This window comes from Acomys minous (genome assembly GCF_964271855.1).
Source record: "Acomys minous genome assembly, chromosome: 3".
Taxonomy (NCBI): domain Eukaryota; kingdom Metazoa; phylum Chordata; class Mammalia; order Rodentia; family Muridae; genus Acomys; species Acomys minous.
The window spans coordinates 43,055,783-43,127,871 of record NC_140485.1 but is presented as its reverse complement, the minus strand read 5'-3'; the positions used below and the strand labels follow the sequence as shown (position 1 = coordinate 43,127,871).

General features: G+C 43.4%; 1 protein-coding gene and 1 long non-coding RNA gene across 4 annotated transcripts in view; both read left to right on the top strand.

Moving 5' to 3' along the window:
• Positions 1-14,039: 14,039 nt before the first annotated feature.
• LOC311593383 lies at positions 14,040-41,836 on the top strand. The gene is made up of 4 exons (XR_014777677.1): positions 14,040-14,149; positions 38,788-39,108; positions 40,394-40,512; positions 40,791-41,836. It is a non-coding gene; the product is annotated as an uncharacterized lncRNA (long non-coding RNA).
• Positions 41,837-68,817: 26,981 nt separating this feature from the next.
• CSTF3 (cleavage stimulation factor subunit 3) overlaps positions 68,818-72,089 on the top strand; it is a 73,327-nt gene continuing 70,055 nt past the window's right edge. The window contains exons 1-2 of one of the 3 annotated variants that reach the window (XM_084776517.1): positions 68,821-68,910; positions 68,981-69,052. In XM_084776517.1, the coding sequence (XP_084632643.1) occupies positions 69,026-69,052 (27 nt within the window). In that variant the 5' untranslated portion in view covers positions 68,821-68,910; positions 68,981-69,025. Of the gene's footprint in view, positions 69,053-69,110; positions 69,495-72,089 lie in introns of those variants that run through there. The other 2 variants (XM_084776516.1, XM_084776515.1) reach the window with 2 other exon arrangements.

The following is a 72,089-nucleotide window of genomic DNA, read 5'->3' as shown; positions in this document are numbered from 1 at the left end:
CCCAGCACTTAGGAGGCAGAGGTAGGTTGGATCTCTGTGAGTGCAAAACCAGCCTGGTCTACAAAGCAAGTCCAGGACAGCCAATACTACATAGAGAAACCCTGTCATGAAAAACCAAAACCAAACAAACAAACAAAACTCAAAAAACCAAACCAACCAAACAAACAAATAACTTCCCCCCAAAAAGAAAAATAATAAAAAATAAATGTTGTAAAAAAAAAAAGAAAAAAGTCAGTTTATACCCTGGGATATGTAATTAGTAAGACCCAAGTTTAGTAACACAGCACCCACTTTAGGTGTAAGTTCAGCTTGTAGATTCAGGTTGAGGGGATTCAATGCCTTCTTCTTGCCTTCAAGGGACACATGTGACATATTTACTCTCTGTGTCTGTCTGTCTGTCTGTCTCTCTCTCTCTCTTTCTCTCTCTCTCTCTCTCTCTCTCTCTCTCTCTCTCTCTCACACACACACACACACACACACACACACACACACACACACAGAGACCAGCAAAAGGATCAATACTGCCACAAATGTCATGTTTATAAATTTCTTGTCTCTTGCCCCAGAAACACTTTAATAAGTGTAAAAACCCCATAGTCCACCTTCATCATAACAATATACTTTTATTATCAAAAACTAAGAAGAAAGAAAGAGATTGACTAACACAATACTAGAAGCAACTTAAAATATACAACATAAGCTTATGAGTCTAATTTTTTTATATCTAAAATTTTTTTCCTCAGCTAATTACATTTTGTTTTCTTTTGATTCATTTTTGTTGAGGGGTGGTATGCATCTGTGCACATACATGTGTGTGCAGGTGTGCTTGCCCATGCATGTGCATATAGAGGACAGAGGTAGACAGACATTCCTCAGTTTCTCCCTGCTCTACATAGTTTTAAAATTATTTTATTTTATTTTATTTTAACTGTGTGTGTGTACATGTGCACTCATGTGAGTGCTGTGCCCACAGAGGCTAGTGCAGCAGTGTGTGTACAGGCACACACATGTGAGTGCTGTGCCCACAGAGGCTAGTGCAGCAGTGTGTGTACAGGCACACACATGTGAGTGCTATGCCCACAGAGGCTAGTGCAGCAGTGTGTGTACACGCACACACATGTGAGTGCTGTGCCCACAGAGGCTAATGCAGCAGTGTCTGTACAGGCACACACATGTGAGTGCTGTGCCCACAGAGGCTAGTGCAGCAGTGTGTGTACAGGCACACACATGTGAGGGCTGTGCCCACAGGGGCTAGTGCAGCAGTGTGTGTACACACACACACATGTGAGGGCTGTGCCCACAGGGGCTAGTGCAGCAGTGTGTGTACAGGCACACACATGTGAGGGCTGTGCCCACAGGGGCTAGTGCAGCAGTGTGTGTACAGGCACACACATGTGAGGGCTGTGCCCACAGAGGCTAGTGCAGCAGTGTGTGTACACGCACACACATGTGAGGGCTGTGCCCACAGGGGCTAGTGCAGCAGTGTGTGTACACGCACACACATGTGAGGGCTGTGCCCACAGAGGCTAGTGCAGCAGTGTGTGTACACGCACACACATGTGAGGGCTGTGCCCACAGGGGCTAGTGCAGCAGTGTGTGTACACGCACACACATGTGAGGGCTGTGCCCACAGGGGCTAGTGCAGCAGTGTGTGTACACGCACACACATGTGAGGGCTGTGCCCATAGGGGCTAGTGCAGCAGTGTGTGTACACGCATACACATGTGAGGGCTGTGCCCACAGAGGCTAGTACAGCAGTGTGTGTACACGCACACACATGTGAGGGCTGTGCCCACAGAGGCTAGTGGCAGCAGAGCCTCTAGAGGTGGAGCTACAGGAGGTTGTGAGCCAGCTGTTGTGAGTACTGGACCGAACTTGTGTCCTCTGTGAAAATAGTGAAGGTTCTGGAGCTGCCTGCCTCTGTCCACTCCAGCCTTGGATTAAGGTGCTCAAAGATTTTATGTGGGTGCTTAGGATCTGAACAGGCTTTTGGAACCTCCCGCTCAGAATTGGTGTCAATGTAACCTCAGAGCCACTTCACTGCATGCCACTTCTGAGTGTCTCAGTCGCTTAGTCCCCTTATCAACGAAAGGATACCTACTTTGCAAGGTTGCTCTAATAATTAAAAGAGTTAAGGTCTGTGAAGCGTTTGGCACAAAAAGAATTAGGGTTTGTTAACCGTAAAATATGTGCCATACAACACACATGGTGTAAGATGTATTGTAGAAGCATGAGGGGGAGAAAGGGAGACCCCAAGGGGGCACACCTAGTGGCAGGCAGGTAATGATGTCATAGGTTGCTAGGCAGACTGGGGGAAGTATGCTAACAGGGTTGGCTTCCTTTAACGTCACAATCTTGTTACTATTGTTGTTTTCTTCCAACACATCATTCTCCACACAGATGGAGCATATAAAGATTTAATCCATCTGGGCACAGTGATTCACACCATAATACTAGCACTCAGAAGGCTAAGTCAGGATGACTTCCTTACATTTAGGGCTACAGAGTGAGCTCCTGTCTCAACAAACTAAAATCAAACAACTGTAAAAACATATAGCCTAATTCCATTCCTCAAATACCATTGATTGGGGCTGGAGAGATGGCTCAGAGGTTAAGAGCACTGGCTGCTCTTCCAAAGGTCCTGAGTTCAATTCCCAGCAGCCACATGGTGGCTCACAACCATCTGTAATGAGATCTGTCACCCTCTTCTGTGCAGGTATACAAGCAGCCAGAGCACTGTATACATATTAAATAAATAAATCTTTTTTTTAAACAACACAAAAACAAATACCATTGATCATTTAATGTTTTTATTCATTCATTTGTTTATTTAAAACACACTCACAAACTAAGCATGGTGTGGTAGCACAAGCCTGCAATCCTGGTACTTGGGAAGTAGAGGCAGGAGGATCAGGAGTTCAAGGCCAGCATCTGCTACTTAACAAATTCAAAGCTATACAGAGATTGCCTCTCAAAACAAAACAGTTCTAGAGGTAGAGGCAGGTGGCTCTCTGTAAATTTGAGGCCATCCTGGTCTACATAGAGCGATTCTGTCTAAAGCAAACAAACTAAACAGCCCTTCAAGAACATCTGAGCTGAGCTTCTCTGGCGTCTTTTATTTGTCAAGACCTGTTCCACACCTCAGCCTTTGGGTGCTGGAATTACAGACATGTGTCATTGCAGTATGCCCTGTAGCTTATTTCTGATAAATAAACGGAAGTGGGAAGATGGTGTGCAAATAGTCATAAAAACTTCCATGGCTGCCACATTAATCTCTACTGCTTCTTCCCTCCACAAGTATCTCATCACTTTTCCAACCAATTTATTGACAGCAGCCCTAGGGAGAAACTCAGCAGCAAGGAGCCCAAGCCTCTGGTCAATAGCTTTAGGAGAAACAGAGAGATTCTGCAGTCGATGTCAGCCAGGCCTTCAGACGAGCAAGCTCTGACCAACACTGAGCGCAATGTTTTTATAAACTCGAGTCACGGGCTGGAGAGATGGCTTACTGAATAATGGTACTGTGCATTCGTGAGTTCAAATCCCCGGTACCTATATAAAAGCTGGGTAGGCCTGGCATCTGCCCATAGCCCCCAGGACTCAGAACGTAGATATAGCAGATAGCTAAGTCAGTGACCTTGCTTCAGTGAGAGACCCTGTCTCAGGAAATCAAGTGGAGAGCCTTGAAGGAAGCGACCCAGTGTCAACATCAGGCCTCACATGAACACACGTATACCAAACACACCACACCCCCACACACAAGGCACAACACAAGTCACAACCATGCAGCTGAGCCTCCCAGAATTTCTGACCCATAGAAGTAGGGAAATAGGAAATGCTTGCTATGTTAATCCAGTAGGTTTCTATAGCAACAGATAAATGGACTCATTCTCCTCCGTGTGCTCAGTGACGCAGGAGCAGAGCAGACCCCATCTGCACCCTCACATGCCACTTAAATTCCAGTGGGACGGGATACAGCATAAACAAGTAAAGCTGTAAAGTCAAGTAGCAGTAACCGCTCTAGGGAAGACACAGCCACAGTCGGTGTATCTGGGGCCTGGGGAGAGACACGGTGAGACTCATGGGGGCAGAAACGGCATTTTAGATGGAGCATACATTTTGTTTTCTGTTTGCATTTTTAAGATTACGTTTGATTTTAAAACAGTTTTAGATTTATAGAAAATTTGAGACTATAGGAGGGAAAATTCTCACACACCACTCTGATAACAGTTTCCCCCATTATTTACTGTCCGTCTATGAAAGTATATTTATTTATTGAGACAGGGTCTCACTGGATAGCTCTGGCTGGCTTAGAATCCACTGTGTAGACCAGGCTGGCCTCATTTCTGTTGCCCTTGACCTCCTGGGTAGGGCGGTATTTTAATTACTTTTCTGTTGCTGTGATAAGATGCCATGGCCAAGGCAACTCACAGAAGAGTTCACTGGGCCTACAGTTTCGGAGGGCGAGTCTGTGACCACTAGGGTGGGGAGCGTGGCAGCAGGCTGGCATGATGCTGAGCAGCAGCTGAGAGCTTGCTTCTGACCCACAGGTGGGAGGCAGATATAGAGAGAGAAACACTGAGAACAAAGTGGCTTCTGGGACCTCAAAGCTCTAACAAGGCCACCCCCCTGCCTAATTCTTCCCAGACAGTTTTAAAATGTTGGGTGCTGGAAAGATGGCTCAGTGGTTAAGAGCACTTGTTGCTCTTCCAAAGAAGTGGGTTCGATTCCCATCGCCCACATGGCAGCTAAAAACTATCTGTAACTCAATTTCCATGGGGATCCAATGGCCTCTGGCATGTACATGGTACACATACATTTGTGTAGGCAAAACACTCATATACACAAAATAATTAACAAATCAACAAAAGATACTGAGGCTGGTGAGATGGCTCAATAATCAAGAACACTTCCTGTTTTTGCAGAGAACCTGGACTCAGTTCCAAGCACCAACAGAGAGGCTCACAATTCTCTGCAACTCCAGTTCCAGGAAGGCAGACGCCCCCTTCTGGCCTCTGCAGACACTGCATGCACATCATACACTTAAATACATACAGGCAAACACTCATGCACATATATACAAATAAATAAATTAGTTTTTTTTTTTTTTAAATGTCAGCCAACAGGCGAGGGCTCAGCCAGTAAAGCTGCCTGGCACCAACCATGAGGAGCCGAGCTAGACCCCTGGGGTCTTTCCACCAACGGAAAGAGAGGATGTGCTAATCCCTTAAACTGTCCTCTGACCTCCGCATACACGCTGCCGCACTCTTACAGCCTTTCCCCCACTCCCAGCCCACACAAAAGAAATAAAGTGCAATAAAAGATGTCAGCCACAGGCAAGCCTGGTGGAACTCACCCAGCTGCTCCGGAGCCTGAGACAACAGGCAACAGACATGCAAGTTCAAAGTCTCCTTGAGCTTCAGGCCGAGACCAGCCTGCGCACAAAGAGGGCAGAGGGTGTAGTTCAGCCTTACAGACCTGAACAGCATGTCCGAAGCCCCAGCTCCAAGTCCCAGTGACAGGCTTTTAAACAATAACCACCACAACAAAAACTCAACAACAACAACCACCCCCTAAGAAACAAACAAAACTCAAGGTATTTCCTAGAACAGTGTTTGCTTGTTTTATTATTTGTTTTGTTTCTTTCTTTCTTTTTTCTTTTTTTTTTGGTTTTGGTTTTGGTTTTGGTTTTGATTTTTCAAGACAGGATTTCTCCGTGTACTATTAGCTGTCCTGGACCTCTCTCTCTGTAGACCAGGATGTCGTGGAATTCAGAGATCTGCCTGCCTTTGCCTCCTGAGCGCTGGGGTTATAAGCGTGCACCACCACACCCGGCTCTGAGTCTCCTCTCTCTCTCTCTCTCTCTCTCTCTCTCTCTCTCTCTCTCTCTCTCTCTCTCTCTCTTTAATTGCATTATCTCTGAATTTTCTTTTCTTTTTTCTTTTTGTTTGAAGACCAGGTCTCACTCTGTAGCTCAGTATGGCCTTGCCCTCATTATATAGACTAATACGGCCTAGTGTTTAAGGTAGTCCTCCTGCCTTGGGGTCCAGAATGCTAGAATTACAGGTGTGAGCCATAAAACCCCAATTCTTTCTCGGAGGGCACAGGCAGGTGGATCGATATGAGTTCAAGGCCAGCCTGATCTACAAAGCTAGTCCAGGACAGCCAAGGCTGCATAGAGAAACCCTGTCTTGAAAAATTAAAAAATGTTTTTCTTCCTTTTTTCATTTTATACATGTTAATAATGACATTTCAATATACAGATATTATGAGTGATTGCGTTTCTGTATGTGTGTGCACCTGCAAGTGTGTGTACACTCACAGCCTGCTCTTTTGCATTGTTCCCTCAATGCCGTCTGGACCTTGTATCTCAACTTATGCGGATACTAATCTAAGCAAATTAGGACACATTGCTTTTCCTGTATTTGCAAAGCAAATTCAACTTTTGAAAACATAGCCTAACTTTTATGTTTAATATATATAAGATATAAGGCAATAAGATAATAAGGTACCAGACAGCAAATATTATGTTATAGAGGAGTTTATTAAATGAGCATGGGGAGAGAAGGAAAGGAGGCAGGAGAGCCCAGAGAGAGACAGAGACAGAGGAAGAAGAGGAAGAGAGAGGAAGAGGAAGAGAAAGAGGAAGAGGTAGAGAGAGGGGGCCACGAGCAGGGTCTGTCCTTTTATATAGCCCTGGCAGGGCCACGCCCCCATGGCAGGTAGGCAATGACATCACAGGTAGGCGAACCGAAGCAGAATCCTAACACTAACGCCATTTCATCTTTTGAACTGAGGAAACAGATGACTGACCAGAGGAAATCCTAGGTTAGATATTTATACATTCTGAGGACACTACAGTTACCCTGCTTTTGAAAACAAGCCTTTTGTGAAGAAGGTTGTGATAAGAGAGTGTGTGCACAGGCAGAAGCAGGGCAGGGCAGGGCAGGGCAGGGCAGGGCAGGGCAGGGCAGAGCAGGGCAGGGCAGGGCAGGGCTCAATCCAGGAAAGTTTATAGGGGATGTCTTCCTTTCCAGGTACTACTTTATAGAGAGACAGCCAAGGACTGGTGCAAATTCAGGGCCTGCCCGAGTTATGTAATCAGACCTAGGATAGCCTGAGCTACAGAGTGAGCCCTTGTTTCAAAACAAACAAACAAACAAACAGGTCTTCAAAACTGACATTACAGGACAATGATACCATTTCCTGTGTGACGTGTTTGGTATTTTTTTTTAATAGGAAAACAACAACAATAGAGCCTGCAGAGATGGCTCTGTGGTAAACAGCATTTGTTCATCTCAAACATACAATTTTCACTAACTTTCAAATTTTAATTAATTGTGGTGATTTCAATAGGAATGGCCCCCTTAGACTCATGTGTTTAAATGCTTGGCCCACAGGGAGCAGCAGGAGTTGTGGCCTTGTTGGAGAAAGTATGTCACTGTGGAGGCGGGCTTTGAGGTCTCCTATGCTCAAGTTACACCCAAGTGTGACACATAGTCTCTCCTTGCTGCCTGTGGATCACAATACAGTCCTGTCAGCTCATCTCCAGCACCATCCTGGTCTGCATGCTGCCGTACTTCCCATTAGGCTAATGGACAAAACTTCTGAAACCGTAAGCCAACACTTCAATGAAATGTTTTCTTTTTTTCTTTTTAAAGATTTATTTATTTATTATTACGTATACAGTGTTCTGCCTGCATATACACCTGTAGGCCAGAAGAGGGCATCAGATCACATTACAGATGGTTGTGAACCACCATGTGGTTGCTGGGACTTGAACTCATGACCTTTGGAAGAGCAGGTGGCACTCTTAAGCACTGAGCCGTCTCTCCAGCCCGAAATGTTTTCTTATATAAGAGTTGTCATGGTCATGGTGTCTCCTCGCAGGAATAAAACCCTAAGACATTAATTAATTAGCAATTAATAATGGAACTCATTATGTAGACTAAGCTGGTCTGGAACTCAAAGAGATCCACCTGCCTCTGTCTCTCCTGAAATTAAAGGCATTCACTACCTGGCATCACTCACATATTCTTAAATAAGATTTATTTTAATTAATTAATTAAGTGTGTGTGTGTGTGTGTGTGTGTGTGTGTGTGTGTGTGTGTATGTATGTCCAAATACATGAACATAGTTGTCCATAGAGGCTGGAATAGAGTATCTAATCTCCTAGAGTTGCAGGTACAGGCGGCTGTGAGCTGTACCATTTGGGTGCTGGGAACTGAATCTGGGTCCCCTAGAAGGGCAGGTGAACTGTCTATTTGTTTCTACAGGTTTGTTTGTTTCTTAAAGATTTATTTATTTATTTCATATACAGTGTTCTGCCTACAGGTACACCTGCACACCGAAGGTATAAAGAGATATAGATCTCTTTATAGATAGTTATAAGCCACCATGTGGTTGCTGGGAATTGGACTCAGGACCTCTGGAAGAGCAGACAGTGCTCTTAACTGCTGAGCCATCTCTCCAGCCCCAATTTCTACAGTTTTCTTGTTCAGATCTTGCAAGTTCTGCAACGTAGACAGTGACAATCACACATCAATTTCTTTTTTTTGTCATTTCATGGAAAGAGCTCATAAGCATTTGCAGCTCTGAGAGCTTGTTTATCAAACGGTCCTTTCCATCTGGCCCTACTCTAGCATCTCTCGACAAAAAATACCTAAAGCACTCCACACATTTTCATCCTAAAAGCAATAATGCCAGGCCATCCAATTAGCAAAATCCTCTTCCCAGAGGCCCAGTTTGCTGGAAGAAGCACTTAAGTGTGTACTCAAAATGTTCACTATTGTCTTTAAAAAATTTTGCAAACACTTGCTAAGAAGACTTTTGCATGTGCTGGTTTTGAATTCAACAGTCAGTCAAATGCTTAATATCTAACCCAAAAGCAAAGTACAAAAAACAAAAAAAACAAAAAGAAAAAAATATCAATACTATTTAAACTTATTTGGTAAACAATTTGTCAGGCCACCACTTAAAACAGAAACTTGCAGCCGCACCAGGAGCTGAGCTGTTCAGACACTGCGGCATCCTGTGAGAGCTGCTGTCGGTCACGTGCACCACGGGTGAGCTCCACATCTGGAAACTGGCCTCACAGAGCTCTCAAAGCTCAAGAAAGGGAAAGTGACATCACCCACTCAGCCACACCTTACCAAAACCTCAGAGATAAGTTTTATTTGAGTTTGTTTTTCGGGCTGTTGCCAATAGGATGGTTGCAACAGAGGCTTCAGATGGCTTCTCTCTGTGTCAACTTCAAGTTCAAATATAGGAAGCTGTTCTTTTTCCTTCAGAACATGTTGTACAAATTAACAATAAACTTTTAGGCCATAAGCACATTTTAACAGATCTAAATTTTACTTCGGTTGTTCCTTTTCTCACCTCATTCCCAGGGACCTGGCAGAAGTCACTGTGACTGCCATGACCCATTGGAAGTAAAATAACTTCTTAGAACTGGCAATTGGGAGAGACTTTCCCAAGAAGGAACATGACTCTTTTGGTTTTACGTGTGAATGTGTGCATGTGTGTGTGAGTGTATGTTTACATATGCTCCTGTGTGCATGGAGGCCAGAGGTTAGGAGCAATGGACCTTGTGAGGTTGGGGGTTTTTTGTTGTTGTTGTTGTTGTTTGTTTGTTTTTTTTGATGTTTTGGGTTGTTTTCTGGCACGGTCTCTCACTAGAATCCCATGACTGATAAGGCGGGGCTGGATAGCCAATAAACCCGTAGTATCTGCCTAGCTTTCCCTCCTCAGGGCAGGAATTACCAGCATACATGGAAATACTTGTCTTTTTATGTGAGTGTTGGGCCTCAAACTCAGTTCTTCATGCTTGTGTAGCAAGACTTTAGCGACTGAGCTATCCACAGCCCCACGCTCTCGGCTTTGAGTATTCTAAGCATTGAACAGTCTTTTCAGTAATATATTGTATTACTTACTTTCCTCATTGCTGGGACAAAAATATCTGACAAAAAGCAATTTAAAAGAAGGAAGAGTTAGAAGGAGGAGGAGGAGGAGGAGGGAGAGTTTTAGCATGGTGGTGGTGCGTGCCTTTAATCCCAGGACTCGGGAGGCAGAGGCAGCCAGGTGGTCCACATGAGTTCCAGGCCAGGCTGGTCTACAACGTGAGTTCCAGGAGAGCCAGGGCCACACAGAGAAACCTTGTTTCAAAAACAAGCAAGCAAGTAAACAAACAAAAAGAAAAAAAGAAGAGTTTAATCTAGGTCACAATTAATGGGTACGGTCGGTCACCTAGGGAAGTCGAGGCAGCATGAGCTGGTGAAGGTTTTTACACTGACTACAGTCCGGGAGCAGAGAGCACTGGCTGCTAGTTCTCTGCTTGCTTTCTCCTTTTTATTCAGTCCAGGACCCTAGGACCTGGGAAAAGTGCAACCCACCCTTAGGGTGAGTCTCCCCACCCCCACCCTCCGTTACCCTAATCTAAAATGTTCTTCAGGCATAACTGGAGACTCATTTCTATGGTGATTGTAAACCTATCAAGTTGACAAGCATGATGACCCGTTCCGTGCACTAATAGAAAGCAATGTGCGGTCTTATTTTAAGTATTTTATTAAAGTATGTTACTTTGCCTAGCAAATTCCTAAAGGAAGTTTTGATGGCAAACAAGCATGAGGTTGGGGTCTGGGGATGTAGCCCAGTTGGCAGGGTGCTTGCCTGGCATGCAGGGAGATCTGGATTAGATTTCCAGCACCACATAAAAACAGGGCATGGACACGGAATTCCACTCTCGTAATAACAGAAGTGAGAGGTGAAGTAAGCAAGATCAGAAACCCAAGGTCATCTTGTCTATAGAGTTTGAGGCCAGCCTGACCTATGCGAAACTCTGTCCCCCCAAAATACCAAAGAAATCTGGCATGGGGTCAAGTGAAAGGAACAGTAAAAATACTCATGGGGATGAATGGCTATAGAGGAGGTAGGAAGTCAGTGGGAGAGCTTAACAAAGGAAATCCCTGTTTTTAATAAAGCTAGAGCTAGCCAGGCGCGGTGGCACACGCCTGTAATCCCAGCACTCGGGAGGCAGAGGCAGACGGATCGCTGTGAGTTCAAGGCCAGCCTGGTCTACAAAGCGAGTCCAGGACAGCCAAGGCTACACGGAGAGACCCTGTCTCGAAAAACCAAAAAGAGAGAAAAAAACAACAACAAAACCAAAAAAACTAGATCTTGGTATGAAAAAATGGCCCACTAGTTAGTAGTATGTATGACGCTTGCAGAGGACCCAAGTTCGAGCACCACCACCAGGCATCTCACAACTGCTGGAAATCCCAGCTATAGGGGATTTGACACTTGTTCTTCCTGAGGCACACACATGCACACATACACATGCGTGGAATGTACCTACATACAAACAAACAGACACAGACAATAAAGTAAATCTTTTAAAAAAAAAAAAAAAGAGCTGGAGAAATGGCCCAGCTGTTAAAGTCTAGGCTTACAACCAAAAATTAAAAAATAAAAAAAAAGAAAAAGAAAAAGAAAAGACTAGATTTTTTTTTTTACAGGAAATCTGTTTACCCTGCCTCTCAATTAGTGTAGGCCCAGTTCTAGGAGTCACACGTGAGCAAGGGCCTTGAGTTAGGAAACTAAGGCACAGTTTGAAACGAGGTGACCTGAAGCCAGAGGCTAAACTTTTAGCTGCTTCCTGTGGAAATATAAATACTGAAGGGGTGGGGGGGCGGGGAGCTATGCTTTGCTCTATTTTAAACGAAAATCAAGATCACTCAGACCTGAAGTCGTTAAAGAATCACATCTTTAATCCCCAGTCGGTCAAAAAGGAGGGGCAAGAGATCTCTGTGAGCTTGAGGCAAATCTAGTCTACATAGTGAGTTCTAGGCTCTCCAGGACTACCTAGTGAGACCCTGTCTCAACACAAAATAAAAAAGAGTCACATCTATGAATAATCTATACAAATGCAAATATATATTTTTGTAAACCCAGACACAATTATTTCTTTGAAATCTATGCGTAAATATATCTTCTCAAAGCTTCTATTTACCAACTCCTGTGCTCTATGAAATAATATGTATATTGTTGTTGTTATTATTATATTATATAAGAGATGGGTAAATTTAATTGTGAGGGTCTTGCTATATAGCCAGGTTAGCCTTGAACTTGCTTTCAGCCCAGATTGGCCTCACAGGCAAGATTACTCTGGAGTGTTGGGATTACAGGTCAATGCTACCACACCTGGCTCAAGAAATAACTCTTTTCAAACACTATAACAACACATGCCTAACCTGATTCTTTGTGAGTTAGAGTGCTAGTGAGAACTGAAGGTGAATTAGCCTTCCGTTTGTGTGAGCACGTGCACGCGGGTGTGTGTGTGTGTGTGTGTGTGTGTGTGTGTGTGTGTGTGTGTCTCTGTGTGTGTAGTTTTTCTATAGCTATCAGTAAAAGAAAGAGTAAAAAGTAAAAAGTCATGATCCAGTCTTTTCAGAAGTTTGGGTTTGTTTCTGTAACACAGTTTAGTCCTGGGCTATTTTTATAAAAACCATAGGGAGTAAGAACTAGGGAATGTGTCTCTAAGGACACAATGTTGGAGTAAGGATTTCTTTTTGAGTCAACAACGTTTTAAATTTTTGTGAGCCAAACATTGTACTAGGTACTTAGAACATGCAAAAGAAGCCAAAACCCTAACCATGTGTGTTGTTTTAAAAAATAAAGAAAGAAAAAGTAAATTTAACCATCTTTTAAATACAAGTTCTTTTGTAATCCTTGAAGGTGGTAAGTCTTTTTCGTAAATGTATAAATGCATGGCTGTGTTTGTGTTTTGTTTTGTTTTCCTCTTCTTTAATAAGGCTTTGCCCTTTAGTCCAAGTTGGCCTCAAACCTGTCCTTCTCTTTTCAGCCTCCTGAGCACTGGGACTGTGGGCATGTACCATCGTGCCCTGAGGAGTCGCTGTGTCTATTAATGTTGAGTGGTCTGTGGTCTCAGGTGGCAGCTATTATTGTCCAGAGATGGGGAAGTGGGGCCACGAGTCAACTCCTGTGATGGCTGTGTTGATAGGATTCTCACTAAAATGTAAATAGTTACAGTGTGTGACTTAAAAACACTTCATATCGCAAGTGCCACTAAATGTCACTCACTCAAAAGCCTTAAGTGGCCCTGCCTGCATACTATTCTCAAGGTCTTAAAACTTCTCTTAAGAAAAAGGTGATGACGCCTGGCATGGTGGTGCACGCCTTTAATCCCAGCACTCGGGAGGCAGAGGCAGACGAATTGCTGTGAATTCGAGGCCAGCCTAGTCTACAAAGCAAGTCCAGGACAGCCAAGGCTACACAGAAACCCTGTCTCGAAAAACAAAACAAAACAAAACAAAACAAAACAAGAAAAAGGTTCCCTTCAAGGTGTCGTATACCTTTAATCCCCACACTCAGGGAGACAGAGGCAGGCAGATCTCTGAGTTCGAAGCCAGCCTGGTCTACAAGGGGAGCCCAGCAGCCAAGGCTACACAGAGAAACCTGTCTCAAAAAAAAAAAAGGTAATAACATAATTCTGATTAGTTTTAAAATTATTTCTTATTGTTTTTTTTCTTTCTCTTTTGTGTGTGTGCCAGTGTGCCAGTGTGCCAGTGTGCCAGTGTGCCAGTGTGTGTGTGTGTGTGCGCGCACACACGCACACTACTTATTGAGTCCGACGATGGGCCATCTTCTTCAACTGCATTTTTTTTTTTTTTTTTTTTTAGACAGGGTCTCATTATGTAGCTCTGCCCGAGGTTGTCCTGGAACTGGCCTCAAACTCATAAGATTCGCTTCCCTGTGTCTCCCAACTGCTGGGATTAGAAGTGTGTACCACCACTCCAGACGCCAACACCCGCTGCTGCTGCTGCTTCTCTTCCTCCTCCTCCTCTTCCTCCTCCTCCTCCTCCTCCTCTTCCTCCTCCTCCTCCTCCTTCTTTGAGATAGGATCTCTCACTGAACCTGGAACTCACCATCTGAGTCATACTAGCCGGTCAGCCAGCCCCTGGGACCCACCTGTCCCGGCTTCCCCAGCACTGGGGTCACAGGAGCGTGCCACTGTGCCCTTGGAGGATGGGACTAAACTCAGGCCTTCCAGCTTTTGAGCAAGGTCTTCATCCATTGAGCATCCATCCCAGCCCTGTTGCTTCTCTACACTTGCACCCGCTGAGGAAAGCCAAAAGTGAGTTAAGTTATAGTCTAGCGTGAATGTAGAATTGAGTGTGGAACTCTCTCCAAACAATTACCAGGGGCTGGAGAGATGGCTCAGTGGTTAAGAGCACTGGGTTCAATTTCCAGCACCCACATGGCAGCTCAGAACTGTCTGTAACTCCAGTTCCAGGGGATCTGACACTCTCACTCACACATATAAGCAAACAGAACACCAATATATATAAAATAAAAATAAATAAATACATACTTTTTTAATTATTAAATTTTTGAGCAGAGTTGTAAGAAAATCTCAAAATTTTGGACCTAGGGTCCACACACAGTCAGTGGCAGAGCACTTAGCTGGCATACACATGTCTAGACCCCAGCACCTCAGACTTATGGGAACAGTAAACCCTGAGTTAGCGAAACTCTGACGGGAAGAGAAGCCTTCCTGGAGTCAGAGTTTGAATACTGACAGTATGTGAGCATACATGTGTTTATGAGCAATTAACTAGTGTGTGGCAAACCCAGCAACTGCACCTTCCTCTTCCTGCATGGGTAGAGCTGGAAACTGTTGACCGACAGAGACCTCCTTTTGAGACTCGTCAACCCCTTCCTTGTTGCTCATAAAGTAAACACGCTGAGGTTACTACACTGGTAAGTGTGGCTCCATAAAAGCCTGCACAGACTACCCAACCCCAGCTTTTCGGTTGTTTTTCATTCTCTACTCATGTCAAGGGCCGTGCTGCTCAAGGCCAGTCTGATTCCCAATACCATCAACAAATACCAAAAGTATTCAGTTATTTCAAGTTAGATCCTTTCTCTTTCGAAGCATATCTTTTCTGTGACAATAAACAAGTTTGTAGAACATTTTAAGCACTCTTCGCTCCTACTCTGCTCGCTCTGTTATTGTCTTTTCTGAAATACCACTGAGTAGCTTTCTCTCTAATATGTGTGTGTGTATGTGTGTATAATATATATGTGTATGTAAAATTTTATTTTTCCAGTTTTTAAATAACTTGAAACTTGTAGGAAATGAGTAAATATAGTACAAAAAATTTTCCCTTCAAAAATCATTAAAAGTAAGATGTTGGGGCTAAAGACTCAGTGGGTGGGAGTTAGCTGCACAAACATAAGGACCCAACCTGGAAACCCCAGCACCCAAGCAAAAAGATGAGCATGGCCATCCTGACCTGTCACTCCAGCACTGTGAGGCTGGAGACAGTAGGATTGCTGGGCTTGTTGATTGTCATCTAGTTCCAGGCCAAAGAGGGATCTTGAGAGAACAAAACAGAGAGTAATAGAGTAAGCTATCTGAGGGTCTCTGGCCCTCTCACATTCAAGCACACATGTGCACATATCATACACACCACATTCAAGCACAAATGTGCATATCACACACACACATACACAGAGCAGAGTAAGATGCTAACGTAGTGACCTGTTACCAGCCACTCTAATGCTTAGGTATATATTTCTACAAACAAGGATGTTCTATGTAGCCTTAAACCATCAAATGAAGGCCAGCAAGATGGCTCAGCGGCAAAGACACTTGCCAGCAAGCCCTAGACCTGAGTTCTAACCCTGGAGTCCTTATGAGAGAGAGTGCTGACCCCCACAAGTCATCCTTTGGCCTTCACATGCTACCACACACAACATACAGACACATAAATGGATCAAATGTGATACAAACTATTATTAAAAAAAAATTCAAGGGCTGGAGAGATGGCTCAGAGGTTAAGAGCACTGTCTATTCTTCCAAAGGTCATGAGTTCAATTCCCAGCAAACTACATGGTGGCTCAAAACCATCTATAATGAGATCTGGTGCCCTCTTCCGGCATGCAGGTGTTACATGTAGGCAGAACACTGTCTACATAATAAATAAATAAATAAATAAATAAATAAATAAATAAATAAATAAATCTTTAGAAAAAAAAAGAATTGATTTTTTTTTTAATCAAATGAGGAGGTTGTTATTGCTTCGTTGCCACCATCTAATCCTTGGGTCTCATCAGTTGTCTTGACAACGAGCCTCACTTCCAGAGGATCCATTTCCACTGTGTGCTTCTATCCAGCTGTCCTGTCGGGTGAGGTTTCTGACTCCCCACACAGTGAGTGGGGGTGCTCTGTAACCAGATTAACTGCTTTATGGGTTCTCCTTTCTTCAACCCTTTTCCACCCCTTTTCTACCATTTCAACCCTTTAACACTAGAAATGAGAGGAAAAAGGACAGATAGGAAAGAAAAGAGATCCTTAAATAAAGTCAGGGATCGGAAAGGGGGAGACACTATCATTATACTACTTCCTGATGATTGGGGGGAAATCAAGCTCCTTGGGGCAAGTTTGATCTTTGCTGTCAGGATATCTAATTTCCTCTCCTCCTCCTCCTCCTCTTCTTTTTTTTCTTCTTTGCCTATGACTACTTAACAAATTGAAGCCAATAGCAACCAATAACCAACAACAACCCACCTATCAGAGCCCTAGCATTTATATATCCTCTGACAAAGCTCCAGAATTCCAAATGTCACACAGTTGCAGAAACTACCTGCAGCTGACAAAATCATGTCCCCTCTAGAGCATGAGGCAAATCATAGTCACCTGCTGCAAAGCAGTCCCATGCCCCACACCTGGGATTAAAACAAAAGCATATTCTTATAATACTTCTGTGTTTTTAAAGGAACACCAAAACACCAAAATTCTCATTACAATGCTCTTTTCACAGGCTCCAGGAGCCACCGTCCCCGAGCCCATTCTACACTGTGTGACATTCTTCAATCCCATCTAGGCATAAATCCTGGTCTGAGCGGGGTGGTGGCACAGTCTGTACTCCCAGCTAGGGAAATGGAAGCAGAAACGTGCCAACTACAGGGCTTGCCTGGGCAACACACTAGCATGGTCTCAACACAAGAAGGAAAACAGAACTTGGAATCAGGGTCTGGGGAAGGGGCTGAAGAGGACATGTCGGGCATCAAAGGTGGCAGGAAGCAGTTCCAGAGATAGCCCAGGAAGCAGACCAAAGTGATAGATTAGGAAGAAAAGGCTTTCAAACAGAAGTAAAACACTCTTGGAAAATAGTAAGTGCTTAGAAAAACAGCAAGTGCTCGTGTGAATCACAGTGACCGTGATAATTTTAGCCACTCACCTCTTAGGGTACCCTGCTTTCCGCTGTAACCTAGGAGGTAGTTATTCTTCCAAACCTTTTATTTATTTATTTATTTATTTATTTATTTATTTATTTATTATGTATACAGTGTTCTAACTACACGTACACCTGCACACCAGAAGAGGGCATCAGATCACATTATAGATGGTTGTGAGCCACCATGTGGTTGCTGGGAATTGAACTCGGGACCTTTGAAAGAGCAGCCAGTGAACTTAACCTCTGAGCTATCTCTCCAGGCTCCTTTCAAACCCTTTAAACTCTCAAAAGCAAGAGTTGAATTTCTAGGATGCCACCTCATTTTTTTAAAAAAATAAGACAAACAATAATAGTATAAGAATAGAGTAAATTTAAAAAGAAACAAAACCTCCACAACCTCACTGTCTAACAACACTCTTTCTATTTTCCCTTGTGTTTTCCTTTTGTTTCCTCATTTTGAAACTGCAAATTGAAATAGTTGAATCCCGAGGCATGTATACATGCGTCTCCTGGTTACCTCAAGTAACATGATCTCAGGAGCTGTTTTTCAAGTTACCACATAGTTTGCCTAATTATAAATTTTAGCAGTTGCAAAATAATCCATATTTACTTGTCCTTTTTGCTATTCTCGTTGTTCAGTTGGGCTGGTTTTTGTTGTTGGTTTTTTGTTTGTTTGTTTTGGTTTTTTTGGTTTTGTTTTGTTTTTTTTAGTTAGGCTGGTTTTTTTGTTTTGTTTTTTAAGTTAGGCTGTTTTTAACACAGCACTGTTAAACTAAGGCTACAGCCTCGTGTATTCACAATGTTTTTCTTAGAATGTATTGCCAAGAGCCAGGATTGCTGGGTCAAAGGCTATGAACATTTTAAAACTTTAATGCCAAATTGTGGAAAGGTTTTCAAAAGTTTATAGTGTTAAAGGTTGGATTTTTTTTTCATTGGAAAAGAAAAGAAAAAGGAAGCCTGGATGGTGTGTATTGATCAAAGTTCTCTAGAGTAAAAGAACTTATATAGAATTATATACACATATATATGGGAGATGTGTGTGTGTGTGTGTGTGTGTGTCTGTCTGTCTGTCTGTCTGTCTATGGGGATTTATTAGAATGATTTACAGGCTACAGTTCAGCTAAACCAACTATGGCCGGCTGGGAACAGAAAGTCCAAGAATATAATAGTTGTTCAGTTGACGAGGATATCTTGGCTGGTCTTCAGTATATGCTGGAATCATAAAGAAGTAGGTTCCAATGCCATTGAAGGAATGGATGTGCCACCAAGGTGTGGGCAAGCAAAGAAAGAGCAGAAGCTTCCTCCTTCCTTATACAGACTTTCAGTAGAAGATTAAAGACACAGATTAAAGATGTGTCCCTTCCTATTTCAAAGGTGTAGATTAGAAGTGGACTTACAGACTTCAAACCAAGCCAAAAAAAAAATTTTTTCCCCATAGGTGTACCTTCAATTTCTGGATTGTAGTTCATTCCAGATGTAGTCAAGTTGACAACCAAGCAGGCTGGTCCCTGCCTTTAATCCCAGAACTCTTAAAATGGAGGCAGGAGAATCAAAAGGTCAGGGTCATTGTTGGCTATCCAGAAACTTCAGGTCAGGATGGGCTACAATGAGACCCTATTTCAATCACAGTGACCCACCATCCACCAAAAGAAGCAAAGAATAAATTCCAAGGCATCATGTTATAAAAATAGGGCTTTCAAAACAGTTTTAATGAAACTCTGCCCATAGAGGTTTTATACAAAGCTTCACAGCTCATGTTTCTACCATACTTAGGCTTTATGCTACCTTTGAATTTTTGCCCAACCTAGAACTTGCTTATTGCTAGGCACAGTGAATACTTTGATAGAAACTTGTGTGTGTGTGTGTGTGTGTGTGTGTGTGTGTGTGTGTGTGTGTATTCAATATATATATATATTGAAGTTGATTTTAAAATAGTTTTTCAGTACTTCACAATGGCATACACCTGTAATCTCACTAGTTGGGGTACTATAGGATCATAGATTTGAGGCCAGCCTGATGGCTTACTTTTTTTAATCAACACTCTGTCCCAGAGAGACACCTGCAAAATGGGGAACTCTGGCCTGATTTCTGAGAGATGGAGAGACAGCAAAGCAGTGTGTACCTAAACTTCATTTTCAGCATCTTTGGACGTCTTCACAGACCTGTGGTACCAGTTAAGAAAGTCTTTGTATTGTAATAGGAAAAGTAGGAAATATTCATGACTTACTTTTTCTTATTCTCTTTATCATATCTCACACACACACACACACCATTTTCCCCCCAAAAAGAGCAGCTGAATTCAACAAGAATTTCAGAAGGCCACTAGCACAGCAACAAAATGACTAGGTCCCCAGGAGATCAAGAAGAATTAATGTAGGCAGCTCATGCTTATTGCATTTGCCCTAGCTTTGCTTTTCCTCCCAGGGGGTCTGAGCTGGAATTATCAAGTATAACATAATGGCTCTGGAACAGACCTTCTGGAATGTTCCTAGCTCCAGCAAATGCAAACCACAGAGTTATAAAAACCTATGCCTTCACAGAGTGTAGGTGCACTTTTGAAAGCTACTTTATTGGGTTCTTATATCTACCACCCTAGTCCTTTTACCCCCCAATACTAGGTAGTAGAGAAAGAAGATTAGAAAGAAAAGGGGGTGTAGACCTCTTTAGACTACTTCCTGCTGATTAGGGATGTCGGGTTCCTAGGGGTAAATCCAATTTTTGGCATCAGAATATCCAGCAATCCAGCAAACCAGCAATCTAGCAATCCAGCAATAGCAAGCATAACAGCAGCAACAGGGACCAAGAGCAACAGGGCCAGCAGCAGGGGGAGCAGCAGCCACCACAGACCCTCTCAGGGCTCTCACATTTATACCTTCTCCAGAGTCCCCAGAACTAAACAATCTGCAGCTGGCAAAAATCATGTCCCTCTTAGAGCATGAGATAATTATAGCCAATGGTTGTGGACAAACTGAAGCAGTCCCATATCCCATATGCCACACTGGATTAAAACAAAAACATATTCACATAACATAAAAGCTATTTATTAATTAATTAATTTAGCTATTTATTATTTTGATTTTGTTTTTTAAATATATTTTTAAAATTAATTCATTCAAATTACATCTCAGTTGTTATCCCATCCCTTGTATCCTCCCATTCCTCCCTCCCTCCTGCTTACCCCCTACTCCCCTCCCCTATGACTATGACTTGGGGGAACCTCCTCCCCTGTATATGTTCATAGGGTATCAAGTCTCTTCTTGGTAGCCTGCTATCCTTCCTCTGAGTGCCACTAGGTCTCCCCATCAAGGGGACATGGTCAAAAAGGGTGCACCTGAGTTCGTATGAAAGTCAGTCTCCATTTTCCACTCTCCACTCAACTTTAGAGAATGTCCTGTCCATTGGTTAGATCTGGTTCAAGGTTTGAAGTTTACTGCATGTATTTTCCTTGGCTGGTGCTGTAGTTTGAGCAGAACCCCTGCGCCCAAATCCACCCATCATAATGTTCTTCTTGTAGGTTTCTAGACAGTATCTCACTATGTAACCTTGGCTGTTCTAGAACTCTGTAGACCAGGCTGGCTTCAAACTCACAGAGATCCTCCTGCTTCTGCCTTCCCAGTGCTGAGATTAAAAACATGTACCACCACTACCCAACTCTAAAACTAAATTTTTGTTTTTGTTTTTGTTTTTCAAGATAGGGTTTCTCTGTATAGCCCTGGCTGTCCTGAACACACTTTGTAGACCAGGCTGGTGTCAAACTCACAGAGATCCACCTGCCTCTGCCTCCCAAGTACTGGGATTACAGGCAAGTGCCACCATGCCCAGCTGCCTACATTTTTTAAATTAAAAAAATTAATGTATTAGGTGGTGCTGGCACATGCTTTTGATCCCAGCATTTGGGAGGCAGAGGCACATGAATTTTGAGTTTGAGGCCAGCCTAGTCTACAGAGTGGGTTCAAGTATAGCCAGGGCTATCCAGAGAAACCTTGTCTCATAAAAAAATGTTTGTACATGTCTATCAGTGTATGCCATGTGTGCCTATGGAAGCCAGTGAAGGGTGTTAGATCCCCTGTTGCTTGAGTTGCAAATGGTTGTAGGACACCCAGTGTGGGTGGGAACCAAACATGGGTGCTGGGAACCAAACACGGGTTCTTCAGAAGAGCAGCAAGTGTTCCCAACTGCTGATCTATCTCTCCAGTTCCAAATTCTAATTCTGAAAAAAAAAAATGCTATTGGAATTTTCCTAGTGTCTATACTAAGTCTGTATGTTGCTTTGAGTGGTATTGACATAGGAACAATATAAAGTCTTCCAATCCATGAGCACAAGTGTCGTTCCATTTTTGTGTGTGTGTGTGACTTTTAAAATCTCTTCAGGATTTGGTTGTGATTTTAATTGATATCTTTTTTAAAAAAGATTTATTTATTATTTATACAGTGTTCTGCTTGCATGTGCACCTGCACACCAGAAGAGGGTACCAGATCTCACTATAGATGGTCATGAGCCATCGTGTGGTCATTGGGAATTGAACTCAGGACCTTTGGAAGAGCAGACAGTGCTCTTAACCTCTGAGTCATCTCTCCAGCCCCATTAATTCATATCTTATGGCAGTGGTTTGTAACCTGTGGGTCTTGACACCTTTGGGGATTAAATGACCCTGTTACAGGGATAGCCTAAGACCATTGGAAAACATGCATATTTACATTATGATTCATAACAGCAGGAAAATCACAATTATGAAGTAGCAACAAAAGTAATTTTATAGTAGGGAGTCACCACAATGTGAGGATCAGTATTAATGGGTCAAAGTGCTAGGAAGACTGAGAACAACTGCCCTAGGGAAATGTCTAAAGTGCTAGTTCAGCTTTTAATTCAAGTCAAAGAAAACTACATATCTCCATTGGCCAATCAGGAGCTGGGAATTTAAATCAAGGCTTCATTGTAAATGTCCCTGAATAGTTCATACTGTATTCCATGATGTCCTTGCATCTGTTATGAAGTTAAGATATTTTAATCGTTTACTCTTTATAAAAAGAAAGGCTTCCAAAGAAGAGACTTGATACTCTATGATCATATAGAGGGGGAGGTAATCCCCCTCAGGAACAGTCATAGGGGAGGGGAATAAGGGGAAATTGGGAGGGAGGGAAGAATGGGAGGATACAAGGGATGGAATAACCATTGAGATGTAACAAGAATAAATTAATAAAGGAGGAAAAAAAAAAAAAAAGAAAGGCTTCCAGAAGACAGGCCTTGTTTCCCCTGTCACTTCTCCAGCCACTGCCTGCTTTGAGGGGTATGGCCGTTAAGTGGCCTGCCAACTCGAGGCTCAGAAACATAAAGCTAACATAGTCACCAGGGCTGAGATTACCCCCACCCTGACCTCACACTCCCTCACCACCCACCTCCTCAAGGAGCTAGAGAATGACATTGTAATTGTAAATTCCCATGTACTGAACTGACTGGATTTTGGAAGAAAGACTTCACTGAGTGAAGGATGACACAGGCTACCGGGCCAGCCCTTGTGCCCATGTCAGGCTCCTACAGAGGAAGAGTTCTAGGATAAAAAACAATACAACCAATCAGAAAAGAACATGTCTATAAAAGGAACTTTTATTTTCCTGATGTCATTGTCATCTCCAAGGCTCACAAGCCTCTGTCTGCTAACCTAGCCTTAGTCCTAGAAGCTTCTAGCCTTCAATCTAATCTAGGCCTAGAATGTTTTGAGCCTCTGAGACTTACTGCTTAGTAAGCTCACCCTTTCTCGTTCTTACTAAGCTCTGGGCTGGCTGGTTCAACTCAGCGGTTCTGGCTCAAACTCCTCTCCCAGCTGATTTATTCAATCTGGCTTCTCTCTCGGCCTCAAACTAATACCAGCAATCTGCTCTAACCTCCTAGCTCCTTCTCGTTCTCTGGCTCATCCAGGTATTCTCACCTGAGTTCTCTCTTTGCAACCTGAATCCCTATCACTGTCCGGTAAAACCTCCCCCTCTCCCTGTATTGCTCTTTAAGTACCTTCCCTTTCCTCTCTGTTCTTGTAAGAACTGGGAATATCTTATTCTGTCAAATCTTTCTCTGATTTGTCACTTTTTCCGCCACTCAAGTAGATATCACTTTCAAACATGGGTGCTTCCCTCTACAAAGTAACTTTACCTTCATTGTTTGAGGTTAAAGGCGTGCACCACTACACCTGGACCTAAGCATTTCTTTACTTGATACTTGCTCTATACCAAGCTGGCCTTGAACTCAGATCTGTTTGCCTCTGTCTGTACTAAAGGTATGTTTATATTCCACCCAGATCACACAGACCTGAGCAGCCATGTTCTGAATGAAAATTCCTCTAGATCCTTTTTGTTACTCTACAGGAAATCAAGCAGAGGTAAGTTTTCCTGAAGAGCAACTGTGTCCATGGAAACAGGGCGGGCAGAAGGGCAGGAACCAGAGCATAGGCAATGGTGTTCCCTAGGGACTGCAGTGAGAGAAAATGCCAAGACCTCAGCAATTTCACCATTGGGCCCTCAACCAGAGACACACCATTTTTCTTTTCTTTTTTCTTTCTTTGTTTCTTTTTTTGTTTTCTTTTGTTTAAGACAAGGTTTCTCTGTGTAGTCCTGGCTGTCCTGAAACTCAATCTGTAGATGAGGCTGGCCTCGAACTGACAGAGATCCAGCTGCCTCTGCCTCCCTGAGTGCTGGGATTCCTATGCCATCTCAGTGGGAGGTATAATGAGCTGGGTAGGGTAAGGCAGAGATCTGTAACTAACTCCTCACTCTGTGCCTCGGTACAAGTGGCCTCCTCTCTCTGAGCTTGTCTCCCTATTTGTAAAAATGCTAATAAATGAGGCAAACAATTACCTGCCAAGACTCGCAGGAACCATTTATGGAAAAAAATTCTATGGCCCTTCCTTGACACCATAAAAAGTATACACAATAACTAATTTATTTTAATCATTCATAATAATGCCTTCTTTGAGCTGCGATTCTCAAAGTGGAGGCATTTTGGTTTCCATGGGAGTGTCCTTAGGTCGGGATGTAATGGACCGAGGTCTAGGAGGCTGTCCACTGCAGAGTTAATTATCTTGGATCCCTCACAACTTTTGATGGCTCTTGTAGTTACCAGTGAAAATCCTGTTTATACTTACCTAACCATAGCTATTTATCTATCACATAAAGTCAGAGTTTCCTCTCGGTTTTTGTTTTGATAAAGGCTTTGAAAACGTATTGTGTGCACACCGTGGGGGGCTGGGCACATGCACAGATCACAGCAGGAGGTGAGAAGGAAACTTTGTGGGGGCGGCTCTTTCCTTTCATCTTTATGTGTGTTCTAGAGATTAAACATGTGTCACCAGGTCTGCATGGCAAGCACCTTTACCTGATGAGCTTTCTCTCCACTCCCTCCCCTTTAAAATGTATCTATTCATTTATTTTATGTTTGTGACTGTTTTGCCTGTGTGTGTGTGTGTGTGTGTGTGTGTGTGTGTGTGTGTGTACACCATATGTGTGTCACGCCAAAAAAAGTCAGAAGGGGGTGTTCCCTGGAACTGAAGTTACAAACTGTTCTGAACCACTATGTGGGTGCTGGGAACCAAGCCCAGGCCCTCTGCAAGAATAGCAAGCACTTTAAACTGATGAGCCATCTCTCCAGCCTTCTTGGTTTTTTGGTTTTGGGGTTTGTTGTTGTTGTTGTTTGGTTTGTTTGGTTTGATTTGGTTTTGGTTTTTCAAGACAAGGCTTCTCTTGTAGACCTGGCAGTCCTAGACTCACTCTGTAGACCAGGCTAGCCTCGAACTCACAGCCATCCGCCTGCCTCTGCCTCCGGGTGCTGGGATTAAAGGCATGTGCCACCGCACCTGGCTGTTTGTTTTGGTTTTGAGACAGGGTTTCACTTAGCCCAGGCTGGTCTTGACCTTGTTGTGTAACTGAAGATGGCCTTGAACCTCGTGCCTCCCAGGTGTTGGGATTACCAGTGTGTACCATAGCCAGTTTGTATGGTGCTGGAGAGCTGTCCTGGAGCTTGTCCATGGTAAGCAAGCACTCTATCAACTGAGCTACATCCTAACCTCATGTCCCAGGTGGGTTTTTTTTTTGTTTTGTTTTTTTGTTTTTGTTTTTGTTTTTTGAGACAGGTTCTCTCTTCTTGCTCTGGCTGCCCTGGAACTCACTGCAAAGATCAGGTTGGCCTGAGAAAGACAGACAGAGGCAAACACAGAGAGAGACAGAGCCACAGAGATAGACAGAGACAGAGATAGAGACAGAGACACACACAAAGAGAGGGAGACAGACAGACAGACAGACAGACAGACACAGAGAGACACGCACAAAGGGGGGGCGAGAGAGAGAGAGACAGAGAGAGAGAGACAGAGAGAGAGAGAGAGAGAGAGAGAGAGAGAGAGAGAGAGAGAGAGAAGAGAAGAGAAGAGAAGAGAAGAGAAGAGATTGGAGGAACTTTCATTTGTTTTGTGACAGAGTCTTTTTCTTTAGACCAAAGTGACCTGGAACTCACTGTGTAGCCCAGGATGGGCTCCAACTGGTAGTAACTCTTTGCCTTAACCAACCACAAAATGCTAGCTAGCATCACAGGCATGAGCTACCATGCCCTCTAGGACACTGGTATTTGTTGTTGGTGGTGGTGGTGGCTTTTGTTGTTTTTTTATTTTTTTATTTTGCAGGGGAGGGGGGTGTTTCAAGACAAGATTTCTCTGTGTAGCCTTGGCTGTTCTGGACTCACTTTGTAGACCAGGCTGCCCTCGAACTCACAGTGATCCACCTGCCTCTGCCTCCCAGGTGCTGGGATTAAAGGCGTGCACCACTATGCCCGGCCTGTGTTTGTTATTTTGTGGCACTGGAGAGAGATCTTAGGACTTGTGCATGCTAAGAAACACTCTACCATTAAGCTCCATTGGAGACTGTATTTAAGAATGAAAGAGAAGCTGGGCAGTGGTGGCGCACACTTTAATCCCAGGACTTGGGACGATGAGGCAGGTGGATCACTGTGAGTTCAAGGCCAGCCTGGTCTAAAAAGTGAGTCCAGGACAGCCAAGGCTACACGGAGAAACCCTGTCTCGAAAAACAAAACAAAAGATGAAAGAGAAAGGGGATGGAGAGCTGACTCAACAGTTAAGGACACTGGCTCTTGCAAGGGACCCACGTCCAGTTTCCTGCACCTCCTATTCCAGTTCTAAGGGGCCCAGCGCCCTCTTCTGGCCTCCACAGGCACCAGGCACACACCACACCACACACACACACACACATACACACACACACACACACACACACACACACAGAGGCAGGCAGAAGAGTCAGACATATAAAATACAAAATGAATCTTAAAACCAAATTAAAAAGAATGGAGCTGGGAGGTGGTGGAGCAAGCTTTTAAACCCAGAACTCTGGAGGCAGAGGCAGATGGATCTCTGTGAGTTCGAGGCCAGCCTGGTCTAGAGAGTGAGATCCAGGACAGCCAGAGCTACACAGAGAAACTCTGATTGGTGGGGAATGGAAAAAAGACAGGCTTGGTGTTATCACATCATAGTTTTAAATATATATATATATATATATATATATATATATATATATATATATATTTAAATATATATGTATGTGTGTGTGTGTGTGTGTGTGTGTGTGTATGATTGTGCTGGCTAGTTTTAAGTCAACTTCACACAAGCTAGAGTCACTGGAGAAGTGGGAACCTCAGTTGAAGAAATTGCCTCTATAAGATGAGGCTGTAGATAGACTGTAAGGCATCTTCTCAGTGATCGATGTGGGAGGGCCCAGCCATTGTGGGTGGGGCCTCCTCTGGCTTCTATAAGAAAGCAGGCTGAGCGAGCTATGAGGAACAAGCCAGCAAGTAGCAGCCTCTGTGGCCTCTGTTTCATCACAATCCTAGTAACCCTAACAAAGACAATGACTACAAACTCAAAAGAAGTGCCAAGTTGGAATGGTCCTTTGGAACAGGGCTGATCAGATTTTTCCCCTGTTGTCCCTTCTGCTCCATAGACATTTGTCTGCAGCCTAGCATGGGCATATTATAAGTCTACAAGCCAAACATTTACTGATAATAAACTGTGAAGAAAATTTATCTTAAAACCTTTCTTCAACATACATACAATTTTACTATTTATCAGAGACACAAGATACAAATACAACTTCTAATGAGAGGATGCAATTATTTTTCTTTCTTTCTTTCTTTCTTTCTTTCTTTCTTTATTAGTTTTTCGAGACAGGGTCTCTCTGTGTAGCCTTGGCTGGCCTGGACTTGCTTTGTAGACCAGGCTGGCCTCGAACTCTCCGCCTGCCTCTCCCTCCCGAGTACATTCCTTTATTTTTACATAAATATTAAGTCAGAGGGGAATGGTGGTATGGGCCTTTAATTCTTCATTCAGGAGCACAAGCAAGAAGCTTTCTGTCTAGATAGTAAGTTCCAGGACAGCCAGAGCCTCATAGAGAGACTTTGTCTCAAATAGCACCAACAACAACAACAAAGGAGTAAGTCTCTACTGAGGGGTTTTTTGTTTTTGTTTTTGTTTTTGTTTTTTGGCATGCACATATGTGTGTGTGTGCATGTGGAGAGCAGAGGTTGTCTTCCTCAACCTTTCTCTACTTTATTTACTGAGGCACACACAGTCTCCCACTGAAGCTGAATGGAATTTATCTAGCCTAGCTAGCCAGCTTGCCCAAAAGATGCACTGTCTTTGCCATTTGAGTGACACGGTTACTGGCAGGCTGTTATGTCTACTCAAGTTTCATGTAGGTCTGGTGTTCTGAACTCTGGACCTCATGCAATTACTTTAGCTAACGAGCAATCTCTCCAGCCCTATGGCTACGTAATTTATGTTTCTGGATGCAAAGAATCTTTCCTCCTCCTCTTCCTCCTCCTCCTGCTCTTCCTCCTCCTTCTTTTTGTGAGTCAGTCTCTTGTAGACCAGCCTGGCTTCAAATCTGCTGTTTCAGAGAATGTCCTTGAACTTCTGAGCCTCCTGCCTCTACCTCCCAAGTGCTGGGATTTCAGTTGCCTACCGCTGCCTTGCTCATGTGGTACTGAGGGTTGAACCCAGAACTTTGTGTATGGGAGAGAAGCACATGGCCAATTGAGCCACCTCCCCAGGATTGATTTTATAATCATTCATTTGAAGAATATATCCTCACATAAATACACAGTAAAAAAAAAAGACAGACGTGTGTTTATGGCCATTTCAGACATTGTTACAAATTCTGTCCCATTCCCAAATCAAATTCACTTATTTTTTTTTCATGAAAAAATCAGAATTTATAAAGCCAAAATATTCTCACACAATAAAAAGCCTACATATATACTCAACTTATACATACGTGCTGAGGAATGATGATGAGAAAATATTTAAAATATTTGTTTCCCATAATAAAATCACTATGTTTCTATAAGAACAGAAGAATTTGTTTGTGCAATAAAAGCACTGCAATTCATAACATGCAATAGTCTTGAGTCTGAGTAGGGGTGTTCTAATCAGCCATCACTGGCACGTGTGATGGCATGCTGCACATTTTGGACCAAGGCTGGATTGAAGAAGACACACATGTAGCACAGGCACAGGCTGCCAGAGACACTGTGGGAATCCTGCATTTGTAGTTGAATTGTTGTTGTTGTTGTTGTTGTTATTTTCAAGACAGGGTCTCTCTGTGTAGCCTTGGCTGTCCTGGACTCACTTTGTAGACCAGGCTAGCCTCGAACTCACAGAGATCCGCCTGCCTCTGCCTCCAGAGTGCTGGGATTAAAGGCACGCGCCATGACGCCCGGCATGTTGAATTAATTTTTAAAGACCACTCATGCATTCAGAAACATTTTACTAACCAACATTTTTGCAACCCCCATGTTCAGTTATTCAACCCCCTTGGGTCACATAGTTTAAATATTGAGGCTTTAGAGCAGCAGTTCGCGACTTGTGGGTCGAGAACCCTTTGTGGGTCAAACAATCCTTTCACAGGGGTCACCTAAGACCATCCTATATATCAGATGTTTATATTACAATTCATAATAGTAACAAAATTATAGCTATTAAGTAACAATGAAAATAATTTATGGCTGGTGGGTCACCACATCATGAGGTCACAGCACTAAAAAGGTTAAGAACCACTGCTCTGGAGCTACCCCAACTTAGGAACATGACATTGCCGGCCTCCATCTTTTGGATGTGAACTTGCCGACCCTAGAAAGACACTGGTGAGTTCTGTTATTCTAGAGGGCCTGGACCAACTCCCAGCAGCTGAGGAAATCAACTCTTTTGTCCTACGAGAGGGCATCTGAGCAGTGGGTAACTTAGAGATTTGTTTCTCTTTCCTAACCATCCCAAAGTAAAATTCTGGCTCCAGGGTCTGTTGGGGTGGGGCATAACAAACAGGGCAGTTGCTGTGTGATGGGTATAGAGTTTCAAGAGCCACTTTTATAGGATGAAAAGAGCCCTAGAGACGGTTGGTGGTGAGGGTTTCACAGCACCGCGTGTGTACTTAACACCAGCGCATTATTGTCAAACAAGGTTGCCGTGGGACTGAGGGAGTGCGCACTTAGGGTATGCACACAGAGACATATGCACACACACACACATGCACACGCACACCCCACACACAGTTGTGTGTGTGTTGAACCTAGGGTCTCATACACGCTTCTCCACTGAGCTCTAACCCAGCTCATCATAAAGTTGTACGTTATGTGTATTTTACCAACATTAAAAGAAAATTAGAAGGAATCAAAGGTAGGTAGGTATAGGAGTTTCAGCGGTTGACATTCAGGATTCCATCTACCACAGGGCTCCAGTGTTCCTCTTAAACACATGGGCATCTCGTTAGACTGCAGACTATGATTTAGCACGTCTGGAAAGGGGCTCAGGATTCTGCCTTACTCACAGACTCATAGGAGGCACTGCAGGTACTGAGCCAAGGCTCACACTAGGAGTAGCAAGGTGCTATGAGAGTGTTGTCTTTGCTAGACTGACCCAAGCTGTGTGGCTGTCTGGTCTGATTTTCCACTCCAGTGAATTAGGAAAAGGAAGAAATCAACACACAGCTTCCTTCCTTTTAATCAAATGACTTTGTTTCATTTTTGTTTTGAAGCAGACTCTCATTTTATAGACCAAGCTGGCCTGATTCACTGTTTATCTCAGGCCAGCCTCAAATTTGCAGCAGTTCTCCTGCCTCAATCCCCTGAGTGCTGGGACTGTTAGGTATGAACCACCGTGCTTGGCTCTAAGCCACCCCATTGGCCATGATTTTAGTAATCTGGCCACACCAAACTACAACCCATCTACCTTAAGAAGGGAAATGGGGCCCTGGAGAAATGTCTCAGTGAGTTAGGAGCACTGGCTGCTCCTCCAGAGTTCTGGGGTTCAATTCCCAGCACCTATGTGGCAGCTCACGGCAGTCTGCAACTCCAGTTCCAGGGAATCTAACACCACCAGACATACATGCAGGCAAAACACAAATGCCCATAAAATTAAAATTGCTTGGTAAACTAGGCTGGCCATGAACTTGGATCAAGCATGCTGCTTCTGCCTCCCAAGTGATGGGATTACAGGCTCACATCCCCCTGCCAAGGTTGTGTTAAGATTTATTTATTTGTATATTATGTGGATGAGCATGTGCCTACATGTTTATAACTGCACCACATGTGTTCCCTGCCCTTGGAGGCCATCAGATCCCCCCAAAAAAGAACCAGAGTTACAGATATTGTGAGTGACTGAGTGGGTGCTGAGAACTGAACCCCAGTCCACTGGAAGAACAGCCTCTTACCTGCTGACCCATCTCTCTAGCCCCCCACCCCCTGCCTGCCTTCCACCACCCCCACCCCATGGTTTTGTTTGTTTTTGTTTTGTTTTGTTTGTTTGTTTTGAGACAAGGTTTCTCTGTTTTAGCCCTGATTGTCCTGGACTTGCTTTGTAGACCAGGCTGGTCTTAAACTCACAATGATCCGCCTGCCTCTGCTGGGATTAAAGAAGAGCACCACCACCCGGCATGGTTTTGCTTTTTAAGACAGTGTCTCTCTCTGTGTCACAAGGCTGGCCTCTGGTGTGCACCTCCACATTAAGCTCCCCGCACCTCAGCCCACACCCCCACACCCCCATCCAGGGTTAAGAATCTAATCAAGCCAGACTTTCACATATACCATTCAAGCACTTTGCAGCTGAGCTAAATACACAGCCCTATAGCTAAAATTCTGGGAGTTTGTAATCCCTAATTCTCTCAGTTACACATACCTAAAATCTTCACTTCATTGTGGCTTTCTCATCATGTGACTGAAAATAATATTTTCAAACAAAGAAAATTCTCCCCTGTTTACTTGTTCATCAGGTGCTGGGGATTGGACCCAGGGCCTCATGAATGCTAAGGGTGTGTTTCATCACAGAGCTGCACTCTAGCCCCAGGAAGTTTTTTGTGGAGTTTTGTTGTGTTGTTGTTTGTTTGCTTGTTTGTTTTATTTCTTACTTTCTATAACAGGGGTTAAGATGAAAAAATGATGAAGACAAGAGAAACAAAAAAAACACTCTGCAAGAGAAAAATAGATTTAGGAGTTTGGACAGAAGCTCTTAGGAACTGGGAGGCTGCCTGTGAGCAGGCGTAGCTGGCACATCAGATGAACTTAAGGGGACTACAGAACAGCTTAGTGGGGGGTTTATTAAATTTCATTTTGCGATGTGTGATGTAACCCATCAGCCTGCTTTCTCTGCAAAGCTTTCCTCCAGAGTCCAGTGCCTCCCAGAATGGATTTTCTTTCTTAGAATGAATAAAGAGGAGCACTGAGTTTTACCCTGAGGGCCAGACTGGGCAGGAACAAAGGCTGTCACCAGGTTGCGTAATATTACGGATGCTCCCCTTTATCTCCTTTGCTTGGGGGGGAGAGGAGAGAACAAAATGTACACCTTAACTGTGAGAGGTGGAGGAAGCAGACTTTATGTTTGCAGGAGCATGTGTCAACCATGACAACTGACCACAAGGCTGTGGTCACCAGCTGTGACCTGAGCAGCTACACCCAACAACAGTTTTCTTTCCTCCCCCTCTCATCACCGCCACGCCACTCCCCACCCCCACCCCCACCCCCGCCCCGCCCCTGCCACCCTTTTTAACTCTCCTTCCATTTTTGGACCTTCATGATTAAAGTCATGTTGAATGGGGTTTAAGTAAATTGAATCAAACATAGTTGATTGGTTTAATAGAAAGCACAAAGCTGAGATAAGCACTGAAATTTTCAGATAATATACTTTAGTCAGCAAACAAACAAGAAACCTGAGAACTAAGTCATATGGTGATTTAAAGGAAAAGATCTTTCTCAAGGAGAAATTGTACCTGATTCTAGGCAGTGACTCTTGACTGGGAAAATTTATTGCCATGAGCCAGGCACAGTGGCACACGCCTATAATCCCAGCACTCAGGAGGCAGAGGCAGGTGGATCTCTGTGAATTTGAAGCCAGCCTGGTCTACAAAGTGAGTCCAGGACAGCCTAGGCTACACAGAGAAACCCTGTCTCAGAAAAATAAAAGTCTTGCCATGCAGTTCTAACGGCCAGTATTCAAGCCCTGAGCCTGCATATTCGTCTGAATGCAGAGTATACATCTGTGATCCTAGCCAGCACATCTACTGCAAGGTGCAAGCAAGCCTGAATACAGAGCACAGCAGCAGAAGCAGCAGGAGGGATCTAGCCTCAAAGCACACTGCGGCACAGCACTGCTACCGTCATCTGTGCACATGTATGCATGCACATACACAAACAATAATTTTTAGAAAAGAAATACCAAAACTCCGAACAAAACAGGGTGGAAGGAGAGAACCAAGGTCCTAAAACTTGTCTGCTGATCTTCACATCCACACTGTGAATTATATAAATCTATTCTCTCTCTCTCTCTCTCTCTCTCTCTCTCTCTCTCTCACACACACACACACACACACACACATATACACACACGAAGGCAAACACCAAATAAATAAAATTTTAGAAAGAAAAAGGAAACTTATATGATTCTATTAGTTCATCACTGTTCTTCCTAAATTATAATTTTGCTTTCAAACTGATCATCTGGAGGCTGAGGATGTAGCTCAGGTGATAAAGTACATCCATAAGGCCCATGTACAATTCCAGCATGGTACAAACAAGGCAAGATGGCACATTTATGTTATCTATTAAAGATGCATTTCTCTATTTTTCTATATATTATAAAAATAGATATATTGCATATATTATTTATAATATATAATATCTATTATATTATCACTTAGGAAGTAGAGACAGGAGTTTAAAGTCATCCTTGGGGGCTGGAGAGATGGCTCCGTGGTTAAGAGCACCTGCTGCTCTTCCAAAGGACCTGGGTTCAATTGCCAGCACCCACATGGCAACTCACAACTGCCTATGACCCCAGTTCCAGTGGACCAGACTCCTCCACACAGACATACATGCAGGATAAAACATCCATGTACTAAATAAAAATAAATACATTAAAGTCATCCTTGGCTATATTCAGAGTCCAAGGCCAGCCTAGGCTACAAGAGACCTTATCTCAGTCAATCAACCAATCAGTCATCAATCAATTATGAGGCCTGGAGAGATGGCTCAGAGGTTAAGGGTACTTGCTGCTCTCTAGAGAATCCACATTTGTTTCTCAGCATACACATTGAGTAGCTCACAACCACTCTAGCTGTGGGCTGTTTAGTTCTCTCTTCTGACCTCTAACAAGATGGTTTCAGCACAGAATTCTACCAGACTTTCAAAGAAGAGTGAATGCCAATACTCTAAAAATATTCTACAAGACAGAATCGGAAAGGACATTGCTGAATTCATTCTATGAAGCTACAGTTAACTCTGATACCCAAACCACATAAAGACCAAATTATGAAAGAGAATTAAAGCTGCGCCCCCTCACCAGCCAGTGAGAATAACAGACCAATTTCTCTATTAAATATAAAATTAAAAAAAAAAATTTAACCCCTACCCAGATCTAGCCAATGGTCAGAACAGTCTCCACAGTTGAGTGGAGAGTGGGATATGACTTTCTCACATATTCTGGTGCCTCACATTTGACCATGTCCCCTGGAGGGGGAGACCTGGTGGCACTCAGAGGAAGGACAGCAGGTTACCGAGAAGAGACTTGATACCCTATGAGCATATACAGAGGGAGGTAATCCCTCTCAGGAACAGTCATAGGGGAGGGGAATAAGGGGAAAATGGGAGGGAGGGAAGAATGGGAGGATACAAGGGATGGGATAACCATTGAGATGCAACAAGAATAAATTAATTAAAAAATTTTTTAAAAAAATTAAAACCTTGCAAACTGAATCCACGAACACAATGAGTCAAAAAGGTCATCGATTGTGATCAAGCAGGCTTCAACCTCAGAGGCGCAGAGATAGTTCAACATATGTAAATTGATAAATGTATCCCCCATATAAACAAATTAAAAGACACACAATCATGTCATTAGATACAGAAAAGGCCTTTGACAAAATTCAACACCCCTTCATGATAAAAGGCCTGGAGGGGTGAGAAATACCAGCGGCATACCTCAACATAATAAAGGCAGTTTACAGGGCTGGAGAGATGGCTCAGCAGTTAAGAGCATTGTCTTCTCTTTCAGAGGTTCTGAGTTCAATTCCCAGCAACCGCATTGTGGCTCATAAAGGCAGTTTATAAGTCTGCAGCCAACATCAACTTATGTGGAGAAACTCAAAGCCATCCTCCTAAAATCAGGAACAAAACAAGGTTGTCCACCCTTTCCATAGCTATTCAATATAGTACTTGAAGTCTTAGCTAGAGCAATGAAGGAGGTCAGGGGGATACAATTTGGAAAGAGAAAGTCATAGTATCATTATTTGTAGATAATATAATATGCATACGTCACCCTAAAAATTTCATCAGGCAACTCCTATGGCTGATACTTTAGCAAGTAGCTGGATGTTGTTATAAAGAAAGAAAATCCCAATCATTCGATTTTACTACTAAAGACTCAGGAGCCAGATGCTGGGGTGAAAACCTGCTAGCTCAGAGAGGCAGAGAAAGCACCCATCTGACGTTCCTGCTCAGCTGATGTCACAGGAGGAAAAAGCCCTTTCTCTGGGCTTCCTCTCACTCACTATGGTCTTTTTTTCTCATGTTCACTTCTTTTCAGTCAGCTTGCTTGCTCCACCTCTTGACCTAGGGTTAACTGTATTTAATTCAGAAAGCTCTTGGGTTAAAGGTGTGTGCTAGGGCTGAGCCAAAACACAAGCACTTGTTTACAGTAAACAGAGCGTTCTTGGATCAAAGATTGAACCACACCACAGTTAAAAACAGGTTTTTACAGTTTATAATCTCAGGCTTCACAATGGGATCCAATATCCTGCAACAGCTAGATACAAAATTAACACACAAAAATGGGTAGCCCTCCTGTATACAAATGACAAACAGACTGAGAGAAAAAGCAGGGAAACAACACCTTTCACAATAGCCTCAAATAATATAAAATATCTTGGGGGTGACTCTAACCAAGCAAATAAAAAACTTGTATGCTAAAAAAAACTTTTAAGACATTGAAGAAGAGAAGATGGAACGATCTTCCATGTTCATGGATCAGTATGATTAATATAGTAACAATTGCTATCTGACCAAAAGCAATCTATAGATTAAATGAAATTCCCATTTAAAAAATCCTAATACAATTCTTCACAGATCCTAAAAAGACAAATTTTAGCTTTATATGGAAACACACACACAGGATAGCTAAGACAATTCTGAATAATAAAAGAACTGCTAGAGGTATCAGCACCCCTGATTTCAAGTTGTACTACAGAGCTATTGCAATAAAAACACCTGTCTTGGTACAGAAACAGACAGGTTGATCGATGGAATCAATTGAAGACTCAGACTCACATCTACACCCCTATGGATGACTGACTTTTTATAAAGAAGCCAGACATACACACTGTCTTTAACAATTGGTGCTGGCTGTGAGTAGAAGAATCCAAATAGATCCGTACTTATCACCCTGTACAAAACTCAACTCCAAATGGATTGAAGACCTCAATGTAAAACCAGATACACTGAAATCTATAAAAGAGAAACTTGAGAGCAGCCTTAAACTCATTGGCACAAGAAATCACTTTCTGAACAGACACTAAGATCAATAATTAATAAATGAGACCTCATGAAACTGAAAAGCTTCTGAATGGCAAAGGACACTGTCTTTCACACAAAGCAACAGCCTACAGAACAAGAAAAGATTTTTTTTTACCAGTACACAGCTGACAGAAAAAATATCCAAAATATGTAATTTTTTTAAAATCAAGAAAACAAATAACAATTTTAAAAGGAGGTACAGTAGTCAGGCAGTGGTGGCACGTGCCTTTAGTCCCAACATTCAGGAGGCAGAGGCAGGCAAGGCCAGCCTGGTCTACAAAGCAAGGTTCAGGATTGCTGGAGCTATTACACAGAGAAACCTTGTTTTGAAAAAAAAAAAAAAGTTTAAAAAATGAGGTATAAGCTGGATGGTGGTGGCGCATGCCTTTAATCCCAGAACTTGAGAGGCAGAGGCAGGTGAATCTCTGAGTTCAAGGCCAGCCTGGTCTACAGAGGGAGTTAGTTACAGGATGGCCAGGGCTATATAACTCTGCCTCATTTGAGACAGGGTTTCTCTGTGTAGCCTTGGCTGTCCTGGACTCATTTTGTAGACCAGGCTAGCCTAGCCGAACTCACAGCATGCCTCTGCCTCCTGAGTGCTAGGATTAAAGGCATGTGCCACCACGCCTGGCCTCAAAATATTTGGGGGTGGGGGCTATAGATCTAAACAGAGAATTCTAAAAAAAAAAAAAAAAAAAAAAAAAAGAACCTCAGATGGCTGAGAAACAAAGAAATGTTCAACATCTTGGCCATCAGGGAAATGCAAGTCAAATCTACTTTGAGATCTCATTTTACACCCATCAGATTAGCCAAGATCAATAAAACAAGTGACAGCTCTTGCTGGCAAGGACATAGAGTAAGGCGAACACTCACCCACTACTGTTGGGCATACAAACGTATGTACACAGTCACTATGGAAATCACTTTGGTTGTTCCTCAGGAAGATGAACATCAATTTACTCAAGATCCAGCTATACTACTCTTGGGCATCTACCCAGAGGATGCTTCATTCTACTACAGAGACATTTGCTCCACCATGTTCATGCTGCTCTATTCATAATAGCCAGAAATTGGAAGCAGCCTAGATGTCCCTCAGTAGAAGAATGGATACAGAAAGCGTGGTACATTTATACAATGGAGTATTAGCCATTTAAAAAATGAAATCACAGCCCAGTGTGGTGGCACTCACCTTTAATCCCAGCACTCAGGGAGGCAGAGGCAGGCAGATCACTGTGAGTTTGAGGCCAGCCTGGTCTACAAAGTGAGTCTAGGACAGCCAAGGCTACACAGAGAAACCCTGTATTGAACAAACAAAACAAAACAAAAGAAAGAAAAGAAAAAAAAGAAAGAAAGAAATTGCCAGGTGGTGGTGGCACACGCCTTTAATCCTAGCACTCGGGAGGCAGAGGCAGGTGAATCGCTGTGAGTTTGAGGCCAGCCTGGTCTACAATCATAGTCTAAGACAGTCAAGGCTACACAGAGAAACCCTGTCTCGAAAAAACAAACAAACAAACGAAAACATGAAATTATGAATTTTGCAGGTAAGTGTATGGAATTAGTATGTATTCACTTATATAGAAATATCAGATGTCAAATCAGTGATAGCCGAGCTACAATGCGCAGACCCACAGACGTTAGATATAGAGTAAGGGACTGGGGCGTGTGTGTTGGGGAGTAAATAGATCTCCCTTGGAAAGGAGAATATAGCATATAGTTATAGATCGATGGGGGGAGCTGGGTTAGGAGAACCAAGTGGGGAAGGGGAGGGGAGAAGAGGGTGACAAAGGAGGCAATGTGTCAAGAGACAGATAAATTAAGGGCCATTTGAGGGGGCAGTATGGAAACCTAATAAAGGGTAGCAAAGCCTCATTGCTAAAGACAATACACAACTCATAGAATATGGAAAAGTTGAACTGGTACCTACATAGAGCCTTTACTCCTACATGTTAGCTTTTCTTTCTTTCTTTCTTTCTTTCTTTTTTTTTTTTTTTTTTTTTTTTTTTTGGTACAGGAAAGTTCTCTGCATGCTACTAAAGGAGAGAGATGTAAACACCTAGCTAGCTACACTACAATGGTGTCCTGACTGCAAGATATGCTAGTGCAGTGGTGACACAAAACTTGTGGGAGCAACCAACCAGTATCTGACTTGACTTAGGGTCCACTCCTTGAGTTGGCACCCATACCCGACAGCACTTAGGTGGACAAGAACCTGAGAGTAGACAGCCTAGGGAGGGTAAAACCCAATTTGACTGTTCTACAAAAAGAATGTAGACATTTTACTATAGTCCTAGATCGGTGCCTTGCTCAGCCATCATGAGAGAAGCCTCCTCCTGTAGAAGATGGGAACAAATACAGAAACCCACAGCCAGACGTTATGCAGGGAGTGAGAGACCCTGAGCACTCAACCCTCTATCAAATCCCTCCCCGAAGGGCTCAGGGAATCCTGCAGAAGAAGAAGAAAGAGTGTAAAAGCCAGAGCAGATGGAGGACGCCAAGAAAGCAAGACCCTCTTAATCAACCTGACCATGCAATTAATGATCCCGAGTTCATGCACACATAAACTCATGGAGAAGGAGTTGGCATGCACGGGGTCTGGACCAGATGGAGCCCTATAGCTGAAAGGAGAAGTGGACACATGCGCCCATCCCCAACTGAGAAGCAATCTCCAGTTGATAACTAATTGCAAAAGAAATTTTAGTTTTCTCCAAGGGAGTCTCACTGGGGGGAATGCACTTTAAACTATTCTTAAAGGTAAGTTGCATTGCCCAGCAGCACATGGCCAAAAGAAAATGAACTAAAAGGCATCTTCCGAGGCCCCTCATCTTATGTCTTGTCAGGGCTTTGCGTTTCCTTTTTTTTTTTTCTTTAGATTTAGTTATTTATTATGTATACAGTGTTCTTCCTACATATACGCTCGCACTACAGAATAGGGCACCAGATCTCATTATAGATTGTTGTGAGCCACCATGTGGTTGCTGGGAGTTGAATTCAGGATCTTTGGAAGAATAGCCAGTGCTCTTAACCTCTGAGCCATCTCTCTAGCCCTCTTTTTTTTTTTAATTATTGTTTATTTTAATTTTACTTTACTTATGGCTTCCAGATTAATGTTTTATGGGATTCACAAGTAGGCAAACCAGTAAGTCACGCTTCTTGTGCCCTTTCTTGTAGTTATTTCCTGTTTGGTTGTTTTGCCCAATTCTTATATATTAGGTTTTCTTAATCATATTATATTATATTATATTATATTATCCCTTCAAAGCCTGTTTGTTTTCTAATGAGGCACAGAAAGAGGTTGGATCCAGGTACTAGGAGAGTTGAAGAGGAATTGGGAGGAGTAGAGAGAGGGGAAACTAATATATATGCATATATACATTAAGCTTTATTTATTTTGTGTATATGGGTGTTTTGTCTCCAGGTACATCAGTACAGCAGAAGAGGGCATTGGATCTCACAGGACTAAAGTTATAGATGGTTGTGAGTTGCCATGTGGGTGCTGGGAATTGAACTCAGGACCTCTGGGAGAGCAGCCAGTGCTCTTAACTGATGAGCTGTCTCTCCAGCCCCTAGTCATCAGGATATATTATGTGTGAGAGAAAAAAAAATCTATTTTAATAAAAGAAAACACAAACAAATAAATAAGAAAGCCTTTCTTTTATAAGTTGCCCTGGTCATGGTGTTTTACAGCAGCAATTAAATAGTCACTAATGCAGAAGTCTTAATGGAGTTTGTGGTTTTAAAAGGCTTGACATCAAAGTGGCCCAAAGAGGGGATTTGTCTGCCGAGATGACTCAGTCATCCTTTTGTGTTTTCCTTGTGCTGTTGGCGTGTTTTCCCTCATTTTAAACCAAAAGAAATCTTCAAAACATCACAACCATGACAACTTAAAAAAGAAAGGTTTTTTTGTTGTTGTTTTGTTTTTTAATTAAAATAGGGGTTTTTTCCCTCACATAATATATCCTGCTTATGGTTTCCCCTCCCTCAACTCCTCCCAGCTCCTCTCCACCTGACTTTCAGGTTAACTAACTGTGACTCTCAGATTAAATGGCAGATTTCAAGCTGCTTCTGTGTGCCCAAGTGAAGGAGAAGACTGAGTTTGAAGGGAAACACACTCTCTTCCAAAGATGAAAGACGGAAGAACTCCACAGTTTCACAAAGGTGATGACTGGATACCCAAAAATCTGGAGGAAAAAAACAGGTGTCCCACGGGGGGGGGGGGAGGGGCGGGTTAGGAGGGGGAGTAAACCACACCAATCACATCTCCAGAGATTATGACACGCCCACCCTGGCGGGGGTGACCTCATCTGAAAGACAAGCCAGCCTGGGTAGAGAGAGATGGGCAGGCCTCCCCACAGGACACGCCCACAGCACCCTCCCCCCCCCTCCCCGCATTAGTCTTGGTCCAGTTGCGGGTTTTTGTTTTTTTTCTCCAACAGATGAGTCAGCAATGGAGAGGAATCCCATTTTGTCAGTTTCCATGGCTCGGAGAGCAATGGTTGGATGCCATCCTGAGACAAAAATTATTGTGTAAAAATGGAGATACTATGGGAGCTTGAAAGCAGGGAATAAACACAAACCAGGAACCTGAATTTCATCTGTTCCAGGAAGAGAGACGGCCCTGGCAGGTGGCTGTGGAGAGCAAGAGGGCCAGATGTTGACTAACGGAAAAGTGCAGGCAATGGGAGGCTTGACTCAGTGACGAACATAGGGAAAGAAAACTCTGTGACCAGGAACAGATTTATTCCGTCATCTGAGAATAACCTTGAGTTTGAGAGTCTAAATGTGAGCTCAGCAGGTACATCAACCTTTAGAACCAGTTGTCTGCCGTTCACTAGAATAGAAACAGCAAACCCACAGCTATATCATTGGTGCTTAAGAGACTGAGAAAGTATGAGGACAGACCCTCTGCCTGTTTAATACTCCTCAGCTGCATTAGCTATCCCAGAAGCTACAGGAGCAGGAAACTGAGGAGACTGAGAGAACCTGTAGGTGCTGGGAATCGAACCCAGGTGTCCCGGCCTTCAGGGTCTTAAATGGGTACCTGCGGAGGGGGCAGACAAGTGGGGGGACAGGAGACACAAAGAAATGAGGGCAAGTCTGGATTCTGATCAAGCCCCATTTATTCACAATTTTCACAGAGTTTTTATAGGCACTGGGGTATGGGTATTTGTGTAAGCGAGGGTTGCTATGGATACCTAACTCTAGAATGCTCCAGCAGGTGTCTACCTTTACAGCTGCTATAATCACAGAAGAGGGAGAAATTCCAGAGAGAAAGGAAAGTTGTTAAGAGCGCCACTTGCTCTTCCAAAGGTCCTGAGTTCAATTCCCAGCAACCACATGGTGGCTCACAACCATCTGTAATGTGATCTGATGCCCTCTTCTGCCCTACAGCTGTACATGCAGGCAGAACCCTGTATACATAATAAATACATAAATAAATATTTAAAAAAAAAAAAAAAGATCTGGTTAGTCAGGAAAAAGTTCCCGGAACTGCTGCTCGCAGGCAGCTGGCCTTTAATCTGATTTTACCAGTTGTCTTACTGGAAAAGCTAGTTTATAGCCAGAAAGGAGTAGCTCTTACTATGAGCTCGGAGGTCTTAGAATGACCGTCTCCCACAATAAACCACAACAGGTGTCTAGCTGCCGAACCACGACAGGGTCAGCTGGTTTCTGGTAAATGACAGACTGCTGGAGAAATAGGAGCCTAAAGGTGTAGGCTCTGACAAGATGGCTGAACATTGGCCATATGGCCTACCGTCCCCAATACCCAGGTCCACTGTGAGAGCAAATTCTCTGAAAAATTACTGAGCTTTCTCTCCAGATCCCCTTCTTTCTTTTTTAAAATATTTGGTCATTTGTTTTGATACAGCGTCTTGTGTAACCTAGGCTAGTCTCCAACTTGATACATAGACAAGCCTGGCCTCAAGCCTTTGGTCTTTCTGCCTCTACCTCCAGTGCTGGGGTTACTGACTTGTCCACTCTACTCGGGTTTCTTCCCTTTCTTTTTCCTCCCATGTCCCCTTTCTGCTTTTTTTCCTTTCAATCACACTTCTAGCTAGTCATATTCTGACTTCATCTTAGTTCTGTACAGTAAGCCTAGTGTCTAGTCCTGTAATCAAGCCTGGCCTAGCCTGAAGCTCCTGGTCCTCCTGCCTCACCTCCTACGTGCTGGGATTGTAGACATGCACCACCACACTCTGTTGTGTGCAGTGAGGGAGGACTTTTGGGAGGAGGGGCTCAGTAGGGGTATAAAAAGGACAAAAGGGGGAAAGTATGACCAAAGCACGTTATGTGTGTAAAACTGTGAAAGAACAGATCATTTTTACACTGGGCATGGTGATGTATGCCTTTAATCTCTGCACTCCGAAGGTAGGGGGCAGAAAGAGGCCAGGCTTCTCTAGAGTCATCTGAGTGGCTCGCTTAAACTTGGCATGAGCACCGAGTGTACCCAAGGGCAAATAGGAGCCTGAAATGAGGTTTAAAATGGCAGGAAAGCTTTGTACACTGCTTGTAGGAATGTAATTAGTACAGCTAGTATAGAAATCAGTATGGAGGAGTCTAAAAAAAAAAAAAACTTATGTAAGAGATGTATGCCATACAAACCAGCTACACCACTTACATGTATTTACCTGACAGACTCCAAGCCAACACAAGACAGAGATACTTTCACATCAGTATTTATTGCAGCATTATTCAGGACAGCTAAGTTATGGATCCAATATAACTGTCCAGCAACTGAAGAATGAATTTACACACAATGCACTATGTACACAATGGAATTTTTCTGAGACTTATTGAAGATCTTTTGTCATTTGTATGGAAGCGGATGCAACTGGAGACAGTTATAGTAAGTGAATTAAACCAGTCTCAGAAAGACAAATATCACATTTTATTTTAAATTATACTTTTATTTAGTGTGTGTGTGCGTGCGTGTGTGTGTGTGTGTGTATGTGTGTGTGAGTTTGGATGTGCCTACTATGGCTCAAGTACCATAGGAAGCACGTGAAGGTCAGAGAACAACTAGCAAGAGTCAGTTCTTTCTTTCTACCACGTGGTCCTGATGATGAGACTCAGGTCATCAGGCTTGGAGCAAGTTCCTTTACCACTAAGCCACTTTGATGATCTGGTTTCCAGATTTTATGTAGATACCTAAAAACAATGCATGCATATGTGACATCAAAGAGAAGTAAGGCTGTGTGAGGCAACGGAGGGGAGGAAGGAGGAGGAGCTGGGAGAACACACTCCAGTGTACGTGTACAATGCGTGCTTACTGTGTCTGTGGCAGTGTGTCCACAGTGGTTTGACTGAGGACAGGAGATACAACCTGAATCATCCAATAGGCAGCGGTCCCCAGCTGAACAAATAGGGCAAAGTACCAGCATCCGTCTTCCTGCTTCCTGACTGCAGATGCAGACCAGCTGCATCAGGCTCCTGCTGCCCTAGCTTCATGGGGTTGATGAACTGTTATCCCTTGAACTGTGAAACAAAGCAAACCCTTTCCTCTCTTAAGATGCTTCTGCAGGAGGTGTCTGGTCACAGTAAGAAAAGTAACTAATTCTCCACAGGATGCCCAATGAAGGTTAGGAACGTAAGTAGCCTGCTGGGAAGAGAGGCATCAGCCACATCACAGGGCAGTGCATCTGGAAGCTCTTAGCTGGGGTGTCTCTAGGAAAGCCATAGAAGGGAGGAAGAGGACCTGGAGAGATGGCTCAGGGGTTAAGAACACTGGCTGGTTTTTCAGGGGATCCAAGTTTGACTCCCAGCACTCATACGTTGATTCATTACCATCTGTTAACTCCAGTTCCAGGAGGTCCAATGCTCCCTTCTGGCCTCTGAGAGTGCACATAGTACAGTTATACATGCAGGCGAAACATCCATGCACATAATTTTTTTTTCTAAATCGAAAAAGAAGAAACAAAGGATAAGAACCCGCTGCTCTTAGAAGTCCCAACAGAAGTCTTTTCTGTTTTTTTTTTTTTTTTTTTTTTTTTTACCTCCCAGGGAGCTAGAGTTACCTAGGTAACAAGTGGTGGGCAGCCGAAGAGAAAGCCATGACCTGTGGTCATGGCCGAGGCAGAACTAGAGGCAAATGCTCAGTCCTGTGTGGGTCTGGGGCTTCCATTATTTGCTGGACTGGACAATGTAATTACAGAAATGAAACTATTATTGGAAACACGTGTTCTGGGGACTTTTTTGCTACCCAAATGATGGCCAAAAATGTTACAAGGCACCTACAGAAAATTTCCTCTGGGGTTTTCATGAGTCACTGAGAGGAAAGTAAAGCTGCTCATACTGTATTTCTTTCTCTTCTTTTGTTGTTGCTGTTTGTTTGTTTGTTTTTGAGTCAGGGTCTTTGTATTGCCCAGGCTGACCTTGAATGCCTGCCTGGGCTCCAGGGATTTTCCTGCCTCAGCTCCCTCTCCTGGACCAGCATGAGTTGTACTATAGCGTGGGTATGACTCATTTAATAGAATTGTTCAGAAGGCATATATGTTTATACCACACATCCTGTTCTTTTCTCTCTGTCTTTCTTTATTGTAGTATAGCTGGGGAGCTCTTCCTCGTCGATATCCATATGGGGCTGGAAAGTCAGTCAACAGTTAGGAGCACCTGCTGCTCTCCAAGAGTACCTAGGTTTGTTGGCTCTGTTTCTTAACAATCAGACTTTATTGTACAACCCAACAATTCTATACAAGAGGGAAAAAAGGGTTAAAAGGAAACAAGAGTAAACCTTCCGGTATCTGTTCCACGGGACGGATCCCCAGGTGTCTCTGGCCTGCAAACTGGTCCAGCCTGGTAAGCTGGTCCTTTCCACCAATCCATGTGCGATCCTGCTCCAAAAACTGTAGCCTCCCCCTCTCTCCTCGGCCAGCGTCTCTCTCCAGCGGGCAATGGCCGGTCCGGATCCCCACCCCCACCCCCCCCACCCCCGCCCCCATCGATGTTCGATTAGAAACACAATAGCCCGGCTGGAGTCCCCAGGTCTGCTTCCTGAATTTCAGACCCAGGATGGCTCCAACCAGTGTATCACAATGTACTGCTTTCACCTGGGACAATACAATCCTTCCTACAGAGGTTCAATTCTCAGTCCCCACCTGGTAGCTCACAACCGTCTGTAACTCTAGATCCCAGGGATCCAACAACTAAAGGTATTTTTCTAGTTTGCTTTCTGTTTCTATGATAAACATCTTGGCCAAAGCAAACTGGGGGAGAAAGGGCTTGTTTTGATTTACAGCTTTTGAGATTTACATTCCCTCAGGAAGGGAAGTGAGGGCAAGAACTCTGGGCAGGAATCTGGAGGCAGGAGCTGAAGGAGAGGCCAGCCTGGGCTACAGAGTGAGTTCCAGGTCTATATAGTGAGACCCCTGTCTTGAGAAAAAAAAATTACCTTTTCATCTCTTTAACATTTTTGTGTTTTTATGTGTCAGACACTGCTCTAAATGCATTAGTAATGCTAGCACATTAAATCTCCATTACAGCTCTAGGAAGCAGGGGCTTGATCTAATTTCTCTGTTGGATCCAAAGAAATTACCAGAGGCAGCATTCTAGGGAATCACTAAGTTTGTTCAAAGAAATAAATTAAAAAGTCTTGTTAATTAAATACAGATGTAGAAAAATAAAAGAAACCCAACACACAAAATCCATCAGCTTGGAACTGGAGAGTTAGTATGTGAGATAGTTCAAAGCCGACTACAGGAAAGAGACCCCACCACCTTCACCTGGTCAGAGTTTAGGGGTTGGCTGTAGACAGCTGTCAACAGTCTCTGTAAGAAATTTCTTGGGTCAGGCAGTAGTGGCCCACATTTTTAATCCCAGCACTTAGGAGGCAGAAGCAGGCAAGAACTCTGTGAGTTCGAGGCCAGCCTGGTCAACAGAGGGAGTTTCAGGACAGCCAGGGCGACACGGAGAGTCTCAAAGAAATTAGTTGCAAAAAGATAGAACTCATTTGTAAAGCCACTCACCTGACCTACTAATCCATAGGAAATCCAAGGCTCAAATGGGCTACTTTTGACTGTAGGTTAAAAAAAAAAAAAAAATTTTTTTTTTTTTGAGATAGGGTTTCTCTGTGTAGCCTAAGCTGTCCTGGACTTCCTTTGTAGACCAAGCTGGCCTCAAACTCACAAAGATCAGCCTGCTTCTGCCTCCTGAGTGCTGGGATCAAAGGTGCACACTACCAGCACCCAGCCGACTGTAGGTAATATTTTTTAAAGCAAGCATGAAATGTATAGACTCCTGGCATTTATTTTATTTTATTTTATTTTATTTTGAAACTGTGGCCTGGACCTCACTCCCTGTGCTGACCGGGCTGATCTTGAACTTACACTTCTTTTGCTGAACTCAGCAGATGTATATCACCATGCCTGTCTAACTGATCGTGAGAAACAGCAACCCAAGAGATGCCAAGCCAGAAAGAGAAAACTCAAGTGCCTGCAGGTCAGCCTGGGCACTCTAGATGAGCACAGCAGTTGAAGTAGCTAAGTGGAAACTGCTTATTTCTGTTTATTGTTGTTTTGTTTTGATATTCAGCATAGCTGAAGATAACCTTGAACACTAGACTTCCTATTCGCACATATTTGGATCACAGGTATGCGCCATCATATTTGCCAAATATATATAACATTTTTGTGGTTTTTGAGGCAGGATCTTCGTAGTTCAGGTTGGCCAGGAACTAAGTTGAAGCCAAGGATAATCCTGAAGGCCTGGTCTCCTGCTTCCAGCTCAGAAGCACTGTGACTAAGGCCTGTGCACCATCAGCCAGGCTTATGTGGACTAGTGATCCAACTCAGAGCCTCCAGCACGGTAGGCAAGCTAACTGAGTAATGTTCCCTTTTGTTTTTCCATTTTTTAAAAATTATGTTTCTTTTTTTTTAACCGATACATTCATCTTATTAAACATAAATAATTAAACTACATACAGCAGGAAGAACCACGAAACAATCAGGAATTATGTAACTGTTACATTCATAGTGTTTTGGCTATTTGTATTTGGCAAACATGAAGTAAACATCTTTCCTATCTTGTTGAGCCTAAGATTCTGAATGAAAATCAATATCTATCATATCTCATCTCTATCAGCTTAAAACATCTATCTAGATCTAAAAACATCTTAACCCCTAAACAACTAAGTTTAATTGTAAGACTAAACTATCTGGTGTTCAACCCTATCAGAGACTTGGGAAGGAATAAAAGTAATTACCAAAATGAGAAGATGACAGAGACAGTTTACTGCCTGAACAGTCACCCAAAACTCTCTATAACATGGAGCCCCACCTTCAGCCTTCTAGCCCAGTATACCTGACAGACATATTTGTGAGACAGGAACTACTGAGGACTTGCTTACCCTGTCTTGGCAGCCCTTTTGTTTTTCAGATATTATGTTATCTTATTAGTAATGTGTGTTTGTGGGCACCTATGTCACAACATGCTTGCAGCCATCAGAGGACAATTATGTGGAGTCTGTTCTGCCTTTGGGGGTTTCTGGGGATCAAACTGAGAACTTTCATCAGACTTGCACACACAGCAAGAGTCTTTACTCAGCCATCTCACTATCTTCCATAATCCCCTTTGGACACTATTCACAGCTTGTTGGTTGTTCCATTTTTGTATCACAAGTGTGTATGTGTATGTATGTGTGTGTGTGTGTGTGTGTGTGTGTGTGCACATGCGCGCGCATGCGCGCGCATGTGCACACACACACATGCAGGTAATACCCACTCTAAGGAAAAGAAGAACTATCTAAAGAAGACACCTACTTGAAGAAAAATAGAAAAACAAAATGAAGTTTTGTTGTGTTGATGTCAATAAGACTCACTCTGTAGCCAAGGCTGGCCACAAAATTTCGCTCCTCCTACTTCTGACTGCCTGGTGCTGATATTATGGACTTTGTGCCACCACATCTGGCCACACTGGTTTGATCCCTTATAGATTCTAAGGGGAAGTCAGGCACACAGACAAAGAACACCTTTGTGACACTGGAAATGCCTGGCCTGTCGATTCCTCCAGGTCTCTGCTTCCTCGGTCTGGAAATAGCCTTCTTGTTTATTTTCAGTGACAGAAAGGAAGGGTGGGGGTCATTCAGGCAGACTGAACCAGACCATAGCCAGACTTGGGTAGGATGAGGTGGAGGAGGAATCCCAGGAAATAGAGCAGGCGGGTGACAGCTGCGAGGAACGGAAAAGTGTGTGCGTTGATCCCTCAGGAGCCAGCATAGTGCTTAGAAAGTGACTCTGAGGGAGGTGGCCCCAAAGTGGGAATGGAGTGGGGTGTCTCAGCTTTGCTGAGATAGTTCTGGGATAATGAATGCCCATTGACAAACATTTGTTCAATTATCTCTTTTATTTTTTGAGATTATAACATAATATCATTTCCCTTTCCCTTTCCTCCTTCCAAATCCTCCTATATATCCCTCCTTGTGCTTTTTAAAGTCATGTCTCTCTCTCTCATATATATATATGTAATATTAATATTATATTCTAAATATGTAAGTATAACTTCCCAGTCTGTATAATGCCACTTGTATGTATGTTTGCAGGGCTGACCGTTGGTATCAAGTAACCAGTTGGTGTGCTCTTCCCTGGGGAAGACTATTTCTCCTGCTCTCCTCAGTTGCCTGTAGCTCTTGGTGTAAGGTTGAGGCCTCCTGAGATCTTTTTGGCTGCCCTCCAGAGGTGGAAGGTAAGTCCCTATTGCTAAAGGCACCATGTGCTTCAGACACAGGCCCCAGAGGACCCAGAGCTGGAACTGACCTAAATGCCTCCTCCCTGAGGACTAGCTTTCATGGTGCCAGAAAGTGTCTTGAAAGCTTGCAAAGGAGGGAAGCAATTAACAGTCCTACCCAGCTAGGACACCTATGAACCACAGCAATTCCTGGCATGACATGGTAAGTCATGCAATAGTGGGGGGCTGGAGAGATGGCTCAGAGGTTAAGGGCACTGACTACTCCTCCAGAGGTCCTGAGTTTAATTCCCAGCACCCACATGGTGGCTCGCAACCATCTATGATGTGATCTGATGCTTTCTTCTGGCCTACAGGTGTACATGCAGCCAGAGCACTGTAGATATAATAAATAAATAAATAAGTCTTTAAAAAAAAAGATGCAATAGTGGCGTGCGTGTTTTGGCAGTGATCAATGGGTCTCTAATTGGAGTTAAGACCTGCAGAACACGAGGGAAATCATACCTGGTCCCAGAAACCTGGCCAACTACTCAGGAATAGTGAAGTCGGGATCTGAGAGGAGAACACGTCATCACTATTATACTAAGCAAGCATAATTGCTAACTACCCGTGGATAAGAGGGGTCCTCAGCCTTCTTCAAGGAATCTTCTCTTTGCAACAAGCAGAGACCATTACAGAAAACCACAACCAATCAAACTGCAGAGCTAAACACTTTAATATTTAATTTCATGTCTTGTGTATGGGTGTTTTGATGACATTTATGTGTCATGTGTGTGCTATCAGAGCCCGGAAGAAGGTATCAAATCCCCTGGAATTGGAGTTTTGGATGATTGTGAGACGTGCTGTGGATGCTGGGAATTGAACCCAGGGCCTCTTAAAGAGCAGTCAATGCATAACCATCTCTCCAGCCCCAAGAGTTTAATACTTTTTAACAACTTAAAATTGTTTTTATGTATATGGGAACGTTGTCTGCACATATGTCTGTGCCTGGTGCCCACAGAGGCCAGAAGAGGATGTCAGATCCCCTGGAACAGGAGTTAAAGGCTGTTGGGATCCACTGTTTGCCTTTGACAAACTCAGATCCTCTGGAAGAGCAAGCAGCCACTGCTCTTAATGCTGAGCCATTTTCCTAGCAATCAAACTGGAGAAATGGTGGCACTGTCTCAGGTTGGAATAGAGTTAAATACAAACCACAGTCATTGCCAGGCATGGTGGCATAAGCCTTTAATTCCAGCACTTGGGAGGCAGAGGCAGGAAGGTCTCTGCGAGTTCAAGGCCAGCTTGGTCTGAATATCAAGTTCCAGGACAACCAGGACTACATAGCAAGACCTTGTCTCAGAAAAGCTAATTAATTAATTAATTAATTAATTAATAATAAAGTAATAAAAAGTCTTGAGAAAGAAGAAGATAAACTCTTTTGCTAGTGTTTCAAATAATAGATCTTGTTACTTGCAATAGGAAAAGGTTAGAATCTTACCCCTCAATATTTCATATGTATTTTATACCATTGTGTTTATTTCTCTCCAAAACTCTACATACAGGTTGTAGGAAAATAAGAATATAATGATATCATATTTCATTTCATCTCCAAAAAATTGCAAAAATGCTTTATTCTTCTATTTTTAGAGCCGTACACGAAAAGGTCAGCCAGTGAGTGACATCAGCAGCTACTTTGCAGATACAGTTGAGCCTGTTGTTCATCTAATACATTCAAAGGCATGTGAGGTAGGAGGCTAGAGTCCACACTTCTAGCAGGAAAGCCATCCCTCGTACAGTTTTCATCAGCGAAAACAACATCGTGGGCCTCTGGGTAACAGTTAATTACATGTAAGAGGATTTACCTAATAAATCCTCTGCACCAGACTTCTCCAGACGCCTCATCCAACTCCGTTGTCAGGTCACTCCAAGGCACACAGTAAGGCTGATTAGGTAGCTCTTGTGTTCTAAAACGAAGTAAAATAAACTGCAATGTGCAGCCAAACGACTTGACATATGTAGAACTACCTTTTCAAAAATGCCTTTCTTGGAAAGGACCCAGACAGCATTACAGAACGCCTTCTCGCTGTAATCAAAGGGCAAAACTTATGTGAGAGAGACCCCTGTGGAAATAAAGAAAGAATGTGGTCATTTTCATATGAAATAAATTTAATCAGTCTTCCCCCAACCGTTTTTTTTTTAGATGCTTAGCAAATTCTGATTTATGTATTAGAAATAGATTTCGCTCAAAAAATAAGTGCATCGAGTTAAAAATACAGACATTCCTTAAAGCGCTCTTTCTCTCTCTCTCTCTCTCAGATAAATTTAAAAGATTCCAGAACGTGGCAGGTGGGTGGCGCATGTAGCCCTTCCAGCAGAAGCAAAGCAAACTTAGGAACAGATTTTAAAAAATAGATTAAGTGTTTTCTAAGCTACTGCTTGCCTACACTAGCCAGCTGAAGGCTTTAAATAATTTAATCCCTACGACAACTGCCAGCTCCAACTGGAAGCCTTAAACAAGGGCTACGTTCACGCTGGGCACTGACAGGTGCGCTCTGTAAACACGATCCCCAAGGCAGCGACTGCTCTATGTTTGTACATCGGAGGGCACTACACTCTCTAACTCAGCAGGGCATTGTTTCAGTTCACGTGAGGACCGTTTTGCATCATTCCACCTTCCACCCGCTGTTACTTGAGACATTCTTCTGCTTTGCTTTGTTTCTGGAAGGACTCAGCAAAGTGAGAGCATACAAGACGGTCATCAAAGAGCCCTTTTATCGCAACTTCAGTTTTGGAATTTATGTATTTATTTAAAAACTTATTAAATTATTTTCTATTTACTTACTAATTAATATCATCATCATCATCATCATTATTATGGGGGGTGGGCATGAATGCGCCACAGTGCATGTGGGGAGGTCAGAGGACAACTTCCTGTTTGAATTTCAGTAACCAGGCTTGTGAGACAAGCACATTTACCCATAAAGCCGTCTTGCTGGCCCTAATGAATTAATTTTCTCCTGTTATTTTTGCTATTTTTATCCAACTACTTTTTACATACTAGTACCTACTGACAACCTTGAAAGCTACTGCAGGGGGGGAACCCTTTTTTTGCCTTTTGCACATATATAAGATGCATGAGCATATGCTTGTCACAGATTTCTTCAAGTATATTTACAGAGAAAACTGACAAACACTTAGCTTTTATATTATCAAGCACGATAGCATTCTCTGTCGAGTTAAGTCAGAAGCTGGAACAAGAAAAGACAATGGCCAGGCAGAGTGATGCAAACCTTTAATCCTAGCTCTCAGAAGGCAGAGGCAGGCAGAGCTCTATAAGTCTGAGGCCAGCCTACATAGTGAGTTGCAGGACAGCCAAAGCTACACAGTGAGAACCAAAAACAGAAGGACGGAGGGATGGACTTTGGATTCCCACGCCCCGCCCTCCTCGGGTGTAATACCAAAAACATGAGTAACAAAAGTAAACATGGACAAAGGGAACTGTATCAAAATTTAAAATATGTGTGGGAGCTAGAGAAAGACTCGGAAGTTAAAAGCATATACAGCTCTTGAAGAAGGCCTAAATTCAGTTCCTAGCACTCACACCTGGTGGCTTTAGAAATGTCTGTCATTTCAGCTCCAGGGGATACACTGCCCTCTTCTGGCACCCATGGGCACTGCACCCACATGCACAAACCCACAGCACGTAATTTAAAACAGCAGAAGAGTAATGTCTCACACACAGAAGCCTAGCTCTTGGGATTCTGAGAAACCCTGGGCTACATAGTGAGTTCCCAGGCCATCCTAGGACTTCAGTGTGTCCCTGTTTGAAACCAAAAAAGAAACTGGCCTGGTGATACTGGTCTATAACCCCAGCTACTTGGAAGACTGAAGTGGAGATTGAAAATTGAAACCTGCCTGGACTACAAAAAGTTAAAAGCCAGCCTGGGCAACTTAGAAAGACCATATCTCACAAATAAAAGATAAAGGGACTGGGAGGTATGGGGACCAGAGCTTGGATCCTTAGCACCCATGTTAAAGATGGGCAAATGTAGCAGAGCACCTACAATCTCAGCATTTGGGAGGCAGAGACAGGGGATCCTTGGAGCAAGATAGCTAGCCTAGCCAAACTGCGTGGCTCCAAAGTCAGCAAGAGACCCTGCCTTAGTATATGTGGTGGAAAGCAACTGAAGTCAACCTTGTGCTTTTACATGGGTAAATACATTCACATGTGGTCACACACATGCCAACTCACAGGAATGCATACCACACACTCTGCCTCTGGTGACATTGAGGCTGGAGGATCAGGAGTTCAAGGTCACCCTGACATAACAAACTCAGGACCAGCCAGGGTTAAGGAAGACTCTGTCTCAAAAAAACAAAACAAAAACAAAAGACCAACAGCACCCTTCTTAAAACAAACAAACAAAAACCCTACAACCTTTTTATTAATTGCAGGCTTTTGTGACAGGATCTTTCTATATAGCCCTGTCTGGTCTGGAACTCACTATGTATATCAGGCTAGACTTGAACTCAAAGATATCTACCTGCCTCTGCCTTCCAAGAACTGGAATTGTAGGCCTGTTCTGCCACACTCAGCTTAATAAAAAGTAATTTTTGGCCAGGCACAGTGGCACACGCTTTTAATCCCAGCACTTAGGAGGCAGAGGCAGGTGGATCCCTGTGAGTTTGAGGCCAGCCTGGTTTACAAAACAAGTCTAGGACAGCCAGGGATATATTACACAGAGAAACCCTGTCTCAAAAAACCTAAAAAAGAAAGAAAGAAAGAACAAAAAGAGGTGAGACAGGGTTTCTGTGTGCAGCCCTGGCTGTCCTGGACTTGCTTTTGTAGACCAGGCTGGTGGCCTCAAACTCAGAGACATCTGCCTGCCTCTGCTTCCCAAGTGCTGGGATTAAAGGTGTCTGCCACCACTGTCCAGCAAAAAGTAGTTTTTAAACAAAAGAGTAGACTTGCCCATAATGTCCAGGTCTCTGGATACAATCTTCCAGTAATCTCTGCCCCCTTCCTGAAAAAAAAAAAAAAAGCAAGTATGGAAAAGCATAAGCATAAGCCCTTTTGTGCTGTTAGGCGTGTAAGGTTGTTTGTGCGACCATTATGGGGGAAAACATGGAAATTCCTCACAAAAATAAAAGGAGCATGTACCATATGATTCTCCATGTCCACTTCCGGGTATACATCCCAAACCACTGAAAACAGGGGCTAGGGAAGTAGTCGCATATCCATGTTTGCCCTCAACGATTCAAAATAGCCAAGGGACGAGAGTAAACCAAAGGGTTATCAACAGAGGGATGGAAAAAGAAACACGGTAGAAGTCAGGTGTGCCAGCTCAAGGTGGCAATCCCGGCATGAAGGAATTGGTACAGAAAGAGTTGGAGCCCAAGGGACAATCTGGGCCACCTAGTGAGACTGTGCTTTTTTTTTTAAAAAAAGTGATATACACAGCCATAATACAGAATCCCATCCTATTAAGGTCCACATATATGAAACATACAAAAATATGAGGCGCTGTTCTCAACTACAGACCACCCTGTTGAACATGCATGAACCTTGAGAACGTTTACTAATAAACCAGCCACAAAGTGGGCAAGGTGGCATGTGCCTTTAGTCCCAGCAACAGAGGCAGGAGGATCTCTGTGAGTTCCAGACCATCCAGGGACACGTAGGAAGACCCTGTCTACAAAAAAAATTAACGAGCACAATAAAAAGCAAACGACTTACAAAAGGGCAAATTCTTCATGAGTCTACTTATATGATGTGTCTAAAGTAAAGCAAATCCATAGAAACAAAGCCAGGCATGGCGGTGCCTGCCTGTGATCTTAGCACTAGGGAGAGAGAGGCAGGAGGATCATGGATTCAAGTACCTTTTCTGATAGGTAGTGAGTTCAAGGTCAAGTAGGCTACAAAAAAAAGGGGGGGGGGGCTTCAAAAAAGAAAGAAAACAAACAAGCAAACAAACAAAAACCATGGAGTCATAAAGTAGGAAGGTAGAACATGGAAACCTTTCATGCAGAATGGTTCCTGACTTGTTTGTTTGTTTGTTTAATTTTATTGGGTTTTGGTTTTTTATTTTTTATTTTTGGTTATTAACTTATTTTTAGACTTTTAAAACTTCACAACATTGGCATATCTTAAGAGGAAAGACAGTTTTTTGTTTTCGTTGTTTTTTTCTTTTTTCTTTTTTTTGCTAACTATCAATCAAATATTCTAACTCTTGCTTAGATGTAGCTGGAAACATTTTGGCAATATACCACAGGGTTGTTTTGAGGTCTGAGGTCTAATAACTAGATGCATATGCTCAAATAAGAGCTCAACTTCAACCTGCTCCTGGGGAATAGCCTCCTAGCCCCTGGAATATGTTACCTGATTACGTCAAGTCACTTGTGTCCTCTTATAACTGACCCCAACACAACCTGGACCCTAAAGCTTCAGTCCGCTTCTTTGTGTTTGTGTACACCCTCTAGTCTGGAGCTCACACAGCAGCTTTGCTGGAACGCTTAGGCTAGCAAGTCCACTTGTGAGCCTTTACCTTCTAGGTGAATCTTTGTGTGACGCTAAGTATCTGACACTAATGGCTTTGCACATGGTAGACAAGCCCTCTACAACTGAGCTACGCCTCCAGCCCAGCCTGTCTTTAGATGTCTGAGGTCCCATTCGTGGCACATCAGTTCGATCTATGGAGGGCCTGTAGCTTGAGTAGCTAAGGCCATGTGTATCCTCATGTCGCTGGCCCTCAGCACAAGGCCAGATCCTAGGGCTTGAGTCAGTTCCTTTGGCTGTCAGTAGGTCACACCTGTTGTCAGCATAGTTGCCAGGAGAATAAAACACTGTCCATGTGACTCCACTGAGGGAGGACAAAGAGAAGCCTGTGCTCCCGGTTTCTCCTGTGCCTGAATCCACCACCTTTGAAGTTGCTTGTTTTGGTCTGCGTCATCTCTCTGTAATATGCTGTCGCTGTGGGTAAAGCAGGGGTCACAGATCCAGACTCCAGAGGGCTGGGACTAAAGGCGTGTGCTACCACACCTGGCTCTAGCAGTACTTTTCTCAGTCTTTGGTGACTCCACGCAGTGAGAAGGTAGCTTTGTGGTGTCCCCGCACAGAGGGTGTTCCGTCCGTTTGCTTCAGGATTGGCTCTGTCCTTGTCCTTGTTAATGTCCTTCAGACGTTCTCTCATACCCAGGTGTCTTTTCCCTTTGTAACTCAAAAGCATTCTTTTTGTTTTAGTTTGTTTTGTTTTCCGAGACAGGGTCTCTCTGTGTGGCCCTGGCTGTCCTGGACTCACTTTGTAGACCAGGCTGGCCTTGAACTCACAGTGATCTGTCTACCTCTGCCTCCCGAGTGCTGAGACCACAGGTGTGCAACACCACGCCCAGCTGAAAAGCATTCTGTGAGGTGATACTTAGAGATCCTGTGAATGTCTTGTTTGAGAACTGTTTCACACATATTAATAGCTTTAGGATTTATTTATGACATTATATGCTCAATTACTACCTCATTTGTTTTATTTATTTTTTTCGGTGTTTTGAGACAAGGTTTCTCTGTGTAGCCCTGGCTGTCCTGGAACTCACTGTATAGACCAGGCTGGCCTCGAATTCAGAGATCCACCTGCCTCTGCCATCTGAGTACCGGGATTACATGTGTAGGATACCACTTCTAGCTCAAAGAAATGATTTTTATTTGAAATTCAAGTGTTAAGATTTTTTACACAAAATCTTTCGGTTCCATGTGTGTGTGTGTGTGTGTGTGTGAGTGTGTGTGTGTGTGTGTGTGTGTGATGTATGTGCTGGGTTTTGAACATAGGGCCTTACTCACTAAGCTATAGCCCCAGCCATAGATCTTAAGAAGGCTACACTTGAACACTGACCCAGATATCATTAAATAAAATTGGGGAATTACAAGCATTAAGGCAGATTAATTGTTCATCTAGAATCACTTAGGAGTTGATTTGCCTGTATAATATGGGATATATATATATATATCTTCCTAACCAACTTCTAGATGAAAATACTAACTTGCAAGGTATGGTGGTACCTATCTTTAATCTCAGTATCCAGGAGGCAGAAGCCAGTCTGGTCTATATAATTAATTCCAGGCCAGTCCTGTCAGGGGAACATAATGAGACTTGTCTTTAAAGTAAGAAAGAAAAAGAAAAAAGAAAAAAAAAACCTCTTCTAGCTCATTATCAATGAAATAATTGGATTTTTGGTGGTGATGGTGGTGTGTCTGTAGTTTTTATTCCCAGTTATAGTGATGGATTTGTTGTTGTTGTTGTTGTTGTTGTTATTGTTGTTGTTGTTGTTTACTTAGATTCTCATACAAGTCAAGCTGGCCTTAAATTCTCTAGGTAGCTCAGAATGACCTTGAACTTTCGACGTTCTTGCCTCTACCTCCCCAGTGCTAGGGGAGTACACCTGGTCAGTTTAAGTAGTACTAGAGACCACGCCAGGGCTTCATGTACGCTCTCTCCCAAGGGAACCTTCCCTCAGCCCCAGGAAATTCTTCTTTTAGGTTCCCTTTTGCTCAAGAAAAGACACTTGTTAAACAGCAGGCCAGAGTTGGGGGTGCATGCTATAATTAAGGAATCTGGGAGAGATAAAGGATCTCCAGCTGGGACGAAACATATGACCTCACTGACAAAGAGTTCCAAGCAATCGGCACAGAGATACAAGGATATACTTCTTGGAACTTGCTCCTCCCCTTTCCACAGTGTTTTCTCCTTAGTCACTGAAGTATGAAGACACTTTATTCTCTCTAGACTCCCAGTAGGACTCTTTGTGCCAGGAGAACACATTCCAGCCCCTTGTGCTATAACTAGTAAATACTGAAATGACCATCAGGGAGTTGAAGTGTTTGGGGCCTCATACCAGGAATGTGTCTTTGGATGAAAGTCACATAAGCAGTACAATAATGGGGTCGGGGTGGGGACGTGGGGGGCCCGCAGGGGTGGGGGCTGGGGGGCCCCCCGCAGTGCCAAGTACCATCACACCAAGATTAGGAGGCACACATCCTCATCTGAGAGCCCTTTGTGGGTCAAATGCATGTACTGAAACCAGACATGTACTTTAAATAATGTGAAATTATGGAGATTGTAGATAATCTTTTTTTTTTCCTCCTAGAAAATGAACGCATCCTTTGTACAGTTCTCATGACACAGGGCAGCAATAAAGCTCATCAATGAAAAAGTCCGAAAATGCTCCTTAATTTTAAACACCACCAAGTAGTTTTCAAAGTTAGTAAAGTCTGTTTTTAAAATTACTTCTAAGTTCTGTGTGTATGTGTGTGGGGTGTATGTGTGTGTGTGTGTGTGTGTTTGTGTGTGTGTGCGCGCGCGTGCCCAACTTTAACCTCAGCATCCAGGGCTGGGTGTGGTGTTGCACACCCAGAGGCAGAGGCACGCCGATCTCCATAAGTTCCATGCCATCCTGGCCTACAGAGTGAGTCCAGGACATCCAGGCAGCCCTTGCTACAGAGAAACCCTCTCTCGGAAAACAAGAACTGGAACAAAAAGAATATCTCAGCACTCAGGAGGTGATGACAGGGGGATTGGGAGTTCAAAGTCAGTGTCAGCTATGTATCTTATTTAAGGTTTGAGATCATCCTGGACTAAATGAGACCCCTGTCTCAAAATATCCAAAAAGCCAGCAAGATTTCCAGCAGGTAAAGACTCTGGCCACCAAGCCCGGTGACTTCTACATAGCAGAAGGAAAGAACTCACTCTCAGTGGCGTGCACCCATGTGCGCGTGCGCAGACACACACACACACACACACACACACACACACACACACACACACACACCACACACACACCACACACACACACACACACACCACCACCAACAACAACAAACTTACTTCTGTTGTAAATGAGTCATTAAGTGAGCTGGCTCATAAAAAGTGACGAAACAGAGAAAACAGAACACAGTTGCAGTTTGTAGGATTCACAGCTCCCTAAGGTTGTTGACGCCATTTTTTTTTCCTCCCCCAGCAACCCGCATAGCACCTCCTTGAACTCTGAAAACTAGCCAGCAGGGAGGGAGCTTCCAGCTGCATCCCAGCCTCCTGCCACAAAGGTGTGTAATGTTTTTAGCACAGAGACCTCACATCTTTTAAAACTACAAATAACTCCCTACGTAATCATCTGTATCTGTCTAACGTGTGCCACAAAGAAGTGTATGCATATGGTTAAATATGAAAAGACTGTAGTAAATAAAAACGTCCTCCCTCCCTTTCTTCCCTTGTCTTTGCTATATGAGCCATGGTAACTTAAAACTAGGTGTTTTTGTTTGTTTGGCTGGTTGATTGGTTTCTCGTGTTTATTTATGACAAACATACCCCAATTTCCTCTGGCCAGAAGTTGAGAGATGTTGACGGGCCCTCTTACAGGCCCAAGCATTGCAAACATGGCGCTGGCAGGTCTTCTTGCCTTCCTTCTTCCATTACATTCCTAAGCCAGCCCACAAGGTCTGTTGCCTTATTTGGCCACTGCCTTATGCCCGACTAAAACTCTAAGGTCCAACTATCACAACACCAAGGTCCAGAAATGAAAAATCATTTTTTGGCTGTACTGGCTGACCTGTCCAATCAGGACTTTAGCATAGACTTCCCCATTTTCTCCTTGAAAGCACACTCCTGCAAAATCACCTGCTGCTGTCCTTGGCTCATCCAGAGGTCCCCTTCTCCCCCTCACCAACATCCTGCTTGCCCCTCTAGGGTAATAAGTCTCCTTTGTGCTCAGAATTTGGTATCTGGGTACGTTCTGGGTGGACTCCAAGGCCCCTTCAGCTGCCATCAGCCTTAGCCAGCCGGAGAATAGAAATATCTAGAATTAAAGGCATGTGGGATAGCACAGGTTTTAATCTACCATTAAACCTTCCTGTGACATTGTCAGTCTTGGCCACATTCATCTGGATAGAGGCATGGTCCTTGGCACCAGTCGTAGGGTTGGTCGCCGTCTGTAGAGGTCCCAGAATTTGCTGGTGTCATTCTTCATGTCAAGGCTGTGCCTGCTTCCTCGAGGTCCAGGGTGAATAAAAATAGTTTCTTGAAGTAGTAAAATGATGATTTTTGTTTTCTTGTACAGTTTGCTGTAATGTTGTCCTTCTAGGGTTTTGAATCCCCCTGCCACACCCCCAGGAATTGAGCCCAGAACCTCTCATGTGCTAGACAAGAACGCAGCTCTGAGTTGCACCCCAAGTCTGATTTTTTCTTTGTGTGTGTGTGGGTGGACAGTAGTTGAGACAGTATCTTTCTATGTTGTTCAGGCAGCATCAATCTCTCTTTTATTTTATCCTCAACCTCTCTATTCTCCTATATCAATATCTAATACTTTGATTATAGGCTTCTACCCCCGAAGCTGGCCCAAATGTAGAGGATTGGTGGTTCAGCTCCCAGCACCCCCACAACAGCTCATAATCCTCAGTAATTGTAGTTGGATCCAATACCCTCTTCTGGCCTCTTCAAGTACAAACAGATATGGTGCACATATATATATACATGCAAGCCAAACAGCCATACACATTTAAAAAAAATAGAAATACAGCTGGGCAATGGCACACGCCTTTAATCTCAACACTCGAGAGGCAGAGGCAGGGGGATCTCTGTGAGTTCAAAGCCAGCCTGCTCTACAGAGTGAGTCCTGGACAGCCAGGGTACCCAGAGAAACCCTGTCTTGGGGAAAAAACATAACTCTTGCTGGTATAGTGGCCCGTACCTTTAATCACAGTACTCAGGAGGCAAAAACAGGTAGATTGCTGTGAATTCTAGGTTATCCTGGTCTACATAGGGAGTTCCAGGCTAGCCAGCGTGACTCAGGGTGAGACTACAGAGTGCAACTCATAGTCTAAATAAATAAATAGATCTTTTATAAATAAAAATAATTGAATACTTTGGTGCTTTTAAACTGATTATCCAGACTTAGTTTAATTTTATAATACTTTAAATTCAAGTAAGAGAGTCAGATTAAATTTCAGGTGTGAAAAATGCGTTCAGTCAGCGTTCTAAATCAAGACAAGTCAGCAGTCATTCTACTCGGTTCTCCGAGTATATTGAGAATTTGTGTCTTGAAAGTGCTACACATACTCTAAAAATAAAGTCCCAGATATATCTGTGTCCCTCTTGCACAGGCTTTTGAAATATTTACCCATCCCTCTCCATCACTGAAGTCATGTGCCCGTCACCCTTTCCTCTAAAATAAGTCAAGGTATAAAAAGAAGACAGAAATGGAAGAATACAGCTGTGCGGGTGTGGGTACAGAGCTTGACCATACTTGTTATATTTAGTGCAAGAATGTGTAGCAAATGTGATTTATACCCAGCTGAGATGATCAAGTTTAACTCATGTTTTTTGGTTTGCTTGCTTGTTTTTGTTTTTTTTCTTTTCTTTTTTGTTTTGTTTTGTTTTGTTTTGTAGTTGTTGTTTTTGCATAAGGTCTGTCTATGTAGCACTGACTGTCCTAGAATTTTTGGTGTAGACCAGGCTGGCTACAAACTCATGGAGATCCACCCACTTCTGCCACCCAGCACTGGGATTAAAGATGTATGCCACCTACCACCTCCAGGAATTTTAACTCAGAGATAACTCTTATGTCTTTGCTGCTACACCAAGTCACCATGTTTATCACCAAGCCCAGCTATAATTTAGAATTCTGATGAAAACATTTTAATAGATTTTACTTTCTTTCATTTTTTTCTTGTTTTTTCAGAGACATAATCTCATATATCCCATACTGGCCTCACCTGTACCCTCCTATACCTCCTTGTACTAGGATGCTAGTACCCAGTTGAATTTGGAACAAATATATATATAGATAGATAAATACATACATACATACGATAGATACATACTTAGATAGATGATAAATACATAGATAGATGATAGACACATAGATACATACATACACACATGATAGATACATAAATACATAGACATCTGTGGGTTTACCACTGTTGTTTAAGCATTGGCTAAAAGTTGTATTTGCTGCCATCTGGTGGATTCACAGAACCATTGCAAGTACCTTTTTCTTTCCTTGTTCTGTTGATTTTTGACTGCCCTAGTGATTGTAAAAGACGGAAAAAAAATCATGATGTAATCTGCAATGAAAAAAATTGAGCTTCATTTCAATAAAATACCCAAGGAGAACAGCAAAACAAGTAACAGACATGAGAGAGTAAGCTAGAGTGAGATGGGAACAGCAAGAGAGACGGATAGATGGGGAACAGAAAGGAGATAGAAAGATGGGGAACAGAAAGGAGATAGAAAGATGGGGAACAGAAAGGAGATAGAAAGATGGGTAGTGCAAGCAAGAGGATAGTTAGGAAGACAGCAAGCAGGTAAGCGAGCAAGGAGCAAGGAGTCAGACAGACAGTAAGCAAGACAGAGATGGAGAAGATAGAGAGCCAGGAGAAAAGCTGTCCTGGGCCTCAAGACCTTCACCTTGTATTGTATATGCCTCCGTTCCTCAACCTCTCCTCAACAACTGGATCCTGTAGCTAGTTGTACAACCAACAGCTGGTTTCCCGCTCACTTCTCCCTACCACAGATCCGGGGAGCAGACAGGAATTCTATCTTGTTTAGTGGGTCTCCCTCCCTCTCTCTCTCTCTCTCTCTCTCTCTCTCTCTCTCTCTCTCTCTCTCTCCCTCCCTCCCTCCGTGTGTGTGTGTGTGTGTGTGTGTGTGTGTGTGTGTGTGTGTGTCACTTGCTGTCCTGGACTCCCTTTGTAGACCAGGTAGCCTCGAGCTCACCTGCCTCTGCCTCTCAAGCCCTGCAGTCAGAGGTGTGCACCACCACGCCTGGCCTGTTTAGTGGGTCTTAAGATCAATTATAGAGCTGTTGGTTACCTCCAAGATGTCTGTCCCTGTAACAGTATCTTTCATTGGCCTGTTTCAATTGCTGTCTCTGAGGATTGCTGTCTTTGGTATCTTAGGCCTACTCCTGGAAGCTTCTAGCTTCTGTACAGTCTAATTTAGGCCTCGAATGTTTTCGCTTCTGAGACTCACTGCTTAATAAGCTCATCCTTACTTGTTCTTTCTGAGCTCTGGGCTGGCTGGTTCAACTCAGCTGGTCTGGCTCAAACTACTCTCCCCGCCGACTTATTTAATCTGGCTTCCCTCTTGGCCCTGGATTGCTCTGCTTGGCCACACACTAACTCAACAACCTGCTCTAAAAAGCTTCTGGCTTCTTCTCATTCTCTGGCTTGTTCTGTCTTCACCTGAGTTCTCTCTCTGCAACCCATCTCTCTACTACTGTCCTGGTGAAAACTGCCTCCTCTCTCTCTGTAAAACTGCCTCTTAAGTAGCTTCCTTTTCCTCTTTGGTCTCGCGATAGTTGTGTGTATCCTATTCTGTCAAATCTTCTCTGATTTGCCACCTTTTATGCCGCTTAATCAGACATCACTTTCCAACACAAGTGCTTCCTTCTACAAACTAACTTTACCTTTGTTTGGGATTAAAGGCACTTATCACTGTTCCTGGACCTAAGCTTTTCCTTGCTCTATACCAGGCTGGCCTTGAGCTCAGATCTGTTTGCCTCTGTCCCCTGGATCAAAGGCGTGTTTGTATTCCAGCCTGATCACACAGCCCTAGAAGATCTTTGGGTGTGATCTCTTGCCAGCCGGGTCACATAGACCTAGAAGGTTTTTGGGGACATGTTCTCTTGCCGTAGCATCCATGTTCTGAGTTAACATCCTTCTACACGTGCCATTATTGCATCCTTAGGGTTTTCATGCCACGGTGGTCATTGTGCTTCATGGTGTCATAACTGGGTAGAAGTTTTATTTGCTTTCCTCCTTTGGAACCTTGCAAGGTGTCTTCTGGTACCATGAAAGGTAGTCTTCGGGGAGGACACATTCAGGCCAGTTCCAGCTCAGGGGCCTCTGGACTCTGTGCCTGAAGCCCATGGTGTCTTCAGCAATAGGGACTTACCTTCCACTCTTGGAGTCAATCAAGGGTGTTGAAATGATTTTTATAAAACTGTGTTTGTTTCTTTTAGCTTATGTCTTAACCTGGCTATCTTTTACAATGCAAGGCTTCACAACACGATCTGAGCAGTTGAAGGCTGTTCTTAACCCTCTGTGCTGTTTTGTCTCACTCCCAGCAAACTTCCCAGCAATGCTTGCACTTTGTAGCTTTCTTCGGCTCCAGATCCTTCCTCCTCCTCATCTTCCATGGACCCCTCCTGGTGGCCTACTCCTCTGGCTTCTCCCCCTGACTCCTCCTCCCCTGGCTGGCAGGAAGTCCAGCCCTATTATTTCCCCTGCATATTGATTGGCTGTAAACTGTTCTACTGACATAACAGAAGGATAATTGGGGGGCAGAGTTTATACAACATTTAGACAGAAAATCAGAATTTAAACTGCACAATAACCATATACCTACACAAGAGCAATAGCAATATTCTGTAACGTTTGGGGGGGTCTCTCAGACAACTCTGATTAAAAACTCAAAAGAGAGCTTCTCATGCCTGGTGTCGGGGATATTGTTAGTTGGCCTTTGGCTCTTGGAGGGAGCATTGTCTGCTCAGATGGGAAAATTTCATTTAAGCTGTGTGTGTGTGTGTGTGTGTGTGTGTGTGTGTGTGTGGTGTGTGTGTGTTGAGTTTTTGAGACAGGGTTTCTCTGGGTAGCCTTTGGCTGTCCTAGACTCACTTTGTAGACCAGGCTGGCCTGCCTCTGCCTCCCTGAGTGCTGGGATTACAGGCTTGCACCACTGCATATTTTTGCACCAACTTACATGTGCTATAGATGTTTTTAGGTAAGTAGTTAATAGTACGCTTTCTTATGACTTTCCCAGACATCCTTACTGTTACCTTACCCTTTCCTCCTTCTTCTGTATTTATTTCCTCCTTCTCTAATTAAAGCTCCCCCATCAGATCACTCATACCCTGATATTTCCCTCCCTAGTGCTTTTCCACTCCCTCAGGCCCAGCACTGGGTCCCTTTTTTACTCTCCTAGTTTCTGCAGTACTCCAGGATATATATGTAATCAATTCTGAAGATTTGGAGCTAGGAGCCTCAAATAAGAGAGAACCCAGTTATCCTTCTGAGTCTGAATTATCTCCCTCAATAAGATGTTATTTTAGTTCCACCCATCCACTGGGCTAAACCCTGGGGAAGAATGTGTAGCAGAATGATTTATCTTATATGTGCAGTTGCTTCGCCTGCATGTATGTCTGTACAATGCCTGTGTGCAGTGCTGATGGTCTTTTGGAATTGGAGTTGCAGACAGTTGTTTGCTGCAGTGTATGTGTGCTGAGAATCAAACCCAGGCCGTCTGTAAGAGTAACAGGTGTTCTGATCTGCTGAGCCAGCTCTCTGGTCCCTAAAGACAAATTCTATTTTGTTGTTGTTGTTTCGTTTTGGTTTTGTTTTTGTTTTTTGGAGACAAGGGTTTCTCTGTGTAGCCCTGGCTGACCTGGAACTCGCTCTGTTGACCAGGCTGGCCTTGAACTCAGAGATCCATTTGCCTCTACCTCCTGAGTACTGAGATCAAAGGTGTGATCCACCATGCCTGGTAAGATAAATCTTTAAGACAGGTGAAAAAAGCTGGGTGTGGTGGCACATGCCTTTAATCCCAGCACTCGGGAGGCAGAGGCAGGCGGATCGCTGTGAGTTCGAGGCCAGCCTGGACTACAAAAGCAAGTCTAGGACAGCCAATGCTACACAAAGAAACCCTGTCTCGAAAAACAAAAAACAACAACAAAAAAACAAAACAAAACAAAAAAAACCCAAACAGGTGAAAAAAGATATGAGCCACGTATGATAGCTCATGTTTATAGTCCCTACACTGGGGAGATAGGTTGATCCAGAGTTCAAAGTCAGCCTCAGCTACACACTGAGATCTTGTTTTGTAAGGACCAGACAAACTCCATTTTGAAAAAGAAACTCCATTTCGTGTTAAACCTAGCCAAGAGCTGAACCCAGATTCCAGGAAAAACCACAAAGTAGACTAAACAGAAAAATGTTCCCCTAGCAACACAATCAGCTCACCTGGGAAAAGTCCAAATATACTCTCTGCTGGTCAAGCTGACCAGCAGGTGGTCTGGTGCACAGCAACAACCAATTAGGAGAAGCCAGGCCAAAGTTCCTAAAGCCTCCATGACTGCTTCAACCAATCTTTTCTAAAGGGCAACTTGCCCCTACACCTATTACCCAACCATAAAACGCCAAGGCTTGTTACTCCATGCTTACAGCTTTTCTGTCCAAATGCCATCCAGTCATATACTGTAAAACCCATTTCTTTGTCTGAAACCTATAAAAACTCCTCTGAATTGAGACTCGGGGCCACTTCCCTGCATCTGCTGTGTCAGTGCATTGGAAGTGTGTCCCGGGTTCGAACCTGCAATAAAGACTTCTTTGCTATTGCATTTGGACTCGGCTCTTGGGTGGTCTGTTCGAGGAGTCTCTCAAACTTTGGGCATAACAGTTTCAGTTAAAACACCAAAAAGCCGAGCTTATTTACATATTTAGTGCCTTTTTAAAAATTTAATGTATTTTGCTTATGTGTGTATCTGTGGAGACCAAAGGAAGACATCAGGTCCTCTGGAACTGGGGTCCGAGGGGTTAGGGTCACTACTGCTGTCATGAAACACCATGACCAAAAGGCAAGCTGGGGAGGAAAGTGGTTATTTGGCTTCCAGTTCCACAGCGCTGTTCATCACTGAAGGAAGTCAGGACAGGAACTCAAACAGGAAAAGGTCCTGAAGACAGGAGCTGATGCAGAAGCCATGGAGGGGTGTTGCTTACTGTCTAGCTCCCCCATGTCTTGTTCAGCCTGCTTTCCTATAGAACCCGTGACCACCAGCCCAGACCCTCACCCACGATCGGCTGGGCTGTCCTTATCAGTCGATAATTATAAGAATGCCGTACAGGTGGATGTTATGGAGACCCTTTCCTAATTTAGATTCTCCTCTCTCCGATAACTTGTTTGTGTGTCAAATTGACATAAGACAGCACAGATGGTAACTAAGCAACCTCTCAAGCATCACCACCCCAAATCTGAGATAGGGTCTCCTTATGTAGCTTTGGCTGGCCTGGAACTCACTATGTAGACAAAATTGCCCTGCATTCGCACAGTTCTGTCTGAGTCTGACTCCCCCCCCTCCCCACCAAGATAGGGTTTCTCTGTGTGTATCTTTGGCTGTCCTGACCTCAAACTCACAGAGATCCACCTGCCTCTGCCTCCGGAATGCTGAGATTAAAGGCGTGCACCACCACCAGGATTTAACTCTGCCTCTTAACAGTAACCTCTTTAAATGTCTTGATGATGATTTATATATATATATATATATATATATATATATATATATATATATATATACATACATACATAGACTATTTTATATTCTACACTTTTTGGCTTAATTTTGTGGATATCTTTAGAATTATATATTTATCTTGTTTGTCTAGGAGCGTGTCAGTGCCGTAGTGCATGTGTGGAGGTCAAGGGACAGCTTTTTGGAGTCAGTTCTCTTCTGTCAACTCACTGGATGCCAGGGTCAAACTCAGGTTTTTAGGCCAGAAATAACAAGCACCTCTACCCTTTGAGCCATCAGCCTGGCCCACTGTGGAGAGCTTTCTAAGTTGGTTACTGTACATCAGCAACAGTTTAAAAGATTGATACCCCATTGTAGAAAGTACTCCTGATATATTCAGACCTCCGTTATCAAATGTTGCAGCAACTATTTGGTTCATCTGACTGCTTGAAAGGGGAGGGGAAAATAGGAAGTCCATAGGCTAAAACCAATAAGGTGTTGAATAGTGTACGTTAAGGAATAGGATGGAAAAGAAGTTCTCATTCCCCACTCCCCTCTTATTTATTTATTTATTTATTTATTTATTTATGGCTTCTCAAGACAGATTTTACTAAATAGCTATGGTTGCCTGTAACTCTATAGACCAGTCTGGCCTCGTACTCATAGAGGTCCACTGGCCCCTGCGTCCCTAATGCTGAGGTTAAAGACGTGCACCACCACACCTGGCGACTTCATTTACTTTTTTTTTTTTTTTTTTTTTTTTTTTTGAGATAGGGTTTCTCTGTGTAGCCTTGGCTGTCCTGGACTTGCTTTGTAGACCAGGCTGGCCTCGAACTCACAGCAATTCGCCTACCTCTGCTGGGACTAAAGGCTTGCGCCACCAACCAAACAAGGGTTTTCACTTTTTAGTTAAATCGCAGCTGTTGTTGTTATTCCTATCTATAGACAAGGAAACAGAGACACAGGAAATGCAAATTGCCCAGATTACTCCCTCTAATGAGGTGAGAAGTCTGAATGCAAAGCACCTTTCGTTCCTCACTACTACCGCAATTTTGCAGACAAGAAACCGTGGTGAGACGCTAAGACAAAATTCCGGGTCTTGTAAGGAATAGCGACTGCAAATGTTAATACGGACTTCATTTGTTCCTCTCAGCCTCAAGAAATGAAAGTACAGAACGCTTTAGTAGACTTCTTATCCCGTAAATATGAGAGGCATTTCTCTAACTCTCAACGCTGTTCCCTAAAATGGTCAGTTAGCCTGAACTGAACCGATTGGCAGTCAGGATTCACAGGGAGGAGCCCGGCTCTGCAACTCAGTAATTAAATTCCAAGAAGCGCGGGAGCTCCTACACCAATAGCCTGGATCTTTCCGGCCGCCTACAGAAATCGGGACAGCTGCGTCATCAGTTCCGGGCCGTGACGTCAGCTCCCGCATCGAACCCGCCCCCTGGGATCGCTCTGCGCTTGTGCGCCTCCAATAATCCGGGAGTTGAGCTCCAGCCCCGCCCACTGTCCCGGAAGTGAATACGGAAGCGCCTCACACCTCCCCCTGCAGCCGGCTGGGGCGCAGCCATTTTAATTCATATCTGAGTGGGCGGTGGCGAGTCGTGTGGCGGCTCTGGCTCTGCTGGGCACTGGGTAGCGTTACTGGTTTTTGCTGCGGGGTGGGGGGAGGGAGTTATTTCTAGTTTACTTTTTTCCTTCCTAGCTTTTCTTCGCCGGCCACTGTTGACGTTGTAATCCCCCTGAGGCCATGTCAGGAGACGCAGCCGCGGAGCAGGTGAGGAACGAGTGGCGGGGCCTCGTGGCGACCTCTTCTTTCAGGCCCTTTGGGTGCGACCACGGCAGCTGGGTTCGCGTGAGGAAGGGCTTCGGGAGGTCTAGTGAGCCCGGGGGGGCCGGAGCACACCCCCTGAGGTCTCCCGGTAACTTGGCTTCTCCGTGGGGTTCATCAGAACAAGCATTTGACTTAGACAAAAGCTGAGACGTTGCTTCTCCCTGTTGACCGCATCTCTTCGGTCGGGACGGGGTTTATTTGATAACCATTTTAGTGTTACCGGGGATTATTATAACGTGTCCCTGCGATGGCAGGATTTCCATCGTCTGCTCCCCAGTCTCCTGTGCCGAGAAATAAAAAACGAAACCAGTGTAGAAAACTAGGCCTCCGAGAGAGCGAAGGTAAAAAGCAGCAGTCCAGAAGCAGTGCGTGGCTGGACCGAGAGGTGGGTGGGTTGTGAATTCGGCTCCCTTTTTTTTTTTTTTTTCCTCTCGTCTAGGAACACTTTATTTTTGCTTTTGCGGCCACTCAAACATTGCGGAATTTGATAAATTGAAAACTGGGAATGTGCTTTAGGCCCCATCTGTTTGGATGGTAGATAGAAATGATATTTAAGTATTTTGAAAATCAGGTTTTTTAGGTATGAGGTTCCCCCTTTCACTTTCTACTTATTTGTTTATTTATTTGATTTTTCGAGACAGAGTTTCTCTATGTAACAGCCCTGGCTGTCATGGACTCCCTATGTAGACCAGGTTGGCCTCAAACTCACAAGAGATCCGCCCGCCTCTGCCGGGATTAAAGGCGAGCACCACCACGCCCGGCTAGTTTTATTTTTTATTTTTTGAAGATCAAGTTTTACTGTATAGCTCTGACCTTGTGACAATTTTTGCTTACTTGGCCTCCAGGGCTAGGATTAGCTGGGAATACTGGCGTGCATCTCCACGTCGGGTTCTTTTGCCCTTTTTTGTTTGTTTGTTTTGTTTTGTTTTTCGAGACAGGGTTTCTCTGTGTAGCCTTGGCTATCCTAGACTTGCTTTGTAGACCAGGCTGGCCTCGAACTCACAGCGATCCGCTTGCCTCTGTCTTTAGCTCTTCTATAGCCTAAATTTTGTAGGATACTATTTGCCTATTATGTTAAAAAAATTATTCTATATAAGCTGTGTGCTTCAATCTTGATCCTAATATTTTTATTTTTTAAAGAAAAGTAGTACTAAATCCTAAATTTCCTTTTGCTGTAGCAGTAAAATAAGCTTGTTTTCTCTTTTCTTCCCGCCCCCCACAAATTCCCAGCTATTGGAGGTTGACTGTTCATGAAGTGTAGGTGAACTCTAACTTAATTACTTTAGGAAGTGAGCAAAAGCTTGCTTGAGCACCAGTTTCACTCCTGAGGTCTTGGCAGTGCTTTGCATTTTTATCTAAAGTTAAGGTACCCACAAATACAAAAGTACAATTTCTTTGACTCCACTTTTTCTGGGCTAGCATTTTTATTTCATGGTGTTGAAGTTTCATTGGATGTGTCTAAAATTCATTGTTTTATATAAAATTATAAAGACAAAACTATTGTCATGGTTTTGTTTATAGACTTGTGAGGGTTTAGTTTTTGAGTCTACCCCAGCTGGAGATTGAACCCAGGGCCTTGTGCACTCGGGAGGCCTCAACGGCTGAGTTACAACCTCAACACAGTATTTAATGTTTTAATGAAAGCAGGGACTGAGACCGTATAAACCTTCACCCTCCAATTCCCTTTTATTTTTATTTTATTTTGACAGTGTTAGCTATAGTCCTGGCTGGCATGGAACTTGCTATGTAGAGCAGGCTGGCTTTGAATTCATGGAGATAGTCTACTTCTGTCTTGCTGAGTGCTAGGAGTAAAGATAGTGTACCGCCACCCTTCGATTTTTTTTTTTTTTTTTAATTTAGGAGTTTAGTCCTTGAACTCATTGTAATTCTTCTGCCTCAGCATCCTGAGTCCTGAGATTATAGATATGAACCACCATAACAGACTTGCCTCCTTTGAATTCTATTGTGCAGTTTACAACAAAAAAGTTGAAGGAAAAATTCATAAACTCCTAATATAGTTTTCACCTAACCTAACAGTGGTTACAAACTTTGCCATATATATGTATTTGGTTTATATATTATTATATTACATAAATAGTGTTTACACATGTATTTCTTGTTTGTGTTGCTGTGACTCAAATCCAGGATCTTGCACATGTTAGGCAAGCCTCTACTACTGATATTTACCTCTAACCTTTGCAGATTTTCTTTCTTCGTACACATTTCTTTAAAAGTTCACAGATCACACTTTAGTCCACACTAGTTCAGTATTCTCTTATATAATGATATTAATCTGTTATATAACTACCATACCGTTGTCCCCCTTGAAATCTAGTCATACCTTCTGATTTTTTGGGGGGGTGGTGGGGCTGTTGTTTGTTTTGTTTCTCTATGTAACAGCTCTGGCTGTGTAGATCAGGGGAGCCTGGAACTCACAGAGATCTGTCTGCCTTTGCCTCCTGAGTACTGAAATTAAAGGAGTGCACCACCACATTTAGCTCCTGGGCTTTTTGTTTTGTTTTGGCTGTTTTTTTGTTTTTTGTTTTGTGGAGATAGGGTGTTGTACAAGTTTGAGGACAGCCTCAAACTCGATTTGTAGCTGATGATGACCTTGAACTTCCACCTCCCAAGAACTGGAATCATGGGTTCTCTCCAGTGTACTAGCTCAGTAATGATGTGTTTCTTATATTTCTGGTTGTGAGCCTAGCCTTTAACAGCTGAGTCATCTCTTCAGCCAAATAATGATATATTTATAATCTAGTTCATATTCATATTTGTGACTTATGGGCTGTGGATGTTGCTCAGTTAGTAAGAGTGCTTGTGTAGCATGCGCAGAGATCTGGAATCCAGAGTAAATCCCAAACTGCCAGCTTTGTGGCACAAAACCTATAATCCCAGCACTCAGGAGTTGGAGGCCAGAGGCGTCGTTGGCTACATAATGAGTTTAAAGGCGGTCAGGGATATAAGAGGCTGTCTCAAA